Genomic DNA, 72,089 nt, shown 5'->3' with positions numbered 1-72,089 from the left:
TTGAGGACGTAGGTTCGATCCCGGCTGTGCACCAATTAATTTTCTTTTATGTGTGCATTGAACATTTGCTCGAAAGGTATAAATTTTGAGGAAAGAGGTCTTAGACCCAAAAAGTCGACGGTGTATGTCAAGCACCTACACTAGACTAACTAGACTGTTGACAAATGATCATGATATCTGCATCTGTTTCACCTAAGCTTGTAGCGCCACTGATCTTCTAAGCTCAAACCCAGAATTGTTTTTAAGTGCCTTTGTTTAAACACGACACATTTGTATTTTTTTGTGAAATTTAATGATTAATTTGAAACAACAAACAAAGTTTTAATAGATTCTACTAACAAAATTTCATTCAAAAGTCCCTAAAAATGACTGAGCTGCTTCTAGTTTAGAGAATTGCATGGACAGGGATGCAAACACGCGCTTGCCAACCTAAAAAGAACACTAAAATTCAACTGAAACCATTTAAAATGCAGGCAGACATTAACATCGTGATGTTAAAATCTCAAGTGTGTAATACACAAGTAATTTCCTAGTCAATTAGATAGAAAGACTGTCATTGTAAAATTGAAGCCAAATCGATTCAATTTAAAATTAATTTCGTCGTCGTTTGAAACGTAACATGTAACTATTATTCAGTATCGGTTATTATCCTTTCAATTTATTACAAACCGCTAATTACGTGTAGTTAGGTAATTAAACGGCGGTGAGAACCGAAAACCAACAATGGCTGGTGTAAAAAATATAATAATAGGGAAATTACTATCGGTATTTCGTTATATGTATATATATAATAGTATCATGAAACATATAGGTACGGAATATGTATAATGTCTCGTGAAACATATACAGAAAATAACTGTCATATTTCGTTAGTATAAAATAGCTATAAAACGTATTTCATAGAAAAGATTGTCAATTTACTAAAATAGCCTTTAATTTCAAATACTTTTTTAGAAGTTCTACTTCTTTGGCGCGATGAAGAAAAATGATGACAGTGCATTTTTACGATGCGCGCGCACACCGACCCCTGAATTCTACATCGTAAAGTTAGGTCTAGGTGGCATGGAAATCGAGAACTATGTTCAAGTATACATAGAATATACAATTCTAGTATTTTTATATTTAGAACACGTGTTTCGTAACAGTACAATTAAACAGTGTGAATAAATAAATATTATTTTGTTGCTCCACTTCCAAACTGTCCAAGGGTACCACTGCTTGGTGCAGCGCAGATCTATTTGTCTTTTCGAATACTTTTTGTAACGTTCTGTATTGCCTTTTCATAATATATTTTAACCCTATCTTCCTGTTTATATTCAGTACATTACTTTCCGTAGATAGCTCTTTAACAAACCCCAAGCTTTTCGTTATAGACAGATAAACCAGAAAGTCTTAAACGAAGAAACGAATCAAAATCTTAATAATAAAACACATTGAGAAGTAAATCAATGAGTTTTCTTATTTTTTTGTATATTTCGTTAACCTTAAAGCCTTATTATAAATTATAAAAAATCGTTAAGCATAAAGTGATTTAAATACTTGAAAATTAAAAATCGAATCACTCCTTATAGTCGTAATACGAATTCTCTAATCTGTGTAACACACAATTCGTATTCCATAATTAGAGCTAGAATTGATTTCGAAATTCGAATTTGCGTGGTCGGGGCGCGGTTCCGCCCTAATGCTACCCTTCGTGCGGGTATGTAAGCTCGTATTTACATAGTAGGTCGCGTCAGTTGCCGCTTTTTTCACCTAATATATGTAAATGGGAAGCAATTAGTGGAGTTAATACTAGGCAAGTGCAGCGCGCCCCTTCCTTCCAGACGCCATATGTTTCGAGGGCGGGCTAATGTTGAAGATATTCAAATTACAATAATAATTTTGTCTTTTATATCATTTAAACGCTTATAACGTTCAAAACATTCCTCTAATAATCGTAGATTCAGTTATACTTTGTCATATAACTGCCTATACTTACGTTAATAAATTTTAATTATTTAATGCTTCGAATGCTGCATTAACATATTTTAAAAGTATATATTTTCGCTTAAACTGTTATTAAAAGACCGAAATAAACAGTCCTTATTGATGCTAAATTTAAACTGAAAAAAATTTGACGATTTCGGAAAAACTACTTGCTAGCTTCCTCACCGTTCTCAGTATACGCTTACGTCAAGTGCTTCATCTACAGCAAAAAGTCGAGAACTAAGTTAAGCTCCGAAAGCAACCGGAAGTGGAAACTGGTTGTAGCTGCAGGTACTGTTATGTTTTCGGCCGTTGCCGATTGTATTTATTTATTTATTTTATTAAAGTATTCCTACAGCTACTAATTAAACAATAATTAAACAATTATATCATACACCAAAGCCAAAAAATACACATTCAAGCATAAACATAAAGCACAGTTTTACCTTTTTATACGAAAATACAATAAAGCATAAACTCATACATATTAAATTCTAAATTCTAAGATTCATTGATCATTATAATAAATATTTAATATATGGGAAGAATAAAAAAGCTATTATTAATAAAAGATACCAGAGTTTTTTATATTTTTTCAAGCATTTTTTAGTCATATTAAATATATCGATTTGCTGGTAATTTATGTTGTAATCTTGTATTACGAGTTTCGTAAATTGTTGGTCTTAGGTCGAGGAATTTGGAATAGTAATTATTGGCAAGTTACAGGTAAGACTACATTTGAGGCTTAAGTCTATTACTTGATCTATCTACTAATTTGATTATACTATTTAAAAAATATTACTCTTAAACAGCTGACAACGCACTCGCGAGCATGGTATTCCATGGGCGGAATCACTTTACATCTTTAAGCCTTCTTACCCCAGTTCTATAAAAAAGACTTTTTTTGTTAAAATTTAATAGAAACTGTCGCGTGAAATGAATTAACAATGAACAAATTGGTGTATGACATTAAGTTCTATTTGAAGGGTATATCTACATGTTTGATTGTGATACTTGTGCTTTTACGATATTCAGAGCAACTAAATTAATTTTATTATTTAGATACCACTATTACTTACAATTAAATAAAGTTTAACAATCTTATTTTTAAAATATGAACCCCACTGTTGAGTTTAAATAATTTACCAATTACTTTATACGTACGTACTAAGTAACTTTTAAATATAACAAATATTAAACATGCAAGCATGATCGGCTTCGCTTCGTGGATTATTCAATTAAGTGTGAAATGATTCGAGTTCCGAGAAGAAAACTCTGTCAAGTTGATTCTTAATAATGCGAAAGTAAATTTATGTTTTCCACTGGGGCAGACATTTTTCTGTGCCTGTTTCATTAAGCTAACATGTCGATTTTTAGGTCTTTTGGCTAGAGAACAGTTTGTCATAATTGATTCGTGTTTGAAATTTGGGATAATGCTCACGTGAATTGAGACGGAAGCAGCAGTCATTCTTAGCGTGACCTATATCCCGAATGTCTATTTGATTTGATACGGGTTACGTATATCTCTGATACTTATTATAGCGGGTTACTTCCAAGGCTTGTAAATCGCACCTACAAAGAAAAATCAAATGTAGGTACCGTGGTACAAGATACACATATTAGGTACTTAATAACAACGTCATCGGCTCTTACTACTATCTGTTTCTACGACCAAATATGAGTAGGTAGTCCCTTTGATGTCGTTATAATAGATTTTATCTACTTATATCCTGCTATACATCTGTATCTAATCCAGGATATAGATACTGATATATAGCAGAGAATATGTTGTCGGGCCCACATACCACTGCAACTTTTGCGAGCAGACAATGGGCAATATTTTCTCGTATATAAAAAAAAATAAAAAAAAAGTTTAGAAATTCTAAACCTAGATTTACGTCATATTCAAATAAAACCTCCGTCTTAAAATGCATTTGAAGTTATTTTATCTTCATATAACCTTTTTCTTATTTTAAATTTGGAATGGTAATACGCTTCGGATGCGGTGAGCCACGTTTGCGGTGGGGGGCGCGGCTGTGTCGGCCCCGCCCATTACCACGCCCGCTCACTGACACTGCAAACTGTAATGCTCTATCGGACATTGTTTAAGACACTCAATTGATACATTAATGCACTTCTAAGTATGTACTTGTTACTCAATAGTTATCTATTGGTTTACGTTTAAAAGTCAAAGAGGTACCTTCGCGAGGAAATGCTTTTAAATTATAAAAATGATTTATATACCTGACCCACTAATTGTTTCGTGTTTAAAAGCACTTATATTTTAAGCAAGAAGGTTGCCGTAAAATTGTAATAGAAGTAGCTTTGCGTGACTATTTAGGTACGCCTTTATATATAAAATTATATTTTTAATTACCCCAAGTAACTGAATCTAGACAATGTCTTTACGCAAGGAGTATCTTCGACAGATTTTTCGTATCGTGCCACAGGCTAACGATTAAAATCTAAATAACATATGTAGGTACTATAATAAAAACGTGGATGAGGCATTAGTGTTAGTAGAAACTTACAATATATAAAAATAATTTAAAACATTATTTGCTGCGAAAATATTTATTTATTTAGTATTTATTAACACTTCGTTGTATTAAATAAAAGGAAAATATTAAACATAATTTAATGAAAAGCAACTGGCGGCCTTATCGCTTTAGAGCGATTTCTTCCAGACAAATTAAATCACAATAGTTAGATAACATTTCGTAAGTAACAAATAAATCACCATAGTCCCAGTAAGGTACGAGGAAGGTTTAATCGTTCAACTAAGAAAGATATTGCTTTATACAACGTTTAATTTTAATTAATTTTACTCTTTAATTAGGTAATTATTAATTGAATCCCGAACTAAAGTTATTAACCTTAAATTTAGTTCCAAACAAGTCGAACGCAGTCCAGAATTTTTAATTTCATTGCGAACAGAATTAATCCAAGTCCGAACTTCTAATGGCATTATCTTAATCGATGGCAACTCTATTAAGGATCCCCTTTGCACCGCTGGAACTAAAAGATCACCAGCGCTACGCTTATCTAGAGAACTACATCGAAACTATTTCCAATTGAAGTTACAATGTATGGTTTTATTAGATACTTGAATGGCAACTGCATTCTTAATCCAAATATATCCGACAAGAATACGGGGCTTATAAGAAGCTGGAAAGGACCAAGGGGAAGAAGAAGAAGAGGGTGCCCCGAGAAAAGGTGGATAGAAGAAATAGAAGCGGTAACAGGAATTGAGAAAGTAAAGGAAAAAGCTGGAGGCGAACTGCGAAGGGGTTCCGGTACGGTACTGAATTTAGCTAAGATATATATAACAAGATAAATAAAATAAAATATAAGCTGTACCTATATTTTATTTCTTGTCATGATTGGAAATTAACAGTTAGAATAACTTTATTTCTCATATGAATTTAAAAAAAATTCGTTTACTGAGAAAAAAACATTACAAGACTAAATAATTATTACTAGAACGCACAGAAGGTACCTATACAAAAATTCACAAAACAAATACAGTAACAAAAATGCAGGTAGACACAACAGACTCGAAACGGTCAACCAAGCAAATACATAGGTTTAGGAAGAGGAGGTGAGGAAGAAATTAAACGGACTTTATTTTTATTATAAATAGCTGCTTTACAATTTTGATCACCAAAATAATACAGCCCTACTCATAATCACCCAAAACCTAAACCTAATTAAAAAAATTAAAAGCATTTAATTTTTAATTATTTTAATTATTACTTTGTATAGAAATCTGTAAATACTGTATTGTATAAATAAAGTATACAAAGTTTGATAAAGGGATATTTTTTTCAATTAAGAAAAAATCACGCGAGCCAAAGAATGACGTTTTGTTCTAGCAGGTAGATGTCAGATCGTATGTCAACTGCCGTTTGGGTGGTCTATGATATATGGCACAAATATTTTGAACGCATTATAATGGAAATAGGATGTATGTCGGCGAAGGCTTTGTTAGTGCGACCACGACGAATGTTGCACGGCCACATTATCTAGAAACGTGGTGTTGTTAGCTAATATAATAATTTATTTATATCGTAATCCTACAGCTAACATAAATTATATATAATTACAAACAAATTCACTGAAAATATAGCCAAAGATGGAATACATGATATATTTTACTAGAAAAAAAAAACAAACAAACAAAACGTATTTAATACATTTAAATAATTGTGATTTAATTTATTTAACTAAGCCTAAATTGGTTGTGTTGTGTGATGGTGTAATTATAAATCATTTTATTTATTTTTAAATTACAGACTAACCTCCAGTGGCTTATATATTCCATTGCTTTTCAGGCTAAGACTATTGTATTTGTATTTTGTGAAATATATAATGAAATATTTTGATAATTTATCAAAATACAACCATTTACGTCTAGACTTTGAGTTGAATATGCTGCACCATGACCACACCCCACACATAGATCTTCATTACATACATCAATTTCTTACCATAGCCTTATTTTACGAATTAAATAATTTTTTAGCATTTTTCTTTTATTTTTGTAAATGTTTGAACCATTTATATATTATGTTTTATATCTATATATATATGTTATTCCATCTTATATCTTTAGTATAATTGATTTATCTGATATATCAGCTTAGGAATTAATAAATAAACTTCATAAAATTTTAAAGAGCTCGATCTCTTGGTAGGCGATACTTAATATATCTATATCTAACATACGGTTAGAACAACATGACATAACATAACATTGATAACTTTTAATAAGTTTAGTTATTGTAAGCCGCAAAACTGCAAACAAAATTCGGAATTGTTTTTCAATTAGCTCAGAATCTGCTTACAAGTACGGTTTATTGGAAGTGAGGAAGGCTTCGGCTTAAAAGGACAGGTTTCACGGACAGTCCTCAGACTATCAGCCTTAGCTGGTGCGATGCTTCCAGTGACCAAGAAATCGTATAAAACATTAGCGGAACACCTTCTTTAGAGTGTTTCAGATCACGTTATCGGCGTGATTGTAGTAGGTTGATTGCCGTTATAGAAGAAACACAGAGTCTATTATCAGAGTCATATATCTACGATCAGAGCCTGCCTGTACCAATTTAATGCTTTCAATCAAAACTATACTAATTAATTGATAGATCAGGTACACCAATTCCAATTGACTCAAATGCTTTTATAATATTATTGTATTTGTTCATTGCAACTTGAAAATAATTCATCAAAAATTTTAAAGAGTTTTATTGAAATGTAGGAAACATATATATATATCAATTGTATTAACAATTGTATTGCTTGACTTAATGTATGTTTTTTTGTCCTTGAAGAAAGAAGCGCACCAATTTTAAAAGCCAGCCTCGGATTCTGACACCTGTACTATAAAAATATGTAGTATATTATTTAAACTATGAAACTTACCTAATCTTTGAATGACATTATTATTTTTTATTTAAACACACATTTTGATGACGAGAGAATATTCTATAAAAATATTTAAAATTTAAATAATTCAGATTTGTATTAATTTTCTACTCAAACACAATACATTTATAAATGACTTAAAAATTAAATTTACACTCATATTAACATGTATTAAGAAATATCGAGAGTACGCGTAGAAGATTGAAATAACTTGGTTTTGTAAAGGGTTTGAGAGATCTTGTTATATTGGTTGCGTGTGTACATGTGGGGTGTTGGTTGTTCTTTGGTGACACCTCACTCTATTGTTATGCAAGCCGTGATGAATGCAAAGGGTTTTTTTGCGAAAATGTCTTCAAATGGTAAATTACATAATTTTTCTATTTTTATATGGATTTACATAATAGAATATTGAACTATTATATAATCTAGGTAGTAGCTAACCCAGCTAACGTTGTTTTGCCTTGTATATTATTTCTAAGAAGCATTTCTTTAGTTCAATAAAAAGAACTACCTACTATAATAAAAAAGGCATCTGGTATTGAGTGTCCATGGGCGTCATTAGTAACCAAGGTAAAGGTTCCCGGTGCAAATAGCTAAAGTCTGTATTTTAATAAATACATTCGTCATCGTATTGTTAATATTTATGTAATAAAAAAATATATTGACCATAAGTTTGAAAATATTTATAAATAACTTAACAGTTCTTATATCATTATGATAATTAATATGACATTTGCATGCATATTTTTATATTGCCAGGAGTGTTTTCTATAATTAATCGAAATGTACTATTTTTATGCAAATAAACGATTTGTTATTATTATGTGGTATTAGATGCAAACTTAACAAATATGTAGTTAAAAGTCCTTATGCGAACTTCGTTTTTTTGTGTTACGCATACCCTCCCGCGCCACAGTTGCCTCATGATGAAGGGTTATTCAGGACTCGCTGTTTAAACTCACTAAAACCCCACTGCATCCAGCTATCAGCCGTTAAACTCATGAGTTTAAGGCCTACATTCAGTGGATGTGGGGCAAGGTACCATGGGGCACACATCGGCAAATTCAGCCCATTTTATAGATCTTCGCGCTTCTGAACAAACTTAACTATTTGTGAGTAAACCCTTACATAATTCAAATCGTTAAGTGGAATACAGAAATTATCAATGGAAGTACTTAAATCACTATTATTAGAATAAAGTGTTATTACGAATAGTACACCAGTGGATCTCCGATAGTAACCTGTCGGCTGTCAGATAAAAGCCGGCGCGAACGAAATATAAATATATTCATTATGTGACGCCTACGCATTATCTCGCCACTAAATCCTGCGGCGCCTGTCCAAAACGAAAAAGTCAACCGACTTTGGCTCAATTAATGTATAAAACATTTCTAATTTGTGCTATCTAACAATTATTTCATAGTTAGCCGACCTATAATTGAGGTAAGTGTTTGTTTTATAAAATAATGGTAAATATGGCAGACATTTAAAAGGCTGCATTGCTGTCCTATAAGAGTAATCTCTCTTTTGCCACCATTTCTCCATATTTAAATAGTATTGTGTTTAGTTAAATACCTTAACTCTAGTGTTGAAATCCAGGACGGGTTAATTAAAGCACGCGATTACTATGTGGAACCAGCTGAGTTGAGGTATTTCTAAATAAATTCGACTTAGGGTCGAAAAGATACCGAGAATTTTTTACAGTTGTCGGTGTGAGCGCGCATCGTAAAAATCACTCTCATCATTTTTATCCATCGCGTAAAAAGCTTCAAAAATGCGTATCCAATGAAAATCAATATTTCTGTTAACATCAACTATAAATCGATGCCTATTAATTAAAGAAATTGTGTCTTGTATTATTTTTTTTTCTTATGCTCTTAATGTGATATTATTTTTAATAAAAGCTAACACGTAGTACTAATACCTAATTAGTATGAGCAGTGTTATTAAGCTTAAATTTTTATCAAAATCAAATCAAAGTTCATTTATTCAGTTTAGATGCGTCTTAGGGCATACTTATGAATGTAAAAAATGTTTACAAAATTAGCGAAAGAGCAAGACTACGCCATCCGTTCGTAAAACTACCAGGAGGCCTTGTTCTGACAAGAACGGGCAAGAAACTCAGCAAGTTTTACCCTCCCTCTACATAACAATTATTGAAAGGAAAATGTCATAAATGTCATAATGCTGTATAGATATTAAATGAACAATGTATTCAAGGTATTTAATTGGTTAGGGATTAATGCTGTATTGGTTAAAATCGCTTCGAAAATTAGCCATTATTTGTTGTAAAAAGTAAATGACAAAAAAAAGTTATTGTGGGTTATCCATAAGAGATAGACATATACCATCACGGACTTTTCTGTAGACCTTTTCAATGTGTACAATATTTAGTAGGTACATTATTTTGATAAAACTCGTAGGGTTCAGCCTGCGTTTGCAATGTAAGCGGAAAAATGTAATTATTTACGACATCACATTAGAAACCTCAAAAATAACAGTACTTCTCCACTATTTAATGGATGTTATTATACATACAAACCTTCCTCTTGAATCACTAATAGTTTCAAAGATTTAAGCATACAAAGGGACATATAAACTGTAAGATTACTAATAGTTAAATAAATAAAATAAGCATTCTATTATAATAAAAAAAAATATTTTGCAAAGTTCAGCCGCATTTATAGAAGAATTCAATTATTGTGATTTTCTATAAATATATATAAAGTACAGTGGTTCTTATCGAAAGTAACTTAAGAAAAAGAAAGTGCCTTAAGCGTGCGACTCACTTCCCTGGGGCCGTTGGTTCGACCCCAGACTCAATAGACTTTCTGTAGGTTATGCGAATTTAACAGTCACTCCTAGGGTGAAGGGAAACGTGAGGAACGCATGAACTTACCTATTAAAAAACTTAGGCCCAGACCTGAAGGGTTATGCTATATAGGCGGTATGCGAATATTCTAATAATATATCCGCGGTATCAAAAACAACTACACGATTTTCATATAATTACGCTAGAACGTTTAATATCACGTTCGAAGGTTCGCGTGTTCCAAATCCAGTTGTTCCAATAGATTATCATATTATACTGTAAAGAAATATGGGAAAATAAATAAAGATATACTTCCACAATTATTAACGTTTGCTAAACATAAAATAGACGCCTAAAACCGTGTTATTTATTTATTTATTTATTTATTTTGTACTCCTACAGCTAACACAAATTACATATAATAGCAAACAGATACACCGAGAACATAGCCACAGATGGAATACATGATACATTATATAGCAAAAAGATTTACAAAAGGGAACAAACAAACAAAGTATTTAATACAATTAACTAACTGATTAAATTTAATTAATTAAGCCTTCTTTCTTGTTTTGGTTTATCAAAACAAAAATATACTGGATTAAGAAATCCCTTTGTAAGAGTTAAATACATTGATTTATCAGTTAAATATTCAGAGTGCCGCAAACGGAAACCGCAATGAATCAAAATTACAACAAATTAAAGAGCCTGCAAAGAAATTGTATATATCAGTTGCATTTCGGTACCTTCCGGCAATTTCGTCTTCCTTGCAATTATAAATATGATCTATATAAATGCATGGAGAAAGAGTCTGTGCGTATATTTTACACAAAATATTATTATGGATAGGTAAGAAAAAGTAACAATTTTTAAAAGACTGGAAATAAGATGTCTTTATCTCTGGACGGCGGTTTTATTTTCAAGTAGGTATGTATGGCTCAAAGCATATAAGTTAGGAATTTTGAGGCCTTATAATAAAAATATTTATTATTAAAATAAATAAAAGCAAACAGGATCTTTTGTACTAGCCCATTTTTTGGTCACTATTGGCCGAACCCAATAATTAATCCACAACAGACAGTGATCGATCTGCTATCTGCATCCCAATAATCAAACCCTACGAAGACAATCCATTTTTAGCGACGGAAATATATTTGATTATCAATAAAAATCAAATAAAGTAAATAAAACCGTACAAATAATATTAAAATTAAATGTCTATGTTTATATCCAATAGCTTTGTAATCATTTAAAAAACTGTTGTAAGTTAAAATCTTAAGATAGGATATTGGCACTGTTGAACTGTCTTTTTCATATAAAGGTCTATCCACATACACCGATCCAACCTATCATAGATAGCTTGTATCGACAGATGGCTATAACAATTCGTCGATTGGTTCGATTGATTCGGTTTCTGGTGGTTAAAAGAACCCAAACAAAGTTGAAGGCACTTGCTTGTTATAAATAAACCTTGCATCGATCGAGTATTTAATATTCGATAAAAGAGAATACATTTCCTGCCTGTAATTATTGGTATCCAGATTTTTATTCTCCATTCAACATATGACGCCGTACAAAATACTTTTATAACTAAATCAACGTACAATGGGGTACATACCACCCTAATTAAAACGACTACCCGTTATTAGAACGCTAAGCATGGTTAAGTATACTTCTAATTAATGAACAGCCTTCACGCATATCGTCGTCTCAGAACACATTAACAAAACACCGTAAACCAGAGCGAGAGAGGTATACATTAACACCTTCTATAGAAATCGTGAAAGATCACCTGTGCTCACTACTGTAATTCTGCCACCAAGCGGTACAGCACCCGTCCCTTTCATACAGCTCATGCCTAGGCTGAATCAAACGAGTGTGAGTAGTGGTTTTATTACAAGTCCACCGTAAAAGATCCTAACCACCCTCGTATTTACATACAAAACTCAGTCTTAAGCCAACGCAATAAGGATGTAAATTGCGGCGGCGTTTTAATCAAATCGCTTAGAACAGGACGGAAGGCTGCAAATGAATCGAGCGTTGCCGTGGATTTGACGCGTTCGGAAATCGAATTAACAGGGTTAGAGTGAGAGGATGGAGGCTCGATTAAGTGGAGGTAGTTTTTTGTTATTGTTTGGCGGAGATTTTTTTAAAGGCGTGCTAATGCAGTAGGCGCGCGAGTGGGCGCGCCGGGCAAGCGCACACTTCAGTGTTCTCGCTGAGCTTGAGCGAGCGTGTGACTGCGTATGCTTTGTGAACTTAGTTCGTGAACTGTGAGCTTGGTGCCTATGCCATAGAAGATATTTGCATATGCTTTCGGTTCGACAATGTTGATTTCGGCGGGCTCGGGCCCAACTGATTTCTCGCCGGCCTCTTGTTGCGCGTCCTGGAAGATGGAGCCGGCACCCGCGCCAGCGGCTATCACACAGCCACTTAATATATCACCAAATGGTAAGTCTATATTAAACATACAAACTATTTAAGAAACATAAACCGGCAGTACAGTTGGAGAATTGAAAGGGATTCCTATTGGAAAATTTATTAATCAAATTGATCTAGCCACTGCGATAGAAGAAATTTTCGTTTGTACAATTATTTAAGTCATGTTAGTTGTGTGTGATCAATATAAATAAATGTCTACGAATTTTTTTTATTTCCTACTAAAACACACTTTGTGAGATCTTAATTTTGAATTTTTTTTAAAAGAATATATACCGTTAAAGATTTTTAATAACATTTCCCGACGGCATGTTTTTTATGAAGGCGTTGAAGCAAGTTTGGTAAATAAATACCTATCATTGCTATTAAAAAATAATAATAGGGTTTAAGATGTAAATAGAAAGAACATAATTTTTCTATTAATTACTGCTGCCACGTATTTAATTATTTGAAAATTGTTTCGGTTTATATTTAAAGATACAAATCAATGTTACGGCTCAAAAATTTATTAATAATACACGCAATACGTTATTACGAGTAAATATACAAAAGACATACGGATTATGATTCGTATTTGTGTTATAAAAACCGGCAAACTTGTATCAGTTATGGACAGTCAACAATTAAGACTAAGATCATAAATGGTTAAAATGAGTGATATAGATAAATAAAATAATTGCTGCAAAATTGATTAACGGTACGTAAAGTAATTATTTACAAGAAGCCGGCGGTAGAAGTCTCCCGACTATATGAGTAGTATGTACCTACTTCACTTAGAAGCGCCCCTTAGAAAATATAACGATGGAACTTACATATGAAGACAAGAATAAATATCTCTCAACTCCTATTGCATATTCCTTTATAACTGCTTGGACATTCTTGACATAACAGTTTACACATAGTTTTCAAAAGACAATAAACTGCTGATGGAAATAAATTTATTTACTGCCGGCAATCCTAGAAAATTATTAAATTTTAGACTGAAATATAAAGTTTTTAAATTATCACGAATGTTCTGAAATCGTTTAAAACATTTACTGTTTATGTACAGAAGAGTTTTAGTTAAATACATCTTAAATTGCAAAGACAACCAGATTTACATTTAATTGATCTCAAGTCGGAGTCATTGTAAACTAACCAACATTTTCATTCATAGGCAAATGAGAGTAAACGGGCAATAGATTAATCTAATGTCAATAAAATTTATAGTTAAAAAAATATAATAATAATAAAACCTTAATATAACAAACAACACCTGGTTACCTGCATAGTAATAATAAAAATAATAAAAAATAAATAAAAGAAAATTTAAAAAAATAATTAAAAAGTTTTGTTGGCAGTGTACCTTTAACGCAGCATTTCTTAATTGTATTGCATTCTTTTAACTAGTCTAGTTGAAAGAAACGCTCTCATATTTGCGCCTTTTATTATTGTCTGTTGAAATTAAATATATTATTTAAAGGAGTCCCTTTAGGCAAGGTTCCGAAGATACAGGAAGCGTTCCCCATTTGAATAGCTAGACTAATTCTTTGTACGAGGTAGCTGCCAGCTCTTCGGTCTCTCTCCGTAAAAGGCCTTATTATATATAGTATCTAAACTTGGATATCTATAAGATCAACTAAAAATATATATTATTAGACAGTTTCAAATGTTTCATTACTTTTAATATTCGTTATTCTATGCTGTAACCTTCAATGCGATATTGTTCAACATAATCCCAATATTCATGCTGTGTTTAAGTAGGCAACTGTGCATATTAATAGATTTTTCTTGGCTCAAGCCTTAATGCGCATTCCATGAAGGATATCCCGGAAACCTTCTAAGATATTAAAATAGCGAGAGCATAGAAGGTCATTTACCTGCTTTCTCATAAAGATCAATTATGAATGAATGCAATAGATATCAAAAGGGACAAATTTATTTATTTTGTAATCCTACAGCTAACAAAAATAATATATAAAACAATTTATTGCAAAAATATAGCCAAAGATGGAATACATCATATTTTCAAACAGGTTCAAACATTTTATATATTTTTTATTATTTATCATTACTATGCACATATTTTGTTTTATTCAAAAAATATCACTCGAATATTGTCAAAACTTACTTAGCAATAGATTAATATGACAACATTAATAATAATAATAGTCTTCTTTCGGATACATTTTATTTTTAAATCTAAACAAATTTCCATTTTAATTCTCTTCTAGTGAATCCGTGTGTCCTTTTTTGGCAAAGGCCTCCTCCAAAGCCATTCCTCTCTGCACTGTGCCACTGTCTGCATTTACCACCTGCTGTTTCTTTAATGTGGTGGAAGGTGGATAGCACCTTCTGAGTTGCCTTTCTCTCTTGCGTTTGCTGTACCTTGGGCACCAGTTAAGTAGTTTTTTGTGCCAGCGCCAAAGCGCCAAGCGTTATGACAACATTAATGTCACTTAAATACAATTGAATTAAAACATAAAAATATAATTGTAGTTATTTCTAACATACCTAATAACTAACCTTAAATTCAATAATTAAAATATATTATTAAAAGGAGTTTAGGCAAGGTTCCGAAAATACTGGCAACATTCCCCCTTTGAATAGCTAGACTAATTCTTTGTGCGAGGTAGCGGCTAGCGCTTCGTTCTCCTGTTACGTCGACTAACCTTTTTGATTCCTTTTCCCTAAAAAGCCTTAACGCGCTAGGACCCCACGGACCAAGGGTCTCGACACCGAATGGGACAAAATATACATATTCAGAGCCTAGACCCCTGTATTTGCAGGCTTTATCAAATAAAAAGTCACTTAATCAAATCAAATCAAATCAAAAATCATTTATTCATATAGGTAACTTAATGTACACTTATGAACGTCAAAACAAAAAGAAATATACATTAAATGATTCTAATTTTACATTTACTGACAGTTCTCAAATCAAGGGCGTAGAACGGAAGAGAAGAACTGGCAATAAACTCTAAATCACTAACAATTAGGTATCTAACTCTTAGTTAAATATCCGTGCGTAACCAATGATTTTATAAGTTACACAATAGCTAATCATTTGTTATGTGAAGCAGCTGGGCCGATGAGTTGGCGAATCGCGACGGAACTTGTAGGACATTGTCAGCATTGTTTCGAAGAACTAATTAATCTTTAGATCTAGATTATCCGGTAGCATTTCCGGTGAATGTTTAATATGATATACGACTGATATGTTTTGATTAATGATAAGCGGCGAAGCCTTTGGTTAGAAATGGTTTAGTAAATTTTTGTAAAAGAATCAAGTTATTTTGTTTAAAATAACATATCAATATTATTAGGTTATTCAAACGCAATTTTATTATGAGCAGTGTTGGATTCAGTGTGCGATTCTCGTCTCCGAGATCGTAGCTTCGGTCCCCGGTTGTGTGTTTAAGGCGTAGTGATATACCTGCTAACACACTTAGTTTAAAAAATAATTCTTTCCAATACACCTATAGTATACATAATACAAATTAAATATATTTAAATGTTTATATGAAGATTTCTAGTAATCTGTGTAATCAAATAAATAATCATAAGACATAATTGTTACATGATTGATTCAATGAAACAAAACATTAATTACTACATAGTTTTCAATTGTATAGTGAAATCACTCGTCTATGTTGCTATGCTAGGTTACTTGTCAGTATTTCTTCAACACATTTTATGACTTACATTAATTTATAGAACGATTAAACCAATCCACTTTTTATTTAGTACATATAGTGAGGTTAGAAAAGCTTCTAAAATTAATAAGCGAAAAATAATTTTGTCCCGTTTATTTTAGTGTGTTGCGACATGAGAGTGATAAGGATGAAATATGCATTTTAAGGCTTGAAAGATTACGTTTAAAACAGTGTTTTTATCTGTAGTATGAAAAATAAACCATTCGCCATGCAAGCCTTCGTCAGATTTATGTAATTCTTTCTAGATAATATTATCTAATTGGCTCGGTAGGACATATGTCTCACTCTTTTTTTCACCAAAAAAGGAATTTGTACATTCCAACCCATAGTTCAGTGGCGCACTCTCAATCTGCTCATAGTGCAGTAGTTAAAAAAATAGCACTAAGTTTTCTTGAAATATCTATTGTAGGCCCTTCGATGGGGCATACATATTTATGTCATTGCTAAGGTATACATGATTATTTATTTGTAAGTGATCTTACAGCAACGCATATTATAAAAGAAACTTAGACTATATACAAAGCTTAAACGGATTACGTTGTTAACAAAATATAACAAATAAATACTGATATTGAATATCAAACAAATGACAACTTTATAATTAAGAGAAAAAAGAAATTTTTACTACTGCTAAATAAAGTCAAAATCATGCCACTTCTTACAATATTTCCTCACATCTTTTGCTGAGATTTGAACAGCATTGAATTCTAACAAACAGATAAACAAATTAATTAAACAACAAATTAATAAATTAATAAATAGTTTTATAAATTAATAAATCTAAAATTTAAACATATTAAATTTAAATAAATGTAATTTTTATTAAGATTAGTTTTATACACAAAACACATGCAATTATTTTACATCTTTCCTATAGATTCTAATAATAATAATAACATAGAATATTACAACAAATTTAAAAGAAGTTAAATTTAATTTTAACAAATGTAGTTTTTAGATAAGATTAGTTCTATAAAGAAAAACACAATGATGATCTGTAAGATTTAATCTTTTTGAAACAAAAATTAAAATAATTCTGGTATTTATTAACGAATAAACTTCAATATTTTAGTGTCAATTAGGTAGTAAATTGTGTGCATAATATGGACTTATACGTTAAGCTTAATGTTATGTAAATGATTTCATTTCCGGTTTTCCATATTAGTATAAGTTGAGCTATTTAAATATTGTGCAAGTATTAAGCCTACATGCCTTATAATTTATTAATGCATTTCTCTAGATAAATCCTTTTAAAAATGGAATCACTCCATTGCACTATTTTACAGTTCTATGGATCCAGAAAATCAAAGAGAAATAACACGACGATAGCCTTCATTTGTTAAGTAAGTCGGTGAAAAACGTATGTAAATATGTTATAGATTTAGTCTACTTTCGCGAATTTCTTATGAGCATTTTATAACACTAGTGACATTAACTAGTTATGGGGTTTAGATTTCTGTATCTGCTTCGTGATCATTAGCTTTTTCTAATGGGCACGTAGATGATCAACCTACCTTACACGCTGTCTTATTTTTTGGGTCTAAGGCGTGCCGGTCTTCCCGATGTTTTCCTTCATCGTACAAGCCAGTTTTAAATGTTCATATCAGCGGAAAGGGCTCAGAAATTACATTCACGCGGTAAAGGTGCTCGGTACTTAGATATATATTGCAATTGATATTAATATTTAAACATCGAAATATTTGATTTGATACTACGAAAAAGTGCGTGCGTCCAAATTATACCCGTAAGAGTGAAACTTCTTTGTAAAATAATTATTACTCAGGTAAAAGCCCCAATAGATGATCATGTACCTGTATATGATCACTCCATAAATGTGTACATCTATATTTACACTGCTTACAGACACACTGTATACGTCTTAATGTTAATATAAATAAATAAAAAAATCTGCGTTTACTGCACAAGACAAAATTGCCATCTAAAGTTCTAATATGTAACTACAAAACGAATAATCAACCGTCGTGTTTTTTCTCGATCTCCCTTTCTCACTCTCTCTCTCTCTATCCTCTCTACCATTTCTTTCACAAAAACGATGCACATCTTCGTAAGGTTTCATCCGTAAAATTTGACACTCATGCGCCTAAAGAACTTTCGCTTCACAATAATATACTTTTTATTTTTACAGATTACTTAAGATTATATCATGGCTTTATACATATAAACATTTTATTCTACGCTTCCCTTGAATATTATAACTTGCAATTGCAGTAATGCGTTTTCCTAACGTTTATTGCAAAGGTGCCTATTACTAGGGTCACTTGCATATTTAATTTAACTATTCTAATTGGAGACCTAATAATGTTATTATGTGGACAAGCAATGACAAAGCTAGTCGATGTCATTATACAATTATTATAAATGTATAAGATTAATCTAAATGTACGGCGATACATAAAGTAATATAGAGAATATTAGAACAACTTCAAATAACATGATTTATCTACAAACAACGCATTTACATAGTATTATGGACACATAACTAAAAGCTTACATTGGAGAGTTTGATGCGCTCAGGTATTGCTTCATCATGAGCAAATGGCGATGAGACGTCGGTTAAAAGCGACCCTAGGCACGGAAACAGAACAGAAAATTTAAGAATAGAAAACCGTAATAGTAAAACACTTAAAATGGATATCGATAAAACTCGAAAAATACTAACATATAAAAGTGATTAAATCATACAATTTTCCTCAAATTATTTGTTGATACACATATCTCAGAAACTAAAAAACAAATTATGAATCTTTGAACGTTTTGCTTGGTATATAATATAAGTCTCCTTGACATATAATCACATTATCATCTCGTTATGACTTTCAGTTTCCGAGATAGTTGGGGACAATCATACCCATGAGTATTAAACACTTGACTAAGTTTCTTTTTTGAAATCAGTTTGATAGGTTAAGACTAACCAAACATTGACTATTGACAGTAGTTTTTTTAGTTAGTAGGCCAATTATATACATATGAAAACCCTGTTTACTATACTATGTATGTTCATTTATATATCTTAAATATTAGCGCCTAATATATAACTGTACGTAAAAAGTATCGGAAAGACAGGATATAACATATTTCTCTCGACTCGACTTGTAGAACCAAAAATCTTTACGTACAATTGAAACAAATTTTTTGTGGTTTCGTTTTACATAAATAAAATTGACAACTCCAGCAAATCAAGTAATTGATCAATAATTTGTATGTCTAACAGTGAACTGCATCATTAAATAAGGTTGAGACTGACGCCGTGTCCTGCCTTGGGCGGTTTTAGTGGGTATTGACAGCAGCAAGTCCCACATATCCCTCCACCACACGGCAATCGCGCCGCGGGTGTGTTTGAAACGCATTTCCTCATGATAAAAAACAACCGATACCGTAGAGATATCACGAATACTTACCTCATCAAAAAAACCCATACAATATAAACATTTAATCAGGTGAAATTGCAACTAATTACCATTTAAATAGTGATCACGCATAATATGCTTAACGCGCCGCCGCCTAATTAGTAGACAAAGACTGAACGTTGGCACTTGTTCATACATTCTGTAACATTGCTCGGCCCTTTGGGTAGTATTATTACACCTGTACCAAACAATTTATTAAAATTTAGAAACTACATTTTGTAAACGAAAAATCTTGGCAACTAAGAGGTGTTTATTTGTATCTTCTTAAAAAGACATTAACAGATTTAATTCCATTAACAATACTAGTATAGTGACGTTAATTGCGATACTTATTGGCTGAGCGAGAATTCACCAGCTCTTGGCGTCACTGCTACTAATTTCCAGGCGTAATCTTTTAGCGCATGCGGACTTACACCCCAAGGCCAATAATCTACCCCAAGGGTAGTAAGTTAGACAAAGACATGGATATACAGATAAACATAGACGTAATAATTATTACTTACAAATCACACAGAAACACAGAATTTTCCATAAATAATTTTAAAGGAATAAGGTACATTCTAAGTATGTAATGTGTGTGTTAGAGTTGTAACTGGGCCTGGCTCAGCATAATGCTGTGGAGCAGACGTGTCTCACAGAGCTGGTCTTTTGTGGTCTCTATAATTTCTTTTCTCCACAAAAGATAAAATTAAAATTTTCTTTTGAAAAATGCAACCATTCCATCAGTATTTTCTTATGATGTTGTCACGTTCAACTATCGTCAGTATACCGGCTTGACAGACAACCGATTTTTTTATGTTATTGTGATGTTAATGAAGTTTTATTACATATAGGTAATGTGAAAGTATTAAGGGCATTGAACAGGAATTTACGTCTTTAAAGTATTGCAAATTAAATAAAAATAATAAATAAAGAGAGAAAAGCTTACTAACAACGGAAGTAAGCATTGTCATTATAAATCACTGGTCGCCTACCACAGTTCGCTTTCCATATGGAAATATATTAAGGCCCGTTTTTACGTCGCCTTCCAATTATTCTGACATTTCGAATGCTGATTGGTCGATATTTAAATATTTAAATTGAAACACTTTTCTCTTAATCTAGATCAGAGACGAATATATTTTACGATTTTAATCTAATAACATTTAATAAAATGTAAGTTTGGTAAATTATTTATAAATAAATTAATCACTGGCCTTAGTATGTATATAAGTTAATTATTTAAATGTGTTCGAACTTCGACGTCCTGGTGGACAGAAGAACTGTGTCCAGTTTGTGTTTCCACTACACCAACTTCTTTCTCTTCTTTATGTTATGAAGCAGTGTTGGCCTGGTGGCTTCATCGTGCGACTCTCATACCTGAGGTCGTAGCTTTGATCCCCGGCTGTGCACTAATGGACATTCTTTCTACGTGCGCATTTAACATTTGCTCGGACGGTGAAGCAAAACATCGTGAGGAAACCGACATGTCTTAGACCCAAAAAGTCGACGGCGTGTGTCAGGCACTGGAGGCTGATCACCTACTTGCCTATTAGATTAAAAAATGATCATGAAACAGATTAAAAAATCTGAGGCCAAGACCTAAGGTTGTACTTTATTTTATTTATGTTATAAATATGTGTCTCATAAAAAGCTTTGTAAAAAAGGCGATAAAGCGATCACGAATCTACCACCCTCCATCCAGATAGTTGCACTCCGTGCTCAGCGCTTTAAAGCGGTACCACTAAAATGTATCTACAATGTTTATTTTGACCTAAGATGATCAGTTATTCCACGCATTCATTTCTACAATAATAAAAAATAGTTTACAAAAGTCATGTTACAGTCAATTTAATATAAATTATACCAAACGGGTAAATGCAAATTTAGTCAGATGTATACTTTTGCTCATCTCCATAATTCGCATGAATTTTTACCGAACTGCATATTTCTTTAATAAAACCTTCGTTTATTTACACACAAGGTGGTAATTTTACGCTGCATAGCCGCCTATAATCGAGTGGCAAATGGATGACTTAATATCTAGAAATAATGTTAGCGTTAATAGTTTGAATTCAGTAATCAATTTACGTGTTATAATGTATGTAATAAATAGACGAGTTTTTGTAGGGTTTTTCTTAGTTTGTCACAATTTTTATTAGAACATACAGAACTATTATATCGGGTAAACCGAAGACGTTTGGGGCGCGAATGTCACGTGGTACCTGTGTATGTAATGATTCTAAATTCAAATATAACGAAAATATTTCTAATCCAACATCGGTCATATGATCGACTGTTGGGTATCGGGTTATTTTAGTAATATTTAAATATATATTTATAAATGTATTACCACTAATTAAAACTAAACTATCGAGGCAAATATTAATTATTTCACCAAAAATTATCTTTATATTAAGTCAGTAAAATGAACACTACATTTAGCTAATAAGGTGTGAAAACACTAAAAAACTAGTTAACAAATTAACATAAATGCAAATAAAAACGTTTACAATTAGCCTATTAATTAATCGAAGAATTCGCATACACGGTTCATTAAACACTGTCGTAAAAAGATTAAAGTGCCGCATCTGGAACACACTCTAATCATTGATATATTATCCCTAAGTTCACAAATAAGCTATCTTGTCGTTGCTGTTATATCAGGTCGGGCGTGAAACTCCCTCGCACTAAGTGGTCCTTCCAGTTTCCACTCGAAATATTTTAATAAGGCATCACTGCTCACGCACCCAAATAAAAACACGCACCGACCCGTTTTTAACTAACGATAGTATTAATAGTGTGACGTCATTTTGGTAGGTATTTGGGAAGTGTGTTTACCTATGTAATTACGACTTAGGGTCCTTCAAGAAAAGAGTGTACCAATTCTTAAAAGGCCGGCAACGCACTCGCAAGCATTGCATTGAGAGTGTCCATGGGCGGCGGTATCACTTATCAGGTGAGCCTCCTGCCCGTTTGCCCCCTGTTCTATAAAAAAAATACGATATACTCATTGAGATTTGAAAAACAAAGATTTAAGGACAATTCTTTGTTTTTAATTTATTTTTAATTACTTAAGATATAGAACATGGTGTAATGTAAAGCTCCTTACAAACAAAAAAAAGTTGTCTTGTGTAAAATAAAAAACTTGGCGATTAAAAAGGGTGGAGGAGAGTTCTTCTCTTCCGTTCTTCGCCCTTGATTTGAGAACTGGCAGTAAATGTAAAATAAGAAGCGTTCAATGTATATTTCTTTTCGACGTTCATCAGTGTATATTATGTTACTCTATTATTATATATAATTGATATATATTGCCAATTCTATATCAAGTGTAACAGTGAAATCGCATGGTAAAAGAATATCGGCTATTATTCATTGACCCTATTTTATGATCTAATAAAAAACTTTATAACTAACAGTACCAGTTGGACAGAATTTTATTTAATATCACAATTATACAGTGAGTGGTTAATAGCAAAATTTATTGCTTAAAACATTCCCCTTACAAAATAGCCGTACCTATATGTATTGTAACGAACCACTCAAAAACACATTAAGTTCATATATCATCTAGATGAGTGCATCGGTGAGAAGATCGCTTTATTTATAGAAGCGACACAAATACTACTTTGCCCTAAACGGTGTTAATTTATTGACCGTGGGCAGATAATATCACCTTTTTCTTCCATTATTAAAGCGATTACACCAGAAATTATACTTCGAACCATCCCAAGTGCTCGATTAATCGAGACAAGGGATTATGGACTTTAATTGGGAGGAATAAAATCGTTTTTAGCACAATATAAATTACCAGTTTTTAATACCCTTCTTGACGGGATCGCCGCTTCGATCCGCTAATAAAAAATGTTAAGTTATGAACAGGTTATGCCACTGCATTAATTTCGATGCTTAGTCTGATTAACAAATTATAGCGTATTAAGTATGCTTCATATTGTATGTACATACAGATATACAAAGGATAAAAACGAATGATATGAATAAAAATGCATTAATGGCCTGTTTCACAATGTATGGATAAACAAATAGCTATGCATGCAACACATAAATTATTTGAAAGATAAAAGTTCCGAATAAGATACTTCGCGTTTCATGACTAATAGCGTTTTCTGACAGTAGTAAAACGCAAAAATACTGTTTATCCTACTAATAAGTAATAGATAGCTTATTTGGAACTTATCCGGACATTGAGAAATAGACCCTTAGTGTGCCTTAAAAAAGATATTATGATATTGTAATTCATATTCGAAATTTGAATTTTTTTCAATTTACTTGTCGCTAAGATTTTTTACTAATTCTAAATATAGATTACACTCTTCCGAAAACTATATACTTGAAATCTCATCTCATAAATTCCTTTCTTGGCGAAAACTTTAAGGTATCTGAGGCTATAGAATTCACTTTCCGTCCCAATTCGCTTAGCTTCTCTATCTTCCTTTAAATCTCTACTGTACATTACCTGCCCACATCGTATCTCTAACTCTCGTACTAACTGATTTGACACTGATCTAAAATTATCGTGATGCGTACTTTTTCTTTTTCATCAGTACTTTTTTAATATTGTGATATGATCACTGTTTTCTTGTTTTAATAGCTTTGTTTTGTTCCATTAAATTTGTCTTACTAACTATAGACTCTTACGTATTTTTGCATTTCTAGTCTATCTAATTTAATTTATTTTGATTCTCACAGTGGTTGCCTGGAAGAGATCGCTTGAAAGCGATAAGGCCGCCAGCTACTTTTTCATTTAATTATTTCAATTGTACATATTATATTTCTGTGTGCAATGAAGTTTTAAAAATAAAATTAATATCTACTAGTTAACGTAAAGTTATACTGCGAACTGATTGTAGGCTAAATGTTTTATTGAACTACTGTTGACATATTATTATAAGCAATAAAATGTTACTAAATTAGAGATATAAAATAAATTCAGCAAATACTTTTATTACAAACACAGCGAATGTATGTAAAATTTAGTTTATTAATTAAATTTCGCTAATTTTATCAACAAATTAATACTATGCGTACTAAGGATAACCTTAACTCATAAGAGTTTGCGACCTTTAGAGGTGAATGACCCCATGTTTTTGTTCTCAGAACTATTTAACGCTTATCTATTTTGAATAAAAAATTGATTGCTTAATCATATCGTTTTTATGTTTTCTTGGAGCTGAGCTTACAGCTTCCGTGTATTTAGTAATGCAGGGTGCGGAGAGTATTGGCTTCAATTCCTGAATAATTATTGTTTTGGGTAGGTAGATGAGTAGGCTTAAGAAGTCAGAATAAGCTTCTAAAATATCAATTTTGATTAAATTTATTTGTATATTTGTACAAATTGAGTTGCTTAATTAGTTTATGTAATAATTTAATAATTTAAGAGTCATTATCTTTAAACAAAGAATGTAAACATTTTGTATTTTAAACCTACACGATAATTATTTTATTCCACTCTTGACAAATGATCTTTTAGTTCCAGTTTCTCCATCATCTTCCGGCGGAGGTAGCTCGTCACTGTATCCCGGAGGAGCATCACATCCCCTCTCATCGCTTCTTTCGCAACAGAGGCTTTTAGACCTGTCGCGTTTCGGTCTGCGGCATTATGACATCGCCCATCACGTGCTGTCTCAGCAAGGTGCTGTTACCAAGCTTCTTGGTAAGCTTATTATAATAGTATTAACCAAAACTTAATATGTAGGTATAAATTACGCGTCACGTTTGTCGGCTACTCCTTAACTACTTAACCGATTTTAATCAAACATGCACACAGTGTGCAGTTTGACCTAAGCTACAAGATAGGAAAACTTACTGATACATATAATTCTACTATACCTGTGTATGTCACGGAACTCCTGTCAGACGATTGGATCGATTTGATTGATTTTTTTATGCCCGACAGATGGCGCTGTAGTCGATACTTTCATACTCTGTTTAATCGTTTGAAATATCATACAGAACAATGTCTGTCGGGTCCCAACGTTAACAACTGTGCTTTAATGGATTTTCAATCTACGATTATCTGCACATTGTAACTCTGCTCTTACTATGAAGGGAAACATTCGAAAAATCAGGCAATGGCTTATTTATTTGCGTTTTTTTATTTTATTCATGTAACTAAACATAACAATCAAATATACAGTATTCATAATAAAAGTAATTAAAACAATTTTAAAATTTGTGTTCGCTGTATGTCTATACTTATATTCGTTGAGCGAGGAAGCATTGGGGTCACCAGTACTGTCTACCGGGCGCCAACTTAATTCTATAAAATCATTCTGTTTTCTCTATTACTTTCTATTCCTCTCTTTTTTGACCTTTTTCTCTTCTCCCTTTATTTGTGTTTAATTATTTAATATAATCAATATTGATCTGAATTATAATAAATACTACAAAAAGTATGTGATAAATACAAAGAAAGATGTATTTAAATTAAAAACATATTAGACCACAACCACAGAGCTATACCTTTTTCTTCGATTGACGATTATTTAGATGATCATAATCCTTGGGGTTCATTAGCTCTAGTTCAAACAATTTGTATGACTTAAAACTTAGCGATTAAAAATAGTGGCGGAAAGTTTCTTGCCAGTTCGCTTGCCTTGCGAACTGGTAGTAAATGTAAATTCAAAATTAACAATGACGTTCATATGTGTACTTGTTTACCTATAAGAATAAAGTTATTTTGACTTTGACTATGCTTCTACAGATTCTAATTTAGGTGTCAATAAAAAACTCTATACATATGTACATTGCTATAATAGGAAGGCTAGAACGCTCGAAGGGAGACAATAATTACTGAAGAACTCTCCCTACTGGGTATCGGTACCACTGCAATTAACGCGTTTGATATTTATAGCGTTGTATTGATTAATATAACGAATGTTCAGATGATTGCCTTGCATTGCAACTAAGTCATTTACTATAATCGCTTAACTAGAATTTTAAATTGAACATAGTACAGACGTAATCCTTAAAACAAAATATCAATCAGTGTTATGGTGATACACACACACATATATATGTTTATTGACACTTATTGATTAAAATCTTTAATTAACTGTCTAGAGATTCAATTAACTCTCTAATTTAAGTACTTTATTGAGACCTATATAATTCTGGTAATAAATATAATCTCATAGTATTGTCTTTTATTTACATAACTTTTACACATTTAAAGAAAAACACTTTTTTAACGGATTATAGATATGTATTATTATATTTAAACTTATAATTATTTGTACATAATTTTAAATTTAAACCGACGTTTCGCGTGCTTTACAGCGTGCATGGTCACGCTGTAAAGCACGCGAAACGTCGGTATAATCCGTTAAAAAAGTGTTTTTCTTTAAATATAATCTCCATCAGAGGCTCTTTCATCTTTAACGACTTTAAGAATATTTATTTTACCATTCAACACTTTTAACATTAATAATCTTTTTTAACCTGTCCTTGCTGAAACGTGGAGTATTATTATTGTACAACAGTAGTTTATTATAAAATTATAAATGATACCTAGAATGTATTATAGTAGTATACTAGTATTATCTTTTATTAACATAACTTTTACACATTTAAAGAAAATGATAACCGTGATCACGCACGTTGTAAAGCACGCGAAACGTCGGGAAAAATATTAATTATGTAAAAATAAATAAATATTATAAGTTTATAATATAAAGCTTGAATCCGTTAAAAAGTGTTTTCTTTAAAAGTCTCTCTAGTTTATTTAAAAATCATTAATATGTCAAACGAAAGATACTCATGAATTATAGTGTGCAATTAATTTTTCTTTCAATTAATATATAAGTATGTCACATATCTAACACGTATAATGTGCATATATAAAGTATATTAAACGTATAAAAATACGTAAACTTCATCAACCTACAATTAGCCAAGATAAATCCAGATAAAGGTTAGCGCTAAACACATTGGTGATTTGTCGAAAGTTGTTCAGGACTATGTTTAGTCCTAATGATAGGTCTAAGGCAAAACTCTCAATTGCAATTAATCAGCGATAAGCAATCGTTCGAGGGCTGCCATTGACGAAAGCTTAGATCCTTATCGGTTCATAAGACTTGGTGCGTGTTAATTATAAGCCACTGCATTGCGTTGGACCGCCGCGGGCGCATATGATTCCAATCTATGATATCATATCGGTTATTTTAAATTAGCATTTTCGCTTTGTTAAATCTGATATTGTTTCTTTATAGTTATCATTTTGTTTACCTAAAAAACAGCTAATCAAATCTTTATAAGACAACAAATACGATTTGCTTACACACAAATATACAGTATTTTCTTATCATAAAATATCATATTAAAAAAAGTGTATCTTTAATTCTGGCTCGAATTCCTAGCTGTATTTTTTTTATAGAATGGGGCAAACGGGCAAGAAGCTCACCTGATGTTAAGTGATACCGCCGCCCATGGACACTCTCAAGGCAACAGTTCTGAGGTGTCCGGTACTATCTACTAGCCAATTTAAATCTTTAAGTGCCTGAATTGAACCCCACGACCCAAGAGTTTTACTCCAAAAGGAATAAAATCAAAGTTCGAGGAAAGCCTCTTACTAAAGTCAATTATATTATATCAACGTGTTCACTAAGTGTATTCACTAATTACATACAAATATCTTAAAATTCGACATCATAGCATTGAATTATATCACATCAAAGTCTTTGCCACAAATTCAAAATTTTTTTTTACTGTGCGTTATTGCCTCAAATTATTACTTCTTAGGCCTTTTTATCATCGACACGTGTTACCATGGCAACGACGCTCTTCCATAGTACTCACACTCGGCTGGGTCTGCGAGGCAGAAAGTCCCAAGCGAAATTAGAGAACTGTCACTCAATAAATTCAAAGCCCTTGTTAAAACTAAATTAATTAAAAAAGCCTTAAATGTGACGAATACTTAAATGATCCTATACCTTGGGATTGATTGCTCCAGTTCAAACAATTTGTATTAAAAACTAGGCGATTGAAAAGAGTGGCGGAAAGTTTCTTGCCAGTTCTTCTTACCCGCTCTACGTCTTTGACTTGCGAACTGGTTGTAAATGTAAATTTACGATTAATTTAATTTGTTTTTCTTGACGTTCATAAGTGTAAAAGTTTACCTATATGAATAAAGATTGATTTTGATTTGATTTGTCTTGGCCATCGAAAATAGAATTCACACGGTGTTTAAACCATTCCGATATTATTCGCAGTAACTGCTATTTAAATAACCGGCACTGGAGTAGGTGTAGTCTTAATTTGAGCAGCACCTTTGTGTTCTGGAATACTATACAATTAGGACACATGCCAACTTTGTATTTGCGCAAGAGTCGTAAAATGATTTCAAACGCATTGGTGCGTATATTCTTTTCACTGTATATTTAAGTGTCCACTCTTTATTACGTCAATGCCGTAAAAATTGTTCCTCAACACCGTATAATCATAGTATGAGGCAAAAAAGAAAGCCCATTAAAAGAATGGAAACAGAAAAAACTCTTTTGGAATCCGTCCAAAATTTTCTTGACCTTTGAGATTTATGATCTTACAACTTTTTTATTCATAAAAGTATCGTAAATCAAAATATAAGCATTTATTACAATACCTAATCCAGGATATTTTTTTACATATTATTATTATTACCATTAGCTTTTCTCTTGACAAAGCATTCCTCCTAAGGTAAATGCAAAACTAACTAAAAAGCTTAATTATGACTCTTGAAATTTTATATAAATCTCTATGCTCTACTACGATCCCAAAATGCGATCGAAACCATTCCAGAGAAAAACAATAAATTTACAGTTAGCATATACCTAAACGAAAGTATCACAATGAAATTGGTTCCCACAAATGTTATCATAAAATTCCGAAGTAAAATTATAACATTAGCAAAAACACATTAAATTTATAATAATATGATAATACAAATTAATGTAATAAAGACTAATTTTTATGAAGGTTGGTTTAATTTCGATTCTTAAAGATTATAAATTGACAATTTAAAAAGACAACTGCCACACAGCGATTGACATACCAGTCTGCAACTGTCCTTCCATCTTCTAGCACGACTGTTGCGAAATTGCTTAGGATCATTCATGAAAAGAGCGTACCAATTCTTAAAAAGCCGGCAACGCACTCGCGAGCCCTCTGGCATTGAGTGTCCATGGGCGGCGGTAGGCCGTTTGCCCCCTGTTCCATAAAAAAAAAATACCTTTTCGACTAAAGAATGTGGCAATCATCTTTTTTCCTTGACTTCTTCCTTAGTTGGGTGATCCTCGTAAATAACACTCACTGAGGTGATTGTCTTTTAGTTTTGGGTTCGTAGCAATATATTCTTCTTTCTTGAACCTGTGACGATGTCACAGCATTTGATTCTTTGCCGTTGAACTTATCTGACATTTAGCGGCACCAGTCCATGCGAAGGTGTTCCTGGTGGTCAGCTGAAGTATGGGAAATCCATCTGGTACAAAGCTTCCTGGCGCCTAAATGGGAATATGTTTCGACTTTGACTCATACCTGGGCTTGCCCGTATCTGCTGATAGATCATTCTCTTATCTTCCTCTATCATGTGTCGCACAGTACTGATGTTATCTTCCGTAGTTAATGGACGTCCCTCACGCGGTACATCATTGAGTTAAACCAATAGTAAATAGTGGCACGAGATGGAGTTTCATTTAGAAATGCTAAGCTATCATACCTAAGTTTGTTCTTGAGAAAGCCGACAAAAAAGGCATAATTTCATTTTCACGTGTAACAAGAGTTTTAGATTTACAGCCAATTCACAAAAACAAGTGACAAATGAATGCAATATGCTAGATTAGGTTGCCAAAGAGTTCTTAAATTGAAATTCAAAAGTAGGTAGGTTTTAATAGCCATGTTTCTAACTGCCAGTTCATTCCAGTCCATTTTCACGTATATGAACACTTTGAAGTATATCAGTAACGAAAAACAATTAAGCTCAATCTATTCTATTACGTAATTTCACTTCGACGTTTAATACTATAAATTTCAGTCAATATAAACAAGCCTGTCACCTATCGTTGTTGAAATTACATAGCGTATTGTCAATCAATTTTCGCCCGTGGTAGTTTCGTAATGTCATATGTCAGTTTCCCACGGAAGCCTATGATCCGCCCAGGGCCGTCATGTTATTCCACTTATGTATTTAACAGGCATAGCTTTAGTTCAAAAGTCATTATCTAGCTCAAATAACCCTCCCGCCTTGAAATGGGCACGCATAAATCTAGCCTAGTTGTTAGAAAATCGGTGTATTGCTTTGTCTGCCTTCAACTTATTTTGAACGCATTGGGAGTTCGTAGGGAAGTATGACTTTTATTGAGCAAGTGACCAATCAATCCAAGTGACCAAGTGACCGATCAATGGAGTTTCATTTCATGTTAATTATTAATAAGACTACAACTTATTGTAAGGAATTAAATACTAAGACACTATCCGATCAATATATTCTTGAAGCCTATGTACAAAAGATTTCAAAACAATTGGTGACTTTCACCAGAATAATAATCGAAATAGAACAAATCTAAGCGTACGATGAAGGCTCAAGAAAATAAAGCACTCTTTATAGAGTAATTGTTTACGTTTTTACACCAAACTCCGAAGCGAAGTAAGAGAATTATAACTGAATAAATTTTAAACTTTTTTAACAGCCTCAAGCTATATTAGTGCCTAGTGTTGGCCTAGTGGCTTTAGCGTACTACTCACACCCCTGATGTCGTGGGTTCAATCCCCGGTAGTGCACTAATTTACTCTCTATGTGCAACTTTAACATTCGCTCGAACGGTGAAGGAAAACATCGTGAGGAAACCGGCTTGCCATAAACCAAAAATGTCGACGGCGTGTGTCAAGCACAGGAAGCTGATCACCCACTTGCCTAATATTGATTATGAAATAGATATCTGAGGCCCAGACCTAAAAACGTTGTAGAGCCGCTGATTCAAGAAACATCAATGTTGTCAGTCATGCGCCGGCTCTTATGATACTCCTATCTTGCCTGACATCTAACGGATCCATTGTATTAGTATTATAGAAGCGTAAATATGTACCTCCAACTTGTACTATATATACTTGTATATGTGAAACTATAAGTTTTAAACGAGGCGGCCTATTATTATTAGTCTCGCTAAGTAATAACATAATGGGTAGTCGAAAAATTCGATATTTTTTATCCTCGACAAACGTAAGTGGACCAGGCGGATACAGATTTCAATTAGCGTAAACACTAAATAATTAATACGAGATAATAATTATCAATTAATTTCCAGTTAAATTTTTAATTATATGCAAGTAATTACAAATGCTATCAGACGAATAAAAATTTGAAAATAATATCGCCGTATAATTCGAATATAAACTGGTAATTTTATGTATTTTTGGAAGTTAATATTACCTACTCTAGATGATTGTCTGCGGGTCGACGCAGCTCGTAATGAAGCCATATTTAAGGTTTCCTATAATCAAAATTGAATTATCCAGGTTGACATTCTTGCTTCACAACGTATAGTTTACTTTTTATGCTCCAATTCCCGCGAGTTAATTTGAATTTTTAAAACGCTGAGTTCTCGGGTAATGATAGGTTGAGGAATCCTTTAACACGAATATTTAAAATGAAGAGTTTGTTTGTTTACAGCTGGTAGATTCATTTATTTTTACTAATAATAAAAAACCAGTAAAAAAAGGAATGGTGAAGACCTAGTGTATTACCAAATCCACATAATTACAAGTAACACTGAAAAATTATACAATTACTAAACTTAATCTAAAATAAAACAAAAAAATACTAAAAGTTAATCATTTATTCATTTATTCCAAAGTTTGTTCAAATCACAGAAGAAAAACTATATTGTATAATAAGTGTTCCAAATCAATGATTTTAAATCACTAATATTTGTATAAGTAGGTAATAATTGTTAATTATGTTTATGTTTATAATGTAATTGTTTAGATTCAGCTTCTTAATATATAATTATTAAGAAGCTGTAGAAAAGCTGTTAAGCAATTAAATACATAATAAAAAGTGTACGCAAAAGTATATCCAATCAGAAATGTAAAATATTTATATAATTGTATATTATATGTATATATCAAATGTATACATTGAGGTAAAAACTATCAAATCAAATATATGTGACAACGACAGAATGAATTTTTATAATACATGAAAACATTTAAACACAATTCAAAAAACTACCTAATTTTCAAATTATAAATCTTTTAATTTATATATACCGCGAAATTGTAAATATATATTCTATGTTAACAAGCTTCTGAAGAAGCGTTCTATTTACGGCAAAAAAGGCGATCAATCACCAAATCATCGTTAACACATGCGAGCGCTATCCACTTTAGTTCTGATCTATTAACTAAATGACGTGGCAGTTCTCTTAGCGCCAGCTACAAAGCTTTTTCATACAAATTTAATCAGAAGCGAACCTTTCTTAAATTCTTGTTTCTCTTTGTGGCACCGTGTAATGACTTAAAGCATCCATAAATGACTGTTGTATGGAAATTTATTAACTGTTTTCGGCGTATTGTGCTGTTCAATGTGCAATGATTAATTTGTTTCTAAATATCGGTAAACATTTACATTTTGCTATAATATATCAGTAATATTATTTTTTATGTATTGCAGTCAGACACGTCCATGTTGTAAGAGTATTGTCAAATTTTTATATTAGTAGACTTAGGGCTTGTTTCACAATGTATGGATAAACAAATAGCTATGCAACACATAAATTATTTGAAAGATAAAAGTTCCGAATAATATACTTGGCATTTCATGACAAATAGCGCTATCTGACAGTCGTGAAACACAAAAATACTATTTATCCTACCAATAAGTAATAAATAGCTTATTTAGAACTTATCCGGACATTGTGAAACAGGCCCTTATAATAATAGCCTTTTAATTCACATAGTTTTACATTGAAACACATTAATATTTTAATCTTATTTTGTCAGCGCTTTTTTGGCAAAGGTGATACGTTATAATTTATTACAATTAGGCACTTGTGGGAGGGAATGCTCTATCATACTTAAAACATTTCTATTCTTACAAGATACTTTATTTATTTGCTATGGCTTCACTTTGCGAAAAGTACTTAAAATTATTAATAAACATAACTGTTTTAAAAAAAATTATATCGGTCAGATATTGTGTAACACTGTAATAAAACTCTCTTAGCTATCGTGTTTTAGACAAGAAAACAAATGATTTCGATAGACAAATCTGAGGCCTAGACCTAAACGGTTGAAGCGCAAACAATATCGACTCGTCAAGAGTCGATGATCAAAAATGACTTGCCATTATGACGCTTATATAAATTAACACATTTAATAATTATGCTTTATTTATTTAATTTGAAAATTAAATAGAAGACTTGAACAAAAATAAATTATACCAGGTCGAACTATTTAAGTTCGACCTGGTATAATTTAGATATTATGAGGTATTACGCATTTAATCTCGCAAATTAGGGCGCACTGAAGCCTACGGTAAAAGTTAGAATCACGCGCTGCGTTTCACTCAACATGATAATTTCAGATACACGCAGACCAATTACCTTCGACTATGCTCTATTATAAGATTTATGGTAATTACAATAGACAAAAGGAGGTTTTAGCCAAAAATCGTATGTTTTTTTATGTAACAATATATCAGGTTTAACTTCAAAAGTCTGTTAATAAAAATAAAAACGTGACAGATATTGAAGTCATAATTCGGGCAAACTCTCATATCGTATGTCATAATGTTGGTTGACACTTTATAGTACATAGAGAAAACGAGAGATGATGATGACACCGCTCGTGGGCACTCACACTGCCAGAAGGCTCGCAAGTGCGTTGCCGGCCTTATAAGAATTGATAGGCTCTTTTATAGAAGGACCCTAATGGACACTCGTATTGGTTTCTAAAGCGTACCCATCCTTAAAAGGCCGGCAACGCACTCGCAAGCCCTTTGGCATTGAGAGTGTTCATGGGTGGCGGCATCACTTAACATCAGGTTATCCTCCTGCCCGTTTGCCCCCTGTTCTGTAAAAAAAAATCTAATCACAGCACAAATAATCAAAATACTTAAATACAGTTTCTGGAATCTACTGTATTGTTTGACGTGGCTACAGCGCACAATCGCCTAGTCGTTAGGTAATTGACTTTGGTCATGCGATTACGTTACTAGTAGATTTAATTACCGCGAAATGATCAGTGTGCCGGTCTTAGTAATTTACCTATCAATCAAAAGGTATAGGCTTTCAATCATACCCTGAATGTTGAGCACGATGTTGGAAAATATGCTAGAGGGCTTGCAATCCTGCTGTCACATACAATTTTCTTAGACTTCTTACTAAAGACAACACATGTAAATTATATTGTTTTAAACATTATTTTACTTGCAATTATTTCAGGGGTAAGGTGATTAAATTTAAAAGCAAGGTGCTGTTATAGCGTGGGCCAGTATCTAGATCATAAGTTTGACACCAATTCTAAATAACTTAACTTACCTATTATATTAATTATATGACAATTAAAAACCCACAGAGCGCTCCCGTTTGAGAATAGGCTGGTCTTAAAAAGAAATAGGGATGTTGTAGTCGGTCAGACCGTAAGGACCGACTTCGCTAGACGCAATATGCAAGCAGCCTATTTATATAATAAATTAAATAGGCTGCTTAACATCTACCCTCTCACCGCCTACAACCTAAAAACCCGAATAAAAGACTGGCTTATTATCACGCCTTGTGCAGTATTAGAACTGCTTTTGAGACCCATGATTTAAATAGCTACACGTTACTCATTCACTCACCTACTCACTCACTCATTCACTCTCTCACACACTTACTCATGCACACAATCAGGTGTGATGATAACGGTTTAACAAGTAAAAAATAAAAAGGAAATGAACTGGTTAAATTATTTTATGTAATTAACTTTGTTATGGAAGAGCTGGGAACCCTCACACAGGTATATTTACTTAAAAGGGTTCCCAAATCTTACACTATGAAAAGAAAAATGTACCAACTTAAATGAATAAAGACTTATTATTATTATTATTACATTATAAAAATTTATATGAAATAAACATACCTATTTATATATGGCTGATTTTGCGAATTTTTTATAATTAATCTACCTAATTATACCACTATCTTAGCAAATAAACGATTTCAACTGAATACTTATCAAAGATCTGCACCTATTGATTTTATAGAAATAGACATAACATTTATTACTAACGAAACACACACATTATAAGTGTGGGTGTTGTGGTTGTGACTGGGTCTGAATCAGCATTATGCTGCATATTCAGTGCTGGTCATTCTGAGAGAGATTCCGGAGACTATAACAGTTAGTAGTTTGCGCATCAGACGCAATAAAACAAACATTTTATTACTATAAAATTTAATTGTACACGACTAGCCTTCAGTCTAATTTGATAAAACTACCCACTCAAAAGCCTCTTCGTTCTTTCTCTTAATCAATTTATTAGAGTTTAGTATATATACGAAACACCTTGTGTATCCAACGATATATTCACGATAGCTAACTGACCGTATTGGATGTAATGATCCCATATACGGCGAAGTTTTTTATCGCCCATTTCGGTAAGCTTAACTTTTATCAAGACATAAAGACTTGTATGAATTTATCTTGAATGGCGTTGACAAAAATGAGAGTATAAATAATGATGAATAATTCAGCGTGATCGGTATGGAGAGGTGGGAAAAACAAAAGACGATTCCGGTCGGAGAATGCGAGCGCTGATGCCTTTTTATGTAATTGTTTCGAAGCACGCTCGCGTGCATTATCTAACTGATTTAGGAATTACGGAATCCAATCATTTTTTACCTTTAGTTAATTTATGGTGAATTTGAAATACTGTCCTTTTTCTCACGCGTCTCAAATTATAATTACCAACACGTTTTTGTTACAATTTATTGAATTTGTTTTGTAGTTTTCAAGCTAAATTATAACATTTTAGTGTTGATTGAAGAAATTTTTCTAAATGTTTGTTGTATGTCCGCTATGTACTCCTAAACTACTTACCCCACTTCAATCAAATTTGCACCGTGTGCAGTTTGGTCTAACTTAAAAGATAGGATAGCTTATATATTGCATTCTTCTGTTGATGTGTATGTCACTGCTTGATTCATTTGAATGATTTTTTTGTATGCCTTTGGGAGGAGCCCTGATTGGTTAAGATTTACAAATCAGGTCGGCAGATGGTCTATCAGGTCCGCTAGTAAAAATATATAACTGTGATAACTAACTTACTTAACTATTTAACGTGTTGGCCCAGTATCAACGTCGACTCTCATCCCTTAGGTCTAAGGTTCGACTCTCTGCTGTGCACCAAAAAACTTTCTATCTATTGGCTCAAATGGTGACGAAAAAAATCTTCAGAAAACTGGCATATCTAAGACGAAAAAAGCGCGGGTCAGGCGCAGGAGGCTGATCCTACTTGCGTATTAGATTGACAAATTAACATAAAACAATTCCAAAATTTGAGGCCCACACGTAAACAGTCTGTAAATTATTATAATTTAATTTCGAAGATAGATAGATATTTGACATTCAATTAATTAAAAATGTTCTGCCAAACATTAATAGATAATGAATAAACAAACGATTATTAATCAAGATTAATCATTTCACTAATAAATTACGGCAACTCAATAACAGTATTAAAATTTATGACTTATAAAGCAAATAACTTGATTAAAAGTATTATTAGCCGTGTTATAAGTGTTATTATTCAATTTTTAACAATAGTGTTAGCTTTTATAAGTCAAATTTGAAGTAATACAGAATACGTAAAATCAGTGAAGTGAATAATAGTGAATCTAATCAAGCTATGAAGTGCCATGGCTGTAATAACGTATTAAATGTCGATCATTTTTTAAAGTGTAATAATTGCAAACGCAAGTTTTGTTATGAATGCCTTGATGTTGCTGCCGGGTCGACCAAGCAGCTCAGTGCTGAGCAATTGGCATCACTTAATTGTCCTCTGTGTCAGAATGTAACTCGGCGTAAAAACAATGACGATAATACTCCTGTCCGGCGGGGTCGCAATAACCAATCACCAAGCGCCTCCTCATATATAACGACGTGTAAAGAGCCGGAGTGTGATTTTGCTACGAAAACTTCTGCAGGCGCTGACTTTTCTAAGCAGCCGGTTACGTTGGACAGTATTAGCAAACTTATAGACTTGAAACTGTCCCCTGACTCATCGTTTATGCTAAATCTACGGTCCGCGCTTAGAAAGGACTTGAAGGACATGGTGACCGACGAGGTTAGCCGAGCTGTTGAGTTGGTAAAGGCTGACTTCACGACGACAACGGATTTTATCATCTTAGAACAAAATGATTTGAAGTCAAATATTGCAGACAAAGACAATCGAATCAGGGTACTCGAGACTGAACTTACGAAATCTCAAAACACGTTATCAAAACTCCAGAGTCGTTTATTTACAGTTGAAAAGATTTCACGTGACTTAAACCTCGAGATTCACGAGGTACCCGAAAGCAAGACTGAGAATCTGATGGAGTTATTCAAAAAACTCTGTGAGTGTTTAAATGTTGTGGTATCTGAGAGTGATGTTAAAGCATGTCGTCGTGTAGCTAAGATGGACTCAAACTCCAAAAGGCCGCGAAACATACTAGTTACCCTCTCAACGCAGCGTCAGCGTGATACACTCTTGTCTGCGTTGACTCGCTTCAATAAGTCCCACCCTGACACCAAACTATCTACTACCGATATTGGTATTGGCGGCTCGTCGTCGAGCAGGATATACTTGTCTGAACATTTGTCTCCTGAAGCTAAAGAGTTACACCGTGCGGCACGTAAATTTTCTACTGACAAGAACTACAGGTTTGTTTGGGTGCGATATGGCCAAATTTATGTTCGTAAGGATGAATCAAGCCCGGCCATTCTAATTAAAAGTCATGATTCCTTCACTAAATTGTCTTAATTGTTATTACTACTACTAATTTGTTTGTTTATCATTGCTTAGTAAGTTACTTGATCAATTTTTGTTTTTATATACTGAATCACACGTTATTTCCACAATGATTAATATATTTTATCAAAATGTAAACAGAATTCGTAGCAAGTTAACTCAATTTTCTTTAAATCTGTTAAATTCTAACTTCGATATTATATGCTTGACGGAAACGAACTTAAATATGAGTGTTTTCGATGGCGAAGTTGTTGACGCCCGTTACAATCTCTTCAGACGAGATCGTGCGGATTCCTCCTGTGCTAAAACCGAGGGAGGTGGAGTTTTACTCGCCGTCCATAAAAAATACCAGGTCATCCGTCAAGCATCGTGGGATAGTGATATGGAGGATGTCTGGGTTACTCTTATTCCTGAAGCACGTGACACTTCTCGCATAAATTTATGTGTTTGCTATTTGCCTCCTGATATTAGAATTAACAAGCTTGAACTCTTTTATAGCCATTGCCAAAATTTACTTCTTAATCGTTTCCCTTTGGATAATTTCTTATTAATTGGTGATTTTAACACACCTGATTACTCTGATTCGATTAATCCCTCTCTGTCAATTTCCCCTAACCCGAGTAAGAAGCTCCTTCTACTAAATGAATTAATGTCACTGTGTAATCTAAAACAGCATAACTTTATCACAAATGCAAACGCTCGCTTGTTGGATTTGGTGCTTTCTAATATAGATTGTATAAGTGTCAATGAAACACTTGCATTAAGTTTGTTAGATAAAAATCATCCCGCAATTTTGATTACTCTTTCTCCGATTCAGATTTCTAAAGGGCTTCAACGCGCTAACATTAAACGGCTTAATTTTGCTAAATGTAATTTTGAAAACATTAAATCTGAACTCCAGTCTGTGAACTGGTCCGAAATCTTATCGTCCCCTTGTATTGATGAGTGCACCGAAGCTTTTTATGAGCTTTTATTTGAAATAATATCAAGAAATACACCAAGTTGTTGTAGCAAATTCTCATCTTATCCAGTCTGGTACAGCAAATCCTTAATTAAATGTAATAAAGAAAAAAACTTATATCATAAACGGTTTAAGAGGTTTGGGAATCCCCGCGATTACGACGTTTTCTCTTTGCTGAGGGAGAGATGCAAATTTCTTACCAAGATTTGTTACGACAAGTATATCGCATCCATCGAGGACTCGTTGGCCAAGGACATAAAATCATTTTGGAGATTTGTGAATAATCGTAAAGGCCATATTTCAGTGCCTCACACCATGACACTTGAAAATACTTCTGAGACAGACGGTCAGGGGATATGTGACCTTTTTTCGCGATACTTTGGTTCAGTTTTTGACGATAAAACTAATAAAACTATATACACTGACCAATCTGGTGCTGTAAATAACACGTATTTTAATATATTATCTGGCTTTTCTATTACGGTAACAGATATCAAACGTAAAATAGATAGTTTGGATATTAACAAAGGGGCGGGTCCTGACCTTCTGCCTCCTATTTTCATAAAAAGTTGCGGAAAGGAGTTGTCCATTCCATTATGTGTTCTCTTTAATAAATCGTTAACTAGTGGTGTGTTTCCTAAGCGCTGGAAAACTGCCCACATAATACCTATTTATAAAAGTGGTGATAAGTCCAATTGTAAAAACTATAGACCGATAAGTATTTTATCTTGCGCTGCTAAATTATTTGAGTCAGTGATGTATACTCATCTGTTCAGTCATTTTAAGCCTGTTCTTTCAGACAAGCAACATGGTTTTGTTAGAAACAGGTCTACGGTCACTAACCTTCTGGAATACAAAAACTATCTCTGTCAAGTGTTTGCCACAGGTGGCCAAGTTGACTCTGTTTACACTGACTTCTCTAAGGCTTTTGACAAAGTAAATCACCATCTGCTCTGTCATAAGTTAGCGTCACATGGTATCCACGGCAGTTTATATAGATGGATCTGCTCATACCTAGACTCTAGAACTCAGTTGGTTGCGTTAAAGGGCTTCATCTCTGCACCTATCGCAGTTACATCGGGAGTACCTCAGGGATCCCACTTAGGGCCATTATTCTTCGTAGTTTTTATTAATGACCTTATTCAACAACTGTCCTGCAATTGTCTCTTATATGCAGATGACTTAAAAATATTTACTTCTATTACTAATTTAGATGACTGCTTAACATTACAGCGTGATATCAATACCGTATCACTATGGTGCAAGACGAACTACATGTATTTAAATATAGACAAGTGTTTTGTCATATCGTTTACTAATAAACGAAACAAAATCGTATGGAACTACGTCATAGATGGTCAATTAGTTAACAGATCAGATGTTGCAAAAGACCTAGGTATCCTGTTCGATGACAAGCTTTCATTCCGTGCCCACTATAGTCACATCACGTCTAAAGCAAACCATCTACTGGGTTTTATTCTTAGATCCACAAAAGGTTTTAAAAATCCTCGTAGCACCTTGTACTTATACTTCAGCCTCGTAAGAAGTATATTAGAATACGGTAGTCCAATATGGTCGCCGAATTATAAGGTGCACATTGACGATATTGAACGAATTCAGAGGAAATTTCTCAGAATTTTATGTTATCGTATAAAACCTGGCCGGTCTAACTTAAATTATTGCGATAGACTCCTGAAATTTAAAGTTCAACCATTAGAATCCAGACGCATAGTCTTCGACTTAGTTTACCTTTACAAAATCACCCACTCCATTATAGACTCTCCCGAACTACTAGCTCACATTAGCCTTAACATTAGATTTAGTGCCCGTAGAGCTAACGAAGTCAATTTATTTTCCCTTCAAACTTATAAGAATAACATCTCTTTTTACAACCCTTTGACCAGGATGGCTCGTCAATATAACGAGATGGCAAAGAGCAACCACTTACTTGTGGACATATTCTGTCGCAACATCAATAAATTCATTAGTGTCGTTAAAGACATCCTCCATCGTAGGTTAAGTGCTGACCCTTGTGGTCCTGGTTAACGTTACGTTAAATTGGTGTCGAGGAACTTATTATTATTATTATTATTGTTTTTTTTTTACTATGTTACCTTTGTTAGTTATGAGCCTTTTATTGATGTAACATTAATTTTGCAGTGTGCACATGGTTTTACATTAGAATCCTGTTCATAACTATTAGTTTTAAGTTTATTTTTGTAAAGATTATAATGTGTTTTGTGCACCAAATAAATAAAAATAAAATAAAAATAAAATAAAATAAAAAATTAAAATTTTATTGAGCCCCGAAATACATTAAAGTTCAACGCGCCCGCCTATCGCTAATCACCATAAATTCTATTATTATATCATAATTATGTATTAAAATATATTAAAATTACAAATCTAAAAAGGATGATATGTCAGGCAAATTTTTACTTTCTTTGCATTACTATAGTTATTAGAACAAGTCTTCTAGTACCTACGGTTCGCTTATCTGCTAGGTTTAATTGTCCAGTGGATAGGCTATCTCGCTCTTACAACTTGATTACTAAAATAAATGAAAATATTGATATATTTTACAAGAATCTTCCTACTTGGCGCAACTTTAAGTATCATGATTGAGGTTTCAATTTATATTTATTGTTATTAGTTATCATTTGTTTATTTATGTTTTTTATTTTCTCGTTGCTTGTTTAATTTTTTACCCTAGCTTGCTTATATTCTAATATAATTGCTGTGAGTAAAATTTGTGACGTCATATTTTCTTATACATTACATACATGTTTTATAATTAATTAATTAATTTCCTTCTGCGAAGGAGGGCTCGCCTTCGACCACTTGGAGCTTCGACCTCCAATTAAAAAGCGTATGCTCAAATACAAAGGCCAGCAACGCGTCCTCTAACTCGGCTATCATTAGGCTACAATGGCTGTCTATATTCTGTCTATATCTTTCGTATATTTAAAAAGAACTCAGAAATACAATAACGTATATACTAAGGAATACCCTTACGATTATTTTTACTATTAACCAAATATATTGGCTCTTTTTAAAATATTTAATAAATAATTGTACACACAAAGTTCTTAATATTTATATATTTTAGCATAAATCAATATGCGTTTAATTAATTAATGCCGCATTAATAGTATCAATATGTGTACATAATTTGGTGTGATTTCTTTTATCTATTTGTGTCACAGGTTGCGCAAAAACTAAAAATTAGTTGTGGAAAATGTAAGGAAAGCTAACATTTAAAATTCTAAAAGACATCAATTTTCATAAAGAAATAAATGATATAGAATTATAAAGCTGGTTTAGAAGAGCAGACGGAGAATAATAAACGGCAGAAGGCAAAAGTCTTTCATCTAAAAGCCGTGGGGTTCGCACAGACGCTAATTAAATTTTCAAATTGGTGACTGGTTTGTAATAATAATAAATCAATTAGATTATTTAAAAATAAATCAGTGGCGCTACAACCTCTTATAGGTCCTGGTGTCAGATTTCTGAATCTGTTTCAAGTAGCAAGCAAGTGGCAACTAGGTGATCAGCCTCCAGTGCCTGACACACGTCGACTGTTTTGGGTCTAAGATATGTCGGTTTCCTCACTAGGTTTTCCTTTACTGTTCGAGCAAATTTTAAATGCGCTCATAGAAAGAAAGTCCATTTGTGCACAGCCCGGATCGAACCTACGACCTCAGGTATGAGAGTCGCACGCTGAAGCCACTAGGCCAACACTGCTCTTTATCTCACTATAATAATCAAATAAATAATAATTATATTAATAATACGTGAATTAGATTATTTACATATAAATTTATAAGCACAAAAACCTACTTACACTCATAAAATTATTATTTGTTACAAGCATCTTATAGATTTATAATTCCATTCTTGAAGCCTCATGTTTCCAATGTCAATGTTTCGTAATTAATACTAATTTGCAGTTTCCATTGTTATTCAGCACGATCCACTTGATTATCGCATTTTTTATCCAAACGTCCACCTTTTGTTTCAATTAAACTGTGCAATAGAATCCTTATGGCATTGGCAATAAGATTTCAAATCGCTTAAATGAATAACTAAACGATCACTGCGTACCATTGCGACAAGCAATCGACGTGTACTCACGTTTAGCAGTCAATGAAATTGCATCAATCGCTATTATTGGTATTTTTATAATAGACTTTAATTCGATTTTCACTTTTTACACGCAGTCCTCGAATCTCGCTTTTTCTATGTCAAACTTCATTTGAAACCGCAATCTCAGACGGAAGTTCACAATGAGTGTAATTGAATCGAATTAATGATACATTATATATTCATAAAATCGTGCGTTGGGGAAAAAACTAATTTTACGATACAAAAGCAAATCAAATTACGTTTACTGGTTTTTATCATAGCACATGGCACAATCAATTACGTATTTTGAATGTGGAATAGTTTTAGCCTTTGACATATCTTCTTAGGGGAAAGAAGAAAAGCGTTTTGATTATTTCACGACGCCATTTTGTTGCTTTTAATGAGGCAAGACTACGAATTAATGGACATATTGTTTGTTTTATACTATTACCTTGCTATGTCTTTATTTATAATTTCATCAAAAACAATTCATACATATAATAATAATCTTAATATTGCCTTTAAAATATAAGCCGTTTATCCGTGGTAAATTAATCTGCCATTATTATGTGTGGAAAAAAACTATAATCTATAAACTATAATAGAACTATAATCTTAGATTCAAGGGAAACTTATTTATAATATAATTATGTAAAATTGGGGTCAGACGTCCTTAACTGAACCTATACTTGGCACGTCATGTCAACTCATAGCGTGAGGCGCCATCTCTGGACGATGATCTGTAACAACAGTTATTACATATAAATAAACCAAGACACCATCTAATCAAGGTTAATATATGACTTAATATTTATATTTAAATATGAGGGAAAGACCAGTGCATTTTAAGTAATAAAGTAAAGTTTTAACAAAATAGTGGAATCATTTATACAATTAACAAATTAATAATTAATTTATAAGCTGGGTTCACAGGTTCACAATCACCTGTGCACACACACAATTAAACACTTCTCGCTCACCAAACGATATTTTTTTTTTTATTAATAATAATTAATTTATTATTAATAATGATATTTTTTATACCATAGTAGTACATACGAACATGGAACATTTTGCCACATTCTTTTCTAAGATTTTTCTGTATATAAACTAGAACTCTGAGTTCAAATTAAAGTTTACTAACAAATAAAAAATAAGGGGTTTATAATAAGAGGGTTTTAGAGGGAATTAGGGGATTTAAGGGTTGTTTGTATTTTTGTATGTTGTATCATTAAAAAAAACTCCTTTGGTGTGGACACCCCTTATGATTTAGTGGTTTGAAAGATTTTTAAAATTAATTTAATATTTTGTTTTTCTTGACGTTCATAAGTGTACATGTTTAGCTATATGAATAAAGATAATTTGATTTGAAAGATATATGGATAGTAGCCGATTCTCAGACTTACTGAAGATGCATAAAAATTTCATAGTCGAGCCGTTTTGCAGAAGTATGGGAACGAACATTGTGAACCGAGATTTTTATATATTATGATAATGATAATTTCCTCTGTATCGTACAATGCTTTGTTCAATACAATGTCTTAATAATATTAATTCTTTACAGGTACACTTCGCCCACCAGGCCTGATCGGCGGAAGTAAGCCAAAAGTTGCAACACCTGCCGTCGTTTCCAAGATAGAACAATACAAACGTGAAAATCCGACAATCTTTGCGTGGGAGATTCGGGAGCGACTGATTTCTGAAGGTAAATACTATTCTATAAATATATAGAAGTAATGCAGTGTTTTATACATAAAATAAATATAACATTTGACAGCTATTTTGACGGATATTTACGTACTTATCATATATTTAGTTTTTGTTATTTTGTTACACTCAAAACTGTTCCATCTTGTGTCTGTTGTTTTAATAATAATTTCTTATTAAATTGTTACTATTAATCTTACAGAGACTTATTATTAATTAGACGTGTATTTTAACACAAGCAAAGTAATGTACTATTTATTGCTTATCAAATATGAGTATAATGAGGGAAGAGATTGCATTCTTTCCGTCCCCAAATTTGGATTGTCTTCGTAGGGTTTGGTTATTGGGATACAGATAGAACATCGATGGACTGTCACAGTCTGATCTTAGATTGTTTTTAATCTGAGATTGTGGACTTATAGTGTACGCGTTTTTGTGAATAAAAGTAATATAATAAGGGTGAAATCGAGCTAGTTTTAGTTAAAGCGCTCGCGGTAAAATCTTACAAAGCGGCAACCTTAGAACTGATTTTGTATAAGAAGTTAAAATACCCTTTGTGCGCCGGGAGCGATCACGAATTTCGGTTCTTGCGCATTCATAACTTCTTGCTAAGTGCACCCTTTCTCGCGACAACAAAACTCAATTGTCAGTTGAAAATCGCCCAATCAAACTTAATTATATTACTCAATGCTGATTTTATGTTAGATTTTTTACGAAAACCCGTCAGCCATTGAAGTTTTTAAAAAATGTGTTTATTTATATATTTTTATATGTTTATTTATAAACAATTCATTATAATGAGATAGATAGATAGACTCACGTCTTCCGTAACAAACTTCCAGTTATGGGTAGGTAAGACTAATTATACATAAAATTAATAAGATTAGTTTAAATAGGGTTTAATTAAGATTCGATAATAGTGAACCACGTACACAGTTATCATACGTATATTTATATAATATACATTACATTAAACAACCCAAGTTTTGAAGTCGGTATTTTTAATGCGTAATACGGTGCGTCGAGGCCCTCTAGAATTACAGTATCTGGTTTCCGGGCTTGCGTGTCATAGTTTCGCTTTTGTTTTTTCTGTAATTATTATAATAAATACATTGAGGTTTCAATACTACAAGCGTTAGTGACTTCGCCTGGAATAAATATATATTAACAACATAAAATTACCACACACTGATATGTGATGAATCAAGGAATGCCTTGGAGCAGGGCATAAAAATAAGTAATCAGCTGCAATCAATCAAATATAAATACATTTCTCAATCAAATATCTATACTCATTTATTAAGAACATTTTCATATTTATAATACACATAACTTTCCTTACAGTTCAAGCAATGCGATAGTCTTAATCCTTAACAACACATAAGTATACATGTTTAATGTGTAAATTGTAAACTAAATTAATTTTGGTTCGTTAATGGTGAAATCTTGCCAGAAAACCTATAACTCATACTAAAATATTATAAATATTATATTTTTTAATAAAAATTGGTACCGTTTGAGTCTAGTCACCTGACTACAATACAAAGTACTCAGTTTGGGTTATTATAAAATAAACATATATACTTTTTGATAATTTAAACTGTTTTTAATTACCACAATGGTCGGAAATTCGATCTTAATTGTCGCAACATGACCGTTTTTCTCTCCATCGGAAAATTCACTTCAGAATTTTGTGACATGTCGTACACACATTTGTTGTTTTATTTCTTTATATGACAGATAATACTTGTTATTTTAACTTAATGTATTAAGTGCAGTCAAAACCGTATACGACGTCATTTAGAACAACAGGCTGGACCAAAATCAAAGGTCCCGGCTGAATTCTATTGTATTAAGTATTTAATAACAACGCCATCGGCTGTTACGACTGTTACGACTAAATATGAATAGTTACTGTTAAATGAAACGACTATTTTAGAGTAGTCAGTGTTTATTATTTATTGTATATTAGACAATGGCGAAAATGGTAGTAGGTACACAGAGTACCTAATCATAGTGATTAAACATGACTTAGACTACTTAATATAGCAGAGTAGACATGGTAATGACTGAAGGCGCCAAACTTAAATTTTATACTAACAGTTACGTTATAACAGGGTTCACATTGATGGATAAATTACCAAATAGCTATAGAACACATAAATTATTCGGAAGATAAATGCTCGAAACTTCGCGTTTTAAGACGAATAGCGCTATCTGACAGTCGTGAAACGCAACAATATTGTTTATCCTACCAGTAAGTAATAAATAGCTTATTCAGAACTTATCCGTGCATTGTGAAACAGACCTTTAGACTGTATATCATCCATGAAAATATAAACTAAATAAGTTTATTTTTTTTATATAATATATTAGTTAATCGCGTTCGTTTTTCAAATCCAATTACACCTGTTAAATGAACTTTAGGCGGGGTCAACACATTTTGGGAGGTCACGCACAAGCCAATGAAATGCCAAGTGATCTATTAGTTTCAGAGGCTTACCGGATATTCTAGAAGCCTTTTAACCGATTAGATTAGTTTTTGTTTGGTTTGGTAACTAACCATATTATTGATTAAATCAATAGTGCAATGGGCTTTCTAAGTCTTATAAGGGTGACACAAAAAAAAGTTGCTAAGTGCGGAAACAGAGTCCCTACATACATACATACATACAAGGGCGACGATTTCCTAAATCTTAAGTTACTCGTCAAAAGCATTGTCAGACGTAGGCACTCTTCGACTGTTACATTGCATTCAAACAAACAAAACAAAAAATATCTTTATTCATATAGGTAAACAAGTACACTTTATGAATGTCAAAAAATTAAATTAATTGTAAATTTACATTTATTGCCAGTTCTCAAATCAAGGGCGTAGAACGGAAGATAAGAACTGGCAAAAAACTCTTCGCCACCCTTTTTAATCGCCTCACTCCTTACATAGCAATTAAGATTTAATTATTTATTTCTCATTATTTCTCATTAAAATACTATATTATGTTAGCTACGCTTCAAAAGAGAGCTAGCTGTGTCAGTGTATTTATTTAAGATACTTACGGGTCGGGTGCATAATCCGGATATAATGGAGAGACTGGGTCTACGGGTACCAAGTAGAAACCTGAAGCTTACGTCTAAACTTTTGGATGTACCGCGCACACATTCCAACTTGGTTAGCAAAGCGCCACTCACGCGAGCAATACAGATCATTAACAAAATTTCTATTCAGGTAGACCTATTTGTTTGTACACTGGCTGAGCTAATTCACAAGAGTTGCTTGATATATTGTTAGTTATAAGATTTAGGGCCTGTTTCACAATGTCCGGTTAAGTTCCAAATAAGCTATTTATTACTTATTGGTAGGACAAATAGTATTTTTGCGTTTCACGACTGTCAGATAGCGCTATACGTCATGAAATTTGAAGTATCTTATTTGGAACTTTTATCTTTCGAATAATTTATGTGTTGCATAGCTATTTGGCACTTTATCCATACATTGTGAAACAGGCCCTTAGGCATATAAGTTTATTTTTTTAATGTTTTTATGTAGGATAATTGGTGTGGGAATTATTTTGGAGTTCTATCGAATTATTAGTAACTACCGAATTAGTAGTTTCTATCTAAACAAGATAGAAAAATGCAGAGGAATAAATAAATGTTTAAAGCAACGTCAAATAATTTTGCGTTACTTCTATTATTTAGTATTCAGAGACGTATATATATATATACCTTTGTCTTTCTCAAAAGCACTCGTCATAGATGTTTTTGATTGTGTTCCCTTTGGAGTAGACTCTAGGGTCGTGGGGTTCAAGCCCAGAGGTGCCAATTAAGGATTTAAGGATGGTAGTCCCAACAGAATTGGTGATTTTCTCATTCAACGAATAAATACTGGAAATGTTGCAGAGAAAAAGCATGACCAAACTTTTTATATTTAATTTTTCTATTTCTTAAATACATTTTACAAATGTGATTAATTTAACAATAAATATAAACACATATTTTTTTCCGAGAGTCCTTTGAATTAACATTCATTTTTATCAGACTGTAACAACTTGTTTAACACAATTACCAAGTGTTAAATTAATATAAACGTAATTAGCTAACTGATAAAATTCGATTGCTTCTTGAATAAACGGTAGAGGTAAGTGGGTATTATGGGCGTCGGTTATGAGGCCAAGAAGCCAATTGTGATAATTGCACGTAAACTCACATTCTATAGCAAAACCAAACGATTGAATTACAAAACATCACAACCGCCATACCGTTTCGATCTTATCTCTCATTCAATAAGGGTTATAATTAAACATTACTGTTAGTACAGTTTCTCTAGAGTAACTGGTTCTGGACATTTTCTGGTTTATATGGATACCGGATTAGGACAAGATAGCATTCTTGATGGAGACATTGTGCTAATGTGATCATTTCCAAGTTGAAAGCCTCTTAAAAGGTTTATTTTTCACAACAGGTTATTGTTACACAATTTGGTTTAATGGTGGCTTTTGCAGTTAATGGAATTACTTTAAAATTATTGACAAATTGTAATTGAACTTTAAAAAATACGTCGGATTTCGGGGTGATTTAAAATAATTTATCTTGTTAAGTAACACGTAATTGTATTTACTTGCCCTACATTATGTTTCATTTTAATTACTATATATAAAATAAACAATTTTGAATTTTAATGTACAAACTAAACTAAATGTTGTGTGCTCAAGTACTCAAAGTTTTGGAAAGCCACCTATATAAATAAGAAATTAATGTGTTAATACATTTTAAAAATATCAGTTTTGCTTAGTATTTTACGAAATTTGCAGTTTACTATTTCTTTCTTTCTTTTGATCTCAAATCATAGTTTGATCTCAACTTTCATTTGGGAACTTGCACCGGTTGTTAATACAGAAGGCAAGAAATCACATGGATGTTTACCAACTAGATGGACGGTTAATTAAAGATCGATATCCAATCAAATCGCTAAAGTTTCGTCAGACCAATGACTGAACGAAACATTTAACGAGTTTTCTAAACTTATTCATAGGCAACAAGACTCACCTAAGCTAACCATTTACAATAAAACAAAACACGGAATTTCTAAGCTCTCAGTTCTACACGATCACAACGAAATAATCATGGCGGATTTGACAACATGTTTACAATTTCACCAAATACCACAATTTGAAACAAAAACCACTCTGGCTGGTCAGACAGATAGTTAAACTTTTCGACGCTGCTTTATTTAACTCAAAATGCTTGCGACTACATTGAATATCGATATTTAATTAACTGTCTAGAGATTCAATTAACTACCTGATTTAAACTATACTGAAACAGATCAAGTAAAAGATTCGTCGTTTCTAATTCTATACAGTATACACTATGACTGTGTTGGACAAAAATCAATGGAAACAGACGGACTGCTCCACGTTCCATTGGTGACTACGATGCTCAAACATGAGCTACCGACATAGTGAGATTTATTTCAATCAATAAAATTACGTTAATGTTTAAAATATTCACTTCGCAATTACTTTAAAGTTTATCTTATTCTAAAACAAAAGCTCCGATTAAATCACTGTACTCTAATATAGTCTTTACGTTTATGTGAACAAGACTCAATTCATTTCATTGTTGTTCTCTTCAATTGTTGAAATGTGTTTAAAATAATTGCGGTGCACCCATGCCCGTTGTATGTGCAAATTGCAAACAATTATTCATAAATGCTCATTTTTACTGTAAATACCGATATTTTTACAGGAAGTGAGCTTTTATAAAGTGAACGAAAGACCACGTTCAGTTCACACGTACATTTAATTTTAAATCATTGCCTTTGCTCATTAGGATAAATAGTATTTAAAATATATGAGTCTAATTGCACTGTTTAAGAGTGATGTTTCCTCTCTTTCTGGCATATTGTGTTTACAGTGATGAAAAGAGATAGATGCAGGATAGTATTTTAGAACATGGGGCAAACGGCTGACCTAAAGTGATAGAGCCGCCCAAGGAAACTCAATGTCAATGACGCGAGTACGTAGCCGTCCTTTTAAGAATAGATCATTTGTTGAAAGTTTGTTTTTAAGTATTATGTGCGTTATGGTTGTAATTGGCCCTGGCTTGCCATAATGATGTGAAGCAGATCTGTTCCATCGCTTTGGTCATTCTGCCATAAACCACAAGAGAGATTTTTGTGTATTAAAGCTCTTTTATTACACAAAAACCTCTATTTTTTATACATGTGTCTCTACTAAGGCAAATTTTAAATTACATTCTAGCCTAACTTAATAATAACTTAAGTCTAACCTAGTAAAAAGGGTGTATACATAGGAAAGTTTCGAATAACACTGCTTACACAAAAATAGGTCGTGTCCACATGTTTTAGGGAAGACACCGCTTTTTATATTTTCGCATATGAGTTAATATAATGTTCACATGTGTTTGTTCTAATTTTGTTTTCCAAATAAAAAAATATGTCTATTGTAAAGAACCCGTGTTATTATTTTAAAAACAAATTTCCAAATTGGAATACTGAAGCTGTGATGTATTTATGATTGCGTCTAATTGAAGGATGGTTTCGGTTTATCAAAGCGTGTTGACCGGAGCGGACCACCTGCTGACGAATAGAGATTGTTATCACTAATATCTATCAGACAAATTAGACCTTTTTAGTATAAAAAGCAAGGTATTTTATTGGTATTTCTATAACAAGTATCATTCAACTTGCCCTGTATTAATTTAATAATATATAATAAGCTCTTTCAGTATGTTTTTTTTTATTTTCCCTAAGTTTATTTTATATTTGATTAGTCTTATACGAATTTAACGAATTTATTTCACAAGAATGTTAGCGCGTGCTCCTATTTCACTACGCCTCTTACTGATAGAGGACAAATCTTTGTTTTTAATTTGTTTTATTATTATTAATTACTTAAGACAACATGGTGCAACGTGGTGTAATGGTTGCAGCTCCTTACAAAAATTGTGTAAAACTAAAAAACTTGGCGGTTAAAAAGAGTGGCGGAGAGTTTATTGCCAGTTCTTCTCTTTCGTTCCTCGTCCTTGATTTGAATCACGAATTCAATAATAGGGAATAGAAATAACCTTCCTAACAAACCGATATCAATACTATTGTTTAATGAAATATGAATCAAATTTATGAAATTGCTACTATAAATTGGCTGATGGTGTAATCACTAATCATCAAGTAAGCCTCCTGCCAGTTTGCCCCTGTTCTATAAAAAAAAACATGGAACTTTAAACCCTGGTTGTCTATCGAGTCCCGTCATAAATTTCAGTTTAGAAGCTTTAATATCTCCTTGTCCATAAAAAAAAATTAAAAATAACGGTCACAATCTTATGCACAAATAAAGCACCAATGAATTATTAGTTTATTTTAATTATGGATTCTCTCCGTTAAAAACGATTCTTCGCTGTGAGTGCGCGTAATGCACTAATAGCGCATCTCCGAGCCGCGATGGCCGCTGCTTTTCCGCTACTCATACCTAATGCATTAAAAACTATCAAACAGCGTACTCCTCTCTTAAAGGCCGGCAACGCACCCGCTAATAAGGGGGGTCTATGGGTTGCGATGACTGCCTTTTGGGTGTCCCGCAGGCTCATTTGCCCCCTTATTATACATAAATAATAGGTGTTACTTACACTGATAAAACTTTAAAGGTTGTCTTGAGAAGGCTTTACTCAAGAATGCGATATACAGTTAGGATAAATTTGATTTGTGAAAGTATTAGAAATAAACAAATTGAATAGATATCAAATCGAATTCATTACAAAATGAGCACGTTCATAATAGAGTTTTTATTGTGACGCGTGCGCAACTGTGAGCGTGTTTATGAAATTGGTTAAATTGATTATTTCATAACTGAATAGCATTCTATCGTGAGCTAACTATGGGGGGTATACTTGGGATAAAGAGCCATCTAGCGGAATTAAAAAGAGTTATCCGAGCAATAATTTATTTCATTACAAGGATGTTCTATGCCTAGTAATAATATTAATGAAAGAAATGAATGTTGAGTTAATATTAATAATGATAATATTGTATTTTATTAACATAGCTTTTACACATTTAATGAAAACACTTTTTACCGGATTGAAGTTATGTATTATTATAAACTTATAACTATTTAACATAAATGCCTGGAAGAGATCGCTTGTTAGCGATAAGGCCGCCCGTTGCATCCCTTGTAATTTATATATATTGTGTTATTTGTGTTTCTTTAGCAACGAAGTGTAAATAAATAAATAGTTTTAAATTCTTCCGACGTTTTGCGTGCTTTACAGCGTGCGTGGTCACGGTGACTGAAGACAAAGGTGTTAAATGTCAAAAAGTATTACAGCTGTAGAAAAAGTTACATTATCTGTATTTATTTTCCTGGAGTTGATATAGACTAAAAGATGAAGAGTTTTTGCAGAAATTGCCCTCGGTGTCCTCCATTTTATAAGTTTTGATACATAATTTCAATCTGGTAAAAAAGTGTTTTCTTTTTAAATGATAATATTAATAAAAAATCTTTAAATACCTGTCAACAGAATATATTTTTTTCGATGAAACCTGCACTGTTGACCTATGTCCTATATTTCAAATTAAAAAAAACAGTGGCGTTTCAACTTCCTTAGGTCTTGAGCTCAGATTTCTGTATCTGTTTCATGATCATTTGCCAAACGATAGGGCAAGTAGGTGATGCTGTGCCTGACTCACGCCGTTGGCATTTTGACTCAGGCAAGCCAGTTTTCTTACGATGTTTTTCTTCACCGTTCAAGCAAATGTTATATGCGCACATCGACCGTCTATTAATGCACAGCCGGGGATCGAATCTACGACCTCGAGATGAGAGTAGCTGAAGCCTATTTGCTCTATCAGTAAGTTGAAATGTAATAATAATAATTAACTGTTCTCATATTCTGCCACCCAATCGGGCTTTAATTTGTCCCTAAAGGAATATTACATTTAACATTAGTTTTATGAATTCAGTTTGTATCGTACATATCATGTCAAACATTACTAAATTTATATCAACTACAGTGTCCCACAAATAATCATTTATTGAATTTTTTTTTCTACAATGTGAGTTTTAGTGTCAGAGAACTTTGCGGACCAACATACATGTAACTGCAAACTCGCTTAGATAAATAGATACTCAAATATCATAAAATTCCAACAATATTATAAACCTCCATTTTTGTTAATTAGAAAATTTTTAAAGTATGAAAAAAACCTGCGTAGACGCGCGGGAAGTGGGAACCAATTCACTGATCTCGTTAATTTCTTCTAAAGCTATCAAAACACCAGCTCTTATATCGTCTAAATTTTAATAAGGAGACCACTACTGCCTTTGTTCGCCATGAATCAGCGGTTTTTTACAATGGCTTGCGCAACTTATCAACAAAATCGATATCGTCTTATGAGGCGTTTCGGCTCCAGCTACTGACCATATTTAATTCGTTGAATTCTTTTGAATTATACTGATTTTCAACGCTTTTTAATAACCGACTCCACAAGCATTGTATACAACAAAGTTAAGTAGACTTTATACAGTTTAACGTACAAATAATATGAGTGTATTAAGACATATACATTTATTTATTAATAATATAATAAAGTTAAATTTCTACTTTCGTTTGCTTTATATAAAAATCAAACAAGTATATCACTTGAATGGGAAGAAAATAAAATATATTTGATGTATTTTAAAACAGTTTTACAGATAAACAGAGAACAGTAGATATATTTAAATCACAGTTGTTCAAACGTTGAAATAAAATACAAATTTAAGCATCTACTTTAGCTAAACTAAGCAGCAACCTTATAAACGTGACCCCATCAAAGTTCACCGAAGCACTTCCAATTTAAAATAGTCTCAAGTTTTTTACGAGACTTTTTTGACATTTACTAACAAGATCGCTCCGTATAGAAGAAATAAATCAAATCGTCATTGCTCCCAATAAACCGATACATTTATTGATTTGTTACAGCATCATTCGGTTCTCATACAAAAAAACTTTTTAAAACATTAATATGGACCTGGTTTTATTGTTATATTTTAAGTTATATGTCGACATCCGTCAGACAACTGAGTGTTTTAAGTTTTAAACCACTATGAGCCAGCTACCTACTGAAGTATTTCTGAACCAATTCGGCTTAGCGTCCTTTAAGAAAATTCAGCATACAAATGCTTAAAATGCCGTCATCCATTCGGGAGCCCTCTCGTATTATCTTCTCTTAACTAACCATAAAATGTATTAACTAAAATATATTATTAAAAGGAGTCCCTTTAGGCAAGGTTCCGAAGATACTGGCAGCGTTCCCCCTTTGAATAGCTAGACTAATTCTTTGTGCGAGTTAGCTGCCATCTCTTCGTTCTCCTGTGATGTCGACTAACCTTTTTGGTATCAATTATCAATTGAAATTGAAGTATTATTGAAATAGATTTCAAAGAAGCCTTTATACCATTCAAATTTAGCGGCTTTTCCACAGATTATGTCACTAACTCTTTTTTGACATATATAAGTTATTCTTAACGCTAAGAATCCATTCTAAATATTATCCTAAATCCTATCTCCTAGTAATATGTGTGTAAGCGATAAAAAGTAGGCTCTATTATACGGATTCATAAATCAAAAGTCAAAGGTGTTACAAAAGCTGTTAATCACGTTGGCACGTCTGTTAATTTGCCCGTTCATTGCTAATTGAAATGGGGAAGTGCGCGGGCGCAGCTCAGTAGGGCCCCCTGTGGGCAAACACCTTTTTACGAGTCCCACTCTACGGGTGCCGCCTGATTGCCTTCTTGTATTATGCTAGCCATTTATTTAGTTCACTCATGTATCGTTACATATTCCTGGAAAGTTGTTTACATTTAATTTTAATCTTATATCTTTAAACGAGCAATTCTTGTATATATATATATATATATATGGAATCTCGGGATCGGCTCCAACGATTTTGATGAAATTTAGTATACGGGGGGTTTCGGGAGCGATAAATCGATCTAGCTAGGAATAAATGACAGAAAATAACAAAAAGGTGGTGTTTGAGAAGTCCCAATTCAAACTGAAAAATGTATCTTCCTGACATCTATCGGCAAATAATAATACTATTTTTTTTAAATTGCTTTAACGACACAACAACACTAAAGCTATTCCAGCATATATAATCTATATTGTTCATGTTTCATCATTTTATTACTATGTAATTCGTACTTATATATAATTTCCAAAAAAACAATTTATAAAAAAATAAAAATACCGAGTAATAAAAAGTGTAGTGCAACGGGCGTGATTGCTGAAACAACGGCTTTCAGGTAATAGAAATAAAAGAAACTTTATAACAAAAAAAAATTCAACTAAACCAATTTTATTGCCGCAAACTTACATTGGTAAAAACTATTGCTATTAAAGCAGTGTTGGCTTAGTGGTTCCAAGGACTCTCATCCTTGAGGTTGTAGGTTCGATCCCCAGCTATGCACTAATGGACTTTCTATAAACATTTAACATTCGCTCCAACGGTGAAAGAAGTAGAGAAACCGGCTTGCCTTAGTCCCACAGTCGACGGCGTATGTCACACGAAACTGATCACCAACTTGCCTATTAAATTGACAAATGATCATCAAACTGGGCTTCACAGGCCCTGGACCTAAATATGTTATTCCGTTACTGATTTATAAATACTATTGATATTAAGAACACTACCGATCTTTGGGGTATTTCTGTAAAAATAATTAGTAGCATAATTGATATAATTGCCCCCCATCTAGCTATAATTTTCAACAATTGTATCGAAAGTGGGGAGTTTCCCGATCTTATGAAACATAGTAAAGTAATTCCTTTATTTAAAGCAGGTAATATGTCCGACCCCAGTAATTTTAGACCTATTTCCGTACTACCTACCTGTAGTAAAATCTTTGAAAAAACTATATTAAATCAACTTGTAAGTCATTTTAACGCAAACAAATTATTACACAATAATCAGTTCGGTTTTATCAAGGGTCGCTCGACAGCCGATGCCGGCGTTGAGTTATATAGATATATAGTTAAGGCTTGGGAGGAGTCGCATGACGCCTTAGGTGTTTTCTGCGACTTATCCAAAGCATTTGATTGTGTCCAACACGAGACCTTAATCGGGAAACTCCGCCACTATGGCATCAAGAATACCGCACTGAATCTTCTGACTTCGTACTTACATGGTAGAACTCAGAAGGTCGAAGTGAATGGTAAGAGGTCCTCTGGGTCGGCAGTGGATATGGGGGTACCACAGGGCTCAATTCTTGGCCCTTTCCTCTTTCTTGTTTATATAAATGATCTACCTTTCATGGTAGAGAAAAAACATCAGATAGTTTTGTTTGCAGATGATACGTCCTTGATTTTTAAAATCAAAAGACAAATAACCAATTTTGACGATGTGAACAACGCTCTCTCTTCGATTGTCCATTGGTTTAGTATGAATAACCTTCTGCTTAATGCTAAGAAAACGAAATGCATTAAATTTTGTGCAAGAAATGCGAGGGTTATGGGTACTAGACCAACTATAAATAATGAGGAATTGAATCTGGATGATACAACTGTATTTCTTGGGATCACCTTGGATTCAAAACTTCAGTGGTCCCCTCATATCAACGGATTGGCGAAGAGACTTAGTTCTGCAGCTTACGCGGTTAAAAAAATTCGCTCACTGACTGATGTCGATACAGCTAAACTTGTTTATTTTAGTTACTTTCACAGCTTAATGACTTATGGCTTATTGTTATGGGGTCACGCTGCTGATGTCGAATCTGTTTTCATTCTGCAGAAGAGGGCTATTCGTGCAATCTATAATTTAAAATGTAGGGAATCTCTCAGAGATAAATTCAAGGAAATTAATATACTTACCTTTCCCTCGCAATATATTTATGAAAATATTATGTTTGTATACAAAAATAGTGATAAATATACTAGATTAGAACATACGCACAATGTCAATACTCGGAACAAACGCAGGCTGCAATTTCCCCGTACTAGACTGTGTAAAGTTAGTAATTCTTTTTTGGGGAAAGGGATACTCTTCTTTAATAAAATCCCAGAGGCTCTTTTATCTCTGCCTTTTAATAAATTTAAGAAATGTATTAAAGAAAAGCTGTGTAAAAAGGCTTACTATAAAGTTATTGATTATCTAGTTGATAAAAGGGCCTGGGACTAGTGCTGGGCAGGCTGCCTCTAATTAATTTGATATGTTTGTTTTAAATATTGTTTGATGATTTGCTTTTTTAAAAGAGTACCGAGAGTTTTTTACGCCGGCTTTTTCTCTCGGCCTACACCCTCTGTCTTTGCCGATGAGTAGGGATGCCTACAAGTTTGAATTGATTGACGTGGAATAAGTGATACCTAGAAGATCTTATGTTCCAAAATAAACGTATTTTATTTTTTTATTTTTTTTATTTTATTTATTCATTTATTACTTGGTAGTTTTCTTTTAACTTCTATGCATAATATATCCTGGCCTTTCATCACCCTTTTTTGTATTTAGGTTCTCGTAAAACCCTGAATCCTGAAGATAATAATAATATAATAATTATTTATTTTCTCTCATATAACATTTACAACAATAAATAAGTTTACAGTTGAGAAGGTATTGGGAGACTGGTTTCCAAACTAGGTAAGAACCTGTGATATATTATATTGCTGTGCAGAAACAGACGCTATCCTTTTCCATCACAACCCGATATTAATTTGATTGAAAGAGATAAATGTCATTACTTACTAAAGAAATCTACTGTAATTGTGTATAATTTAGGGAAATTTCACACCTACGCGTTTAGCTTATCGGCAACTATAAACATCTTATCAACAATCTTGATGTACAAGCCTTATAAATTATTATATAAGATTAGAATTTAAAGCATATTTTGTTTAAACTAAATTGAATTCAAGAAGATTTTATTATTCTTTTGGTAAGCTTTTCATGGACATCTAAACAAATGTTCGTTTTAAAGGATAGTTTTAGTAGTTCTCTTTTGTTTTATTTAAAATTTACTGAACATTTTTATAATTTTATAAAGTCCGTTGGTATCATTTGCGTCTATTGTAGTATATAGTTATGGAACAGAAACATTTCTGCGCCTATATTTATTTATTTAGAAGTCCTAGAACAATATGTATGCTAAGAAAATAATAATGTCAAAAATTTTACACATCTATTCAAATTTATACCACATTATAACATTAGTAGGACGATTGTTGCAAAGGATATTTTGATCAATGTTTGTAGTAATAAAGTTGTAAGAGCGAGATAGCCTCAATAGTAAAAGGGACAGTGATAGGTCAAATGTTTAAAATGAAATTATATCCAGGAAAACCCCGAACTTCAAGACAAGTCAGTCCCTAATCAAATTTATCAGAAAGTCGGCTTAAACAAATAAATTAATTCCGAGCCATTAGGCACAAGATCCGTTTGTTAATGTCTCAATTTAGAAGCGGACGTAAATCTTCGGAGGCGTGACAATTACTGTTACTATCCAATACAAACAAAAAGGTTTTCCGTCAATTATCGATAAATTAACCCGATTAAACACTGAGGCGTCGGCGCCGGAGCTTATCTTCGGACATGCCACGCTTTTAGGCAGGTACTTCTAACAAGGTTTTTATTACCGAAGAAATTTAGCAAAAATTGAAAAGATAGTGTCCGGAAGGAATGCTCTAAATTTATGGAAGTGATAAACATTGTTGACACACGTTATTTTCGTCAATAAATTCTATCTACCTGCGTATTTCTATTAATATAACATATCATAGATATGTTATAGATTAGAATGATATTAAGAATAAACATAGCCAAAAAAAGCAGAGCAGTGATGGCCTAGTGGCTTTAGCGTACGACTCTATACCTGAGGTCGTAGGTTCGATCCTGGGCTGTGCACTAATGGACTTTCTCTTAGTGCGGATTTAACATTTGCTCGAACGGTGAAGGAAAACATCGTGAGGAAACCGAGATGTCTTAGACCCAAAAAGTCGACGACGTGTGTTAGCCACTGGAGGCTGAACACCTATTAGATTTAATAATGATCATGAAACAGATTCAGAAATCTGAGGCCTAAAGAGGTTAACTGATTTTTTTTATAGCCCAAAAAACCTGTATCGTCGGCCTACCCTACATATACACCTTCACGTACATCATAACACACATCACAGCCAAATTAGATATTACTTAGTTAAATGCATTGAATAATTATATTGTTATTCTCTGAACCTTTTGTAATATTCCATCTTTGGCGATATTTATAATATTGTTTGTTTTTGTATATTATTTTATTTAGCTAATTACATTGTTAAAATTATAATAAATAATTAAAAACCTAAAATTAATTTAAATAAACATTATTGATGTGCGTGCTATGTGCAGAATTACCTCTTGCTCGTATAGTGTAGGCAAACTTTACAGAAAGCCAATTAGGTGAATTGTCTATAAGATGATCTCCGGATATTAGATCAAGAACCAAATAGAGTTTTACGGCTACTGGATTAGTATCATAGTTTCATTAATTGCGTTTTGCGATCATGCTGAAGCCTTTTTGCGGAAAATCTATCTTCGATTCATTAAAATACTAGTAAAACCAGCTGCCCACTGAAGTATTTCCGAACCAATTCGACTTACGGTCTTCTAGAAAATACAATTTTTAAAAAGGCCGGCAACTGGTATTGAAAGTGTCCATGGGTTGCGAGCGGTATTACTTAAGATCAGGTGAGCCTCCTGCCCGTATGCCCCCTGTTCTATTAAAAATAATATTCATTCATAAAAGGCCGGTAACGCACTTGTGAGCCCTCTGGCATTGAGTGTCTATATGCGGAGGTATTACTTGACATTAGATGAGTATCTTGCTCGTATGTCCTATGTTCTATAAAAAAGAAAATACCGTTTCTTAAAAGGCTGGCAACGCACTCGCGAGCCTTCTAGCATTGAGTGTCAATCGGCAGTGGTATCGCTTAACATTAGATGAGCCTACTCGTTTGCCCGTTTGCCTGTTCCATATAAAAAAAAGAATCGAAAATTTTAATAGACGTAGACCATTGTGACTAATCATGATAAAACGACTTTAGACAAATTGCATGGCCATGACTAAGCATTTAGAATCTGAGTTGATCCGAAATCATTAAAAGAACAATTATAGATATCGTGGTTCCCACCTGCAACCTGTTGTTGGATAATGATCTTTTTCAAAACAAACACTTAGATATACTTAGCGTGGTATCAAAATAATTTTATACTTAATTTGAATTTAGAACATTGGAGGGGCTTGTATTTTATTTATGTCCAATAATAAATGTAAATATTTATTGCTATTACAAAGAATAAGCCATCAACACAATTATTTAATGCTGACTTTGAATTTAGAACATTGAACAGCTGTGATTACTGTATTTATAAATGAGCATAAATGTTTAGGCATGCTATTGCTTGCAATTCAAATTCAAAATGCATAAGTACATTTTACATTTACTGCCAGTACTCAACTCAAGGGCAAAGAACGGAAGAGAAGAACTTCCCGCCACTCTTTTTCCTGCATATTCCATGCATAATGTGATCCAGAATAATATTTAAGACTTTAAAGCATTCATAGTGTTAGTAAATACTTTTTAGTGACCTTTCAAAGCATGTTTTTTCAAAGAATATATTCTTAGAGAAATAGTACTCAGATGAAGGATTTTACTTTATTATATACAAGAATTTATATAATATGTATTATTTATTATAGTAATAATATACGATAATTATATATCCAATAGGGCGATCGTAAACAGTAGTAACTTTCATACAAGGAAATCTCATTTAACTAAAGTACGCAAGTGTAAAATAAAAAGCGGAATTTAAAACAAAAAGTAAAGAATTCAAAGCCTCCAACGACAAGATTGCTTACATTTTCGATTATGCCTCGTTACGGAACAAAACCGATTTAACTGCTTTTTGTTAGATATTAATAACGCGTTGCTAAACTAACCTTTTTATTTTTAAACTATTTGGGGTAATGGTAAAATTGTTTTAAGGAGGATTTTATTTTTAAGCTATCAAAAGATCGCTCCAATGGTTTTTGTTTTTTCTGATAAGCAGAAATTTTAAGCACAAACTAGATAAACCATCCTAGTTTTATAATAATCATAACATCAAATACCACTTTTCCTTTTGACCATATTCAGTGAAGGCTTGTTCAGTTCTTGAAGGAATTTGCAATCTCCAACGTATTACTGATCTTCTTGGTTCTCTCTCTACGCAGAGAGTCTACGTCTTTCGATTGAAATATAGTACTATGGTGAATGTTCTTAAGAATTGTTTAGGTTGATCTTGTTGACATCAATTTAACATACCATCAACATTACCTTGATTACTGGAAGTCTTCCACATCCGTTTCACAAGGCACTTTCTTTTGCGAACTCGCGAATTGTGGAATCGACTCCTGATGGGGTCATACCTGAGAGACAACCTGTTGGAGGTTGGACAACCTGTTCAAACATAGAGTGTACTCCTACTTCATAGGCCGGCAAAGCCCCACTAAAATGCCTTTTATGGGTGTCCCGTAGAATTTTTTTATATAATAGACATCAATACATATATAAATTTGTATTTATATATGTATAGTATAAGTTTTTGTGTATGTATCAATATTATTCTACTAACTCAAGGAATACCAAAAATCTATTAATTATTTATTTATACAAGCTTGCCAACGCTTTAATTCATTGGTACAAGAAAAATAGAATACAGTATTTAATGTGACAAGCATTTATAGGTATTCGAAGCGATTAAAATATATAAAAATTAATTTCAAAGTGTGAGGGCAACAGCTATGGTTTTCCATTTATTCTACATGGTCTGACATTTGTATATTATCTGGACAGATGTGAAATATTCTTCTACGAAGCCTTTGGTAGCAATTTCCAGGAATATTTTTCTCCTAGCCCGATCAAAACGTTTTCCGTTGGCTCTTAACCGGACGACGATTCATAGCCTTTTCTATGGAGGCATCACCGATTACGAACTCAACAAATTGTGAAGCACTTTTTTGTTATTTCGACGTGCTAACAATGAAACAGAGGCGCGCAACTGATCATTACCATTATGCTATAAAAGGCTTTGTGTTTTGGGTAAATTATAACAGGTAGGCTTTGTGTTTTACTCGAGAGCACAATGGGGCTTCATTACTAAGCGTGACCACATTAAATGTGAGACGCCATTTTCTTGTGTAAAAGAAGTCAGAGGGCCGCGCTTCGTTCGGTTCGGTTGCCTTCAGCATCGCTGTAACAATGAAATTTGTATATCTCCATTTTTACTATGTGATAATAATCATGGTCGAAAACTTAATATTAAAAATTAGCGTAATGCAGCCTGAGATACGGGAAATAGTAGCAGTGGACATGTTCCGAACACGACTGCGATATTTTTTGGTAGATCTAATGTAACAAGAGCATATATATATGTATGGTGGCGTGATATATTTATGTCTTTAATAACGCGAATGAACTTTGAACCTAATTTATGCTATTTAGAATTCCGATCTCAACCACATTAATAATTTTTAGTAGTCCGAAAAATACAAGACACATAAATCTACTCGATTAGGAGATATTATCTATAGATTAATTAATGGTGCCCTTAGCAAAAACTTTTGGATGAACTTACAATAATACCTGTTACATGATTTTTGTCTGTACTAAATACACAAATATTCAAACCCAAAACGTATCAATCAAGTTCTCAACGTTTATACCTTAATTATTCAATTTTGATATTTTACTAAAATTATTACGATTAGTAGATGGCGCCGGTTGGAGGAGGTTTAAATAAGAGTCTCTAGGAGAAAAAATATTTCTAATTGTTTTTGTATACAATTTTGAAGGCGGATGAAAGTTTCAAGAAATAAATGAGGCATGATTATTACACGTGTTTGATACAGCTTTAATGATAAATTGCTTTTTCGAACCAATTCAACTTCGGGTCCTTCAAGAAAAGAGCATACTAATTCTTAAAAGGCTGGCAATGCAATTGCGAGCACTTCGGCATTGAGTATCCATGGGCGGGCGGCGATTACTTAACATCAGTTGAGCCTCCTGCCAATTTGCCTCTCATTACATAAAAAAATTAAAACAACAGTGCGTATGCGACCTTTGAAATATCTTCACACTTCTTTCCGTACATTACAATGTTTCTAACATTTGAGTCAGTTATTAATATAATAATAGTGACAGGTTTGCAATTATTGTTACCATTCGAACAAAAACACCTAAATGCGCTATTTATCGTAATTACTCAAAATGTCGTAAAGGCAATTTGCTGCTATTTACACAAAATAGATATATTCCGTCTACTGATTACCATTGGTACTTGTTACTGATAATTAAGCGGACAATTACTTAGACTTTCGAATATATATGACGCTTAACACGAACAATACGTAGAATTCAATAGTTAGTCTTTTTATTGCATTGCAAAAGTGCATTTGAAAATATTTTGATAATAACAATTGAAAAACAGTATTTCTTACTTAATGTACAATTAATAACTTCAAGTAAGTTTTCATTATTTAAAACCTATGTTAAAGTTAATTCAAAGTATCTGATTAATTATTTTATTTTATTTAAGTAAGTATTCCTAAAGCTAATCACTAAACTATATCCAAACAATTACATTACACACAAAAGCCAAAACGGCATACACATTGAAACAGAAACATAAAGCACAGTTTTAACAAAGCAAAGTACTAAGATTAATTGATTAGTAGATTAAAATATATATTTAATATGAAGGAACAAACAAAGCATATAAGTAAAAGATGCCTTAGTTTTTTAAATATTTTTTTAAGATTTTTTTAGTCACATTAAATATATCGATTTGCTGGTAATTTATGTTGTAATCTGTAGGTATGCGATACATAACCGAGTTTCGTTCATTATCTAATCAGAAAATCCTCGAAGCCAGTAAAAACCTCGGTAATTGCAGCAATTACGACAAAAACCTAATACCTATTACAAGTCGAGTACTCAGTAGCTTTACAACGAATTCAACGACAATTACAAACGGACAGCCTATTATTAATAAATACTTATTACTCGAAGTATTTCCTGAAAATTATATTGGATGTCTGCCAAGGTTGTATTGGCACGCACGCGAGCACGCATCTTAACAGCGTTTGAACCTTCACGCCTGCCTGTTTATACGTTGCATGATAACCGAACTGTATGTATACGTCCTTATATAGGCACTTCACAATCATTAGGTATTTTCTATTAAGCAGATTTCTCTAAGGTTTGATTAAACGTAATTTTTAGAGTATACAAACTCAGTTTTGTATCGCGAAGACTGGACATACAACGATATTTCATTAAGGAGTATTAATAATATTGATATGCCATATTAAGTATTACTTAATTAAATGTATTGAATATTTTTTAATGTTTTTTCCTTTTCTGTAAATATGTATTCCATTTATGTCTATAATTTTTATGTTTTCATATATAATTTTTATAAACTAATAAAATTATACTTTTAAAATTAATAACAAAATATAACTTAAACAGTCATAGGTTATTCATTCATTCAGTAATTCATAAATCGAAATTTTTGTCAGTATTTGAAGGTCAAGGTAAGGTTATTAGAGTCCAACCCAACAAGTACTATATATTTTATTCCCCTCATCAATAGTTCAGTCTCTGACCGGACTAATAGCATAAAGTATTAAAAATATTGCGTTCAAGTACAAACCCGTAGACTAGTTCTTTAATGACCACTGACGCTTCAACTAAAACGCGTTTGCTGATAATTATCACAACAAGAAATAGACCAGAAAACTGCAATTATGCATTAGTTACTTGATGACTTGAAGCAGGAAATAATTTTTTAATAACATATTATTAACTGCACGGATTTGTGGCAAATAATATCATGTTGTCCTTGTGCCTTCAGCGCGCGATTCTCATCCCTGAGGTTCGATTCCCAGCTGTGCAATGAACTTTTCTATCTATCATTCGCTATAGGCGTGTTTAAGACCCAAACAGTCCAGAGCGTGTCAGGCACAGGAGACTGATCGCCTACCTTCCTATTAGATTGGCAAATGTTCATGAAACCGACACAAACATCCGACCTAAAAAAGTTGTAACGCCACTGAAGTTTTTTGTATTTTTTGTTATATAATGCCTGTTTAAATAAGTATTGTTTGATGATTTGCTTTTTTAAAAGAGTACCGAGAGTTTTTTACGCCGGCTTTTTCTCTCGGCCTACACCCTCTGTCTTCTTTGCCGATGAGTAGGGATTCCTACAGGTTCAAATTTATTGACATGTAATAAGTGATTCATTAATGATCTTATGTTTCAAAATAAATGTATTTTATTTCATTTTTATAAACGTATGAATCCTTTGTTTTAACAGAATGACAAGAGATCGGATCATGTCGCTGTTAAAAATTCACAATTAACTGCTCCTATTTTTCCAAGCAATCTTAATCTAGGAATTGTAACTATCAACTAATATATATGGTTAAATATGTTAGTATTAAAACTTCGTTACATAAATTATTAGGCATGTAACGGAAGATCTTGCCTTACAATCAATATTTTACAGGCAACCCTAGTAAAAAAAATATAATATTAAAAAGCAATGTAAATCTATAGGCACCCAAACTCAGTGAGCCTCCCGCCTCCTGCTATATAAAAAAATAATAATAAATGTCTGAGAAATAAAAAAATCAACATTACTATGTGACCTTCACGCATCATCACAGTGACATAGACAATTTTATTAACAGATGAATCTAATTCTATCATTTTTGTTGCCAGGTGTATGTACGAACGCGACAGCGCCTAGCGTATCATCAATCAATAGAATACTGAGGAACAGGGCTGCTGAAAGAGCTGCCGCAGAGTTTGCCAGGGCGGCGGGCTATGGGCTGTATGCTGCCCCTCCGCCCTACGGCAGTTTCCCTTGGGGCGGAAGCGGCGGGGTGTGGCCACATGGTAGCTTGCCGCTCCCACCAGGTGTAGCTGCACCGTCCGTAGGCGTGCCTCATCCAGATGCGATGAAACAAGGCTTCTTATCATCAACGGGGAGAGGGCTTATCGGTAAGTGATTATAGTGTTGAAATATTTTTTTTAATAGTGCATCAAATTTTAAATTAATATAATCGGTACTTCTGTAGATTGAATATTGTCAATTGAAAATTATTATTTTGATGTACTTTAGCAAAGGTGTTTGTATAAAAAAAATAGTTGTACAGTATTCAATAGATTTTTACAATATTTATTTTTTGGCTAATTACAAATGTAATTAATTACAGCAAGGAAATGCTGCCTGCTTGATTTTCTTTTTTTATAAATATTTAGTTATTTATGTTATTACTTTGTACGTTAATAAAATTGTAAATACTGTATTCTTGATCTTAAATAAAGTTTATTATATTAAAGATAGGAACTATTACAATTAAATATTTAAATTTTAAATCCGAAATCCGTTCTTTACACTATATTTTTTTATAGATGTCGACGGCGATGACTCAGGCTCTTTAGACGGTGAACAACCAAAGTTTAGACGAAATAGAACCACATTTAGTCCAGATCAATTAGAAGAACTTGAAAAGGAATTTGAGAAGTCGCATTATCCTTGTGTGTCGACGAGAGAGAGGCTCGCTTCTAAAACATCTCTGTCTGAGGCCCGTGTACAGGTGATTATTCAAAGAATTTCTTATTATTTTTAGTATATTTTTGTTGTAGCAGTATTTATATTAAATTTGTAAAGTTTTTTGAGTAAAGTGAGCAAGTTATGATTAACGTATAATTTTTATAAGTACTTTTATACTAAATATGAGCTTATTATAATAACACGTATTTTATGTAAAGCATTGTTGGCCTAGTGGCTTCAGCGTGCGACTCTCATACCTGAGGTCGTAGGTTCGATCCCCGGCTGTGCGCCAATGGAATTTATTTCTATGTGCGTATTTAACATTTGCTCGTACGGTGAAGGAAAACATCGTGAGGAAACCGACATGTCTTAGACCCAAAAAGTCGACGATTTGTGTCAGGCACTGGAGGCTGATCACCTACTTGATTTCACTGATACTAGATTCAGAAATCTGAGGCCAAGACCTAAAGAGGTTGTAGCACCACTGATTTGTTTATTTTTTTTATTTATGTAAAACAAAAATGTTTCCATGTTTTTGGTAAAATAGATAAGCCGAGTAAAGCCTTATGACGTATTAAAATCAAGCCTTATCTACTATTAATATCTATCAAAGAGTGAGTACCGAATACTAATCTGGTTTATTTACCGTTACTGACAGGTTTGGTTTTCCAACAGACGAGCCAAGTGGAGGCGCCACCAGCGCATGAATCTCCTCAAGCGCGGTGGTGGCTCACCTACACACCGCCTCCCACACTCACCCTCCCGCTCCCGATCGCGCTCTTTGTCCCCGACGCGTATTGCCTACCACACACCACAAATGGGCGGAGAGAATAGCGCGTTCAAGGCCCTCACTCACGACGCCAACGCCATGAAGGCTCTATCCCACGCGCAGTTCGAGACGAACGCGCTCAAAGCTCTATCACAGCAGACGTTCGATTTCAAACCACACCCTGGATTGGAGAGCAGCGCGTTCAAAGCCTTTGTACCAAACACAGCGGCCGCCTTGCTCGCGGCGCAGTCGATGCAAATGACCAGATACGAGTCTGATTCAGATGAGGAGATAAATGTGCATGATGAGAGTGAAGATGAAGGCGTAAAGCAAAAAAAGGCCAGGTCAAGATCAACTAGTCCCTGTCGACAGAGGTCTAACGATGTGCCCCTACAATTAACGAAGCATGATCGTTGATTTGTAATTATTAATTAATTGTAAATTTATGTAAATATGTAGATACTGAGCTAATTAATGTACAAGATCAAATTTAGTTTGCACAAATTATTTAATATACAAAATTATTTTTTAATCGAAAAGTATTTTATGAATTTTAAACACTTTTAAAGAAGGTTCTTAATATAAGATCTTTATTATGATTTCTAATGCGTTATACCCTTCGTGAGTTCCTAGACAATGTTTGATAGAAAATTTTGTTAAAAATCGATTAAAATTGTGACCTTTGTTTTCCTTTTAGTTGAAATCGACTGAAATATATGTAGTCTAAGGCGTCTGAAGTGGGTTAAAAATTTTGTAATTTAGAAATTGTTTAAAGATTACACAAAAATTCACGTCACCTTAAGATTATTAAAATTATTGTTGGACACTGTATATTTTTGCTTTAATGGTTCCTAGATAGGTATAAAAACCTCCTTAGAGAGTGTAAAACAAAAGATGACGATTCGCCTGTATTTGGTGGGACTGAAGCTAACTAATCACATAGAGCGACATGCGTCAATTTTTGTTTATATACTTCTCGATCAACGAATAGCATAGTTCGCTGACTTTTAACTGCCAGTTCATAAAAGCCGTTAAAGTCAGCGATTTTAATAGTTAATTACACATGTAAATTATTTATTGAATAGAAAATTTTATCGTAATGTAAATATATAGTGATAGTTAAATGGGTACCTATTAAATATTTTAATAAATATTAATTGATTTTTATATGGCTTTCATTTGGATTTTCTGATGTTCTCTCTCACTTCCTTTACTATAATAATATTCTTCATTCACTTTAGTTATAAGTGCTTGACACCCGAATACATTGAAAATTAGTTTTAGAAGCTTTTGAGCAGGTCTACCATGCTCTCACCATCCAGTCATATTTTAACTAAGTTCTGCTTTCTTCAACCGCTGTGCTGATAGTTAGTGTGAATGAAGATGGGAGATTTGATCATACAAATAACATATCATACATATATTGGATAGTGATATATATTATTTAGATAGTCAATGGCTCCCTCTATACTCCATAATCCTAGATAAAACAAAGTTTTAAGCCTACGCAAAGAAATTGTATGATTCATATAATTCATGCGATAGTAATAACCAGAGTAGTATTGGCTTAGTGGCTACAGCGTGCGACTCTCGTCTGTGCACTGATGGACTTTTGGAAAACTTTAAAAAAAACAATAGTAACATGAGAAACTTAATATTAATATGTATATACGACTGAGATACACGTCGCCATTAGCCGTCTCAATTTTAGTTAACTTTGTTCACCCTAACATGCATCTTTAAATGGCTTTTCGAATTTGTCAAACACACCAATATTCCGAATTTTAAATGGTAATTGATTAAATAAGTATTTAATCAATTTGTGCAATTTGCACACCTTCATACCAAATAGACTTCTTATTATCACTACATAGTATAAAACAAAGTCGCTTTCTCTTTTGTATGCTTAAATCTTTGGAATGACGCAACGGATTTTGATGCGGTTTTTTTTAATAGAAAGAGTGCTTCAAGAGTTTATATGTATAATAATATCCATTAAATAGTGGAGAAGTACTGTTATTTTTGAGGTTTCTAATGTGATGTCGTAAATAATTAAATTTTATCCGCTTACATTGCAAACGCAGGCTGAACCCTACGAGTTTTATCAAAATAATGTACTAAGTATTGTACACATTGAAAAGGTCTACAGAAAAGTCCGTCATGGTATATATCTATCTCTTATGGATAACCCCCATTTTTATATACAACGTTCACAGATTTTCTGTAGTGTATTTAGTATCAGCATTGCACCCGTATGAAGCCGGGGCGGGTAGTATATTATATTACTTTTATGTCTAAATCGTATGTTACAAAAACAATATGTATGGGGCAGATATCTGCGTCTATTTTATTGATTATTTGTAGGGCATATGTCGCTGAAATGGTAAAAGTTTTTGTAATTAAATATATCAATAAAAAAACTAAAACATACAAAAATATTTATATTACTCACTTCACTTCTTAACATTGTGAAACATTATGGTACCAAATAGGATAGGTATGATAAGAAGGTGTCCAATAACACTACTTACAGTCTATAATTAGGTGAAGACACTCTGTTCTTGTGTACATACAGCATTCTCATACTACTATAATATATAATCATAATGAGGCAGAATTTACTTTAAAAGGTGTTTCTACAGAGATGTTTAAAATATAAAATCCACTGAACTGATGACCAGCCAGTTAACAAGTTCAATATAACGTTTAACCTCGACAAATAAATAGCATTATATTATGTAATCATGACTGCTAAATGTTTACATGCGCATTACCATTGACGCGCTTCAGAAAGCCTACATATGCGAGATAATTATGAAGCATTACAATTATGTAACGGCCTATTACATTAATAATCTAGAACACATCTAGAAGACCTGAGGCCTAAGAAAATAAGAACTGAGAGGACCTATTTCATTGGAAAAGTGAATTATTTTAATTCGATGGATGTAAAGTATGTGTTAAAGAAGTATGGTTCGTTGCTAAGTATTGTTGTAGTGCGATTTTCATCACTTTGCATACACAACATCCATGTTTGACTCGAAATGAATAAAAAATGTGCCAGATTTTGATATATGGGAGTCATAGTCTCACTTTGGAATCTCGTCCATAGATTCAACAACTAAGGCGTCCAGCCAATACAGTTTACTTTTTTGATACATGGGCAA

The 72,089-nt window shown here is 32.9% G+C and overlaps 1 protein-coding gene across 1 annotated transcript; it reads left to right on the top strand.

The window, feature by feature from the left end:
* Positions 1 to 12,394: 12,394 nt before the first annotated feature.
* On the top strand, positions 12,395 to 70,045 carry LOC111001473 (paired box protein Pax-6-like). The gene is made up of 6 exons (XM_022271384.2): positions 12,395 to 12,652; positions 25,234 to 25,416; positions 45,378 to 45,518; positions 67,316 to 67,597; positions 68,012 to 68,196; positions 68,812 to 70,045. The coding sequence occupies exons 1-6, from the start codon at positions 12,529 to 12,531 to the stop codon at positions 69,337 to 69,339; spliced, it is 1,443 nt and encodes a 480-aa protein (XP_022127076.2). The 5' UTR covers positions 12,395 to 12,528; the 3' UTR covers positions 69,340 to 70,045.
* Positions 70,046 to 72,089: the final 2,044 nt, after the last annotated feature.

The sequence above is a fragment of the Pieris rapae genome, chromosome 22, assembly GCF_905147795.1.
Source record: "Pieris rapae chromosome 22, ilPieRapa1.1, whole genome shotgun sequence".
NCBI lineage: Eukaryota > Metazoa > Arthropoda > Insecta > Lepidoptera > Pieridae > Pieris > Pieris rapae.
This window is presented reverse-complemented; position numbering and strand designations above follow the sequence as displayed.

Excerpts from the sequence above, each read along its gene's own strand:
- LOC111001473 (XM_022271384.2), top strand. The coding sequence starts at position 12,529 with ATGTTGATTTCGGCGGGCTCGGGCCCAACTGATTTCTCGCCGGCCTCT. Across the intron at positions 12,653-25,233 it reads ACTTAATATATCACCAAATG|TTCCAGTTTCTCCATCATCT; the intron begins GTAAGTCTATAT and ends ATGATCTTTTAG. Across the intron at positions 45,519-67,315 it reads GGAGCGACTGATTTCTGAAG|GTGTATGTACGAACGCGACA; the intron begins GTAAATACTATT and ends TTTTGTTGCCAG.